The 54,199-nt window shown below is 40.5% G+C and overlaps 1 long non-coding RNA gene across 1 annotated transcript; it reads left to right on the forward strand.

The window, feature by feature from the left end:
• Window positions 1-27,759: 27,759 nt before the first annotated feature.
• Window positions 27,760-35,229, forward strand: LOC102502676 (uncharacterized). Its single transcript, XR_335154.2, has 3 exons — window positions 27,760-27,879; window positions 29,942-30,076; window positions 34,489-35,229. It is a non-coding gene; the product is annotated as an uncharacterized LOC102502676 (long non-coding RNA).
• The last annotated feature ends 18,970 nt before the right edge of the window (window positions 35,230-54,199 follow it).

Genomic DNA, 54,199 nt, shown 5'->3' on the forward strand with positions numbered 1-54,199 from the left:
ATTTTTTTTTTTTTTTTTAATTTTCGGAAGGCATGTGTTCTTGCCAAAAAGACAGAGACAGAGAGGAGAAAGCACTGTCCCCCTAGTCATGCTGCAGTCTCTTTTTCCCCATTTCTCTGTCCTAATGGATTTGGGGCATGCATGCATATGCACTTCGTGTGTTTCTCAAGCTGCCAAGGGCAGGGAGTTAAACCACAGTCACCAAGTGGGACCTGGCCCCTGTAAGCACTGTACTATGGGGCCAGCTCTGTGTATACCAACTGTAAGGGCGAGGCCATAAGTACTTAAAGAAGACACTGAAAAGTTAAGGGATGCATCCAAAGGTTACCCAGCGAGGGTCTGAGCAGAGCCTGAAACCTGGATCTTCAAACTCCCACATTCAACGTTTCCCTCTGTGCACCCATCGAATGCAAAGCAAGATTATTGGTAAGAATGAGAGACAGAGATTGTTATTTTATTTGTAAATATTCTAAGAACATGATAAAAGGCTTGGCGTGTGTGTACGTGTGTGTATTCTGGAGAAATATATTTCTTAGTAGACCAGCGTATGCAGTAAGAGTTCAGCTAGCCTTGGGGCTTAAGGGACAATAATGATTATCATAATAGCTCAGTCTTATGGATCACTTATGCTGTGTCTGGTGCTGTTCTAATGTTTTACATACCAACCAACCAATAAACATGGCCTTTAAAAGGACATTACAGGGACCAGCAGTTAGTGTAATGACTTCGTCGCTGGACTCCCATGTAGTCGACTGCGGTTTGCGTCCCGGACCTGGTGGCTTAAAACTCACACCGGGTGTGTGTGCGTGCGTGCCCAAGATCCCGAGAGGAGAATGGAGGAGAAGGGATTGCGGCGTGGCCATCCCCCCTGGGGGGTGATTTCTCGCTTCCTGTCTCTGTCTGGCGAGCGCACATGCCCTATAGCAAAAACCTCTCCAAAAAAAGAAAAAGAAAAAGAAAAAAAAAGGACATTACAAGCAGAGGAAAGGAAAAGCTCCTGAGAGAGGAATAAACTTGATGCATTTGATAAATAGAAAAAGATCAAGGTTCATCAAGCAGGATGGGATTGTCATCCCAGTTTAACAAACAAAGAAACTGAAATATGGAGAGATTAATAATTTGCCCAATATCATACGACAGTAAGTGGCAAAAGCTCTAGGACCCATATTTTCAACCCCATACTATGCCGCTGTTTATTGAATGGACAATAAGTAGAGGATTAGGGGCCAGGAAGTGGCGTGGTGGTTACAGGCACTGGACTCTCACATGACCAACTGTGGTTCGAGTCCTGGGCCTGGTGGCTTGCTTTCTCACTTTCTCTCTCTCTCTCTCTCTCTCTCTCTCTCTCTCCCTCTTTGGTCAAATTAAAATAAGTAAAGTTAAGTAAAGTAATATTAAAAAAAAAAAGAAAGATAATACGTAGAGAAATCATTTTAGGCCATTTTTGTGTTGCTAACAACTGAGTACAACCCAGAGTAATTGAGACAGGATGGAGGTTTATTCAGTTTATGGTTTTGGAGGGACAAGTCAAAAGGAGGCCTCTATTTGGGATCTTTCTGTTGGTGGTGACTCTGGAGGGTCCCAGCGTGGCATGGGTATCACGTGACAAGAGCTAGCATGTCTGTGTTCATGTCTCTGTCTCATTTTCTCTCCTTATAAAGCCTCCAGGATTTAATCATGCTTCGCCCTTGTGATATCGTCACAACCAAATTTCAACATATCCATTTTGGGGGGACACATTCAAATCATAGCAGGAGTTGTATATAAATTACTTATGACCTAGTCTTGAAATAAGGCCATTATTTACCTTCTTATATAGTAGCTAATAGGAGGTCCAAGAGTGTCAATAATTTCCTCAAGTTTCACTCAATGAGTTGGAAATCATATTCCGATAGGCCTGTCCAACGCCCAAATGTCTTTGCTTTACATTCTGCTGCTTCGTAGGATCTCTTAGAAGGAACCGTCTCTTAAATTGGGCCAAATAGCAGCTCTTTATCAACCTGAAGAGAAATAAACAAACCGGAGATCAACAGCATTGTAGGTGTTCTTATTAATCTACTGAGATTATCAGATTGAAAAAAAGTAGCTCTAGAATCTCACCTGAAGGAGCGTTATAGGACTTAAGGGGCAGGATCTTCCCGGAAGTCATGACCAAGGATGTGGCTTCAAAAGCACAAAGCTGCCACTTCTCCCCCAGGAAGAGGTTGATAGAGTGGCCGCTCCCTGAGAAGTAGGAAGGTATGAAACGACTTCAAGAGGAATCTGACCCTGTACCCATAGCATCAGGCCTGTTTGACAGCCAATTTTATCATTTTCTGTTTGTTTTTCCAAAATTCTCAGCTATTTAGTACTTACGATATTTTATGCCTGCCAAGAGGCAGGCATTTACTGAATTTGGTTTTTGATCAAGAGAACTCCATGGTCACCTAGGCACAGAAGTTCTTTAGCTCTTTCTTCTATGGATCGTTTTCGTATTTCTCATTAGTCTCAAACTTTTTTAATAATTGTTTTTTAACAGTCAAATCCTTCCAAATATATTATTAAATGTAATTGTATGTTGAAGGGAGTATTTGTAATGACTAGTGATGCTTGTTTTAGATTTTTTACTGCAGCATTTAGCAACCATGAGATTCACACAAGAACAACCTTTTCAAATCTCAGGTTCTATGCTGAAGTAATCAACATTCTAGACAATAAGGTAAAGATACAATAGACTGAATTCTTGGTTAAATTAGTATCTGTATTTAATCTCACTAAAAACTCACTTATTTTCTACTTTAGCTTGTTTTTCTTCTCTTGCTTTTAAAACATCTTTATTTTTTCTACTGGGGGGGGGAGAGAGACACCCCTCACAGGTCTTCATAATGTGATCCACCCTTGATTGACACTTTTGTGGTTATGATAGTTACGCTGTGTACCCAGCCAGCCAGGATCACAGGTGTGTGCACATGTGCCTGGCATGTACAGGGAGGCCTCAGGATGCAAACCCGGGACCTTCGCACGTGCCTTTCAGCATCACAGGGTGTTGTGTTACTGCTGTACCACCATGGCTAGCCTACTGCCTATTTTTCTATGGTTTCCTGGTCTTATGGAAATGAAGAGCATGACCTATTTCATTGACTCTGAGTAATCAACAAGTAGTGTTGCCTTGAATAAATCTTAAGGCAACAAACCCCCAAACCATGACTATTATCTCTGAGTCTGATTAAGAGAGTCTTTGGGGTTAAAGAAAGGACATATGGCCAGAGAGCTGAAGATTTACAAAGCTTCACTATTTCTGTAGATTTTAGTTCACTTAATACTTGAAGGTGCTCCTGCGGAGAGCACTGGAAATGAGGGAGTAAATGACCCCGGGCGGGCCTCGGTGGGGAGGATGGGAGCCAGGAAATGTAGGCTCTAGCCTCCCATCCCTCCAAGGGATAACTCTAGGAAGAGTTTTGTTCTCTTTTCAGGAAGTGCCAGGAGAATCAAGGTAGAAATAATCTCAATTAGGGACCAGTAGATGGCATAATGGTTATGTCATTGAATTCCCATGTAGTTGACCATGGTTCCAGTCCTGGACCCGGTGGCTTAAACCTCACACCGGTGCATGTGTGTTTGTGCTCAAGATCCCAAGAGGAGAATGGAGGAGAAGGGATTGCAACATAGCCATTCCCCCTGGAGGAAGAGAAGAAGATTTCTTTTTCTGTCTCTCTGTCTCTCTGGCAAGTGCACGTGCCCTATAGCAAAAATCTTTTTAAAAAAAGAAATAATCTTGTTTATGTACTCTTACATTGTCTCTTCTTTCTTTGCTGATTCTCCTTTCCTTCTTCCTCACTCCTATTTCCTGAGGGCACCTCTCAAACAGTATACAAGTCACATCTCAATTTCTGTTTTAGGAAGAGTCTAATCTAAAGTATTAAGGACCTGAGCTAGGCCTAGAAAGCAGACCCTAGAATAGGCTTCTGGAACTCTCTTATTTACGCATTGAGATGGCAGATGGTAAGTGAGGTGGTGTTAACCTTGCATGCTGCGGCTTCACAATTGCTAAGGCTCTCGAGGTGGTGGGTTGGGTTGATGTCTAAGTAAGAGGGGAGGCCTGAATTATTCAGAAGTTCAGCACTTAAGTGGAACGGGGCAATAGTAAAGGAGATGGAGGTGGCTGGATTTCTGCTTTGGTGTCTGTTTCTTTCTTTCTCTCTCTCTTCCTTCATTTCTTCCCCCCCCCCTCCTTTTTTGGAAGACAAGATCTGCCTATGTTGTGATCCTCCTGCCTCAGCCTTCCAGCTGGGCCCGTAGGCATGCATCTCCTATGCCTGACTCTTCTGCCCAGGCCTGCCTTGAGCTCACAATCCTCCTGTCTCAGCCTCTGAAGTGCGGGGATTTATTTATTTATTTATTTATTTATTCATTCATTCATTCATTCATTCATTCATTCTTTTTGAGAGGTTTTCGCTATAGGACATGTGCATTCGCCAGAAAAACAGAGACAGAAAGACAGAAAGCGAGAAATCACCCCCCAGGAGGGATGGCCATGCCACAATCCCTTCTCCTCCATTCTTCTCTTGGGATCTTGGGCACACACACACATTATGCATCCGGTGTGAGTTTAAGCCACCGGGTCTGGGACTTGAACCGCGGTTGACTACATGGGAGTCCAGCCACATAGCCATTAGGCCAACTGCTGATCCCTTACGTGCTGGGATTTATAGGCACATGCTATTTACCTTGGCCTTTGGGCTGAACTGACTTGAACCCAGGCCTCCCATGTGGTTCCAACCTGGGAGCACAACATCTTAGCAGCATGCCCCACTGGCTGGGTGGGCTTTGGCATCTTCCAAAGAAAACAGACGCAGGTCAGCCAACTGTTAATTTAGGGGAAGCTGCAAAAGCCAGAGGCTTCTTTGGAACCACATACTTCTTGGAAGCTGTAGGATATTCTCGGCTAAAATGCAGGCCTGAGATTTAATAAGGTGATAGGGCTGCAAAGGACACAGAATATGCAGCCTCTATGGGTCTCCTCTACTAAGTCAAAGCTCCAGGATAAGAAGTTTTTATAGATGTTTCTTAAAACCTTGACTTCCTCCCCTCAAAATGTTTCTGGCCGGCAGAAGTAACAGTTTTTCTTTCTAAAGGAGAGCAGCCTTGCCTGGAATCCGTGCAAAGACCTCAGCAGAGGGGGCTGTGTTAAAAGGTGACCTTTCTCAAGATCTGACGCCCCCTCACCCCCATTCCTCTGGCTCATTGTCTCCAGACCAACAACTAGGGCCAGGTCTCGGCATAACCCAAGAAAAAAATCTGACACTTTGAATTATCTCTATAGTAACATCAGTTAAAAAAACTGGGCCCAGACAGTGGCATAGCAATCACATGTGACACTGATGATACTCTACGAGGCTGGCCCACATGGTAAGGTTCTGGGATCAGATTCAGTGACCCCCCTGAACATGCTGGGCATGGTCATGCCCGTGATCTGGGGCTGGTTGAAGTTGGGGGATGGATCATGACATGAGAACCCTCCGACCCCCTCCCTGTCCATGTCTCTCTTACTCATGGAAGAAATAAATACATAGGAAAGCAAATCAACTAAAAGAAACCATTGGCCGTGCATTTCCTGTCCACTAGTCGCTGGTCTGGATGTTTTTCACTAGCTACCTTATATAGCTTTTAAAACAACTACACAGAGTAAATATTACAATCACAACAGTTGATCAGGGAAGTAAGGTAATTTATACGAGTTACGTGGCTAGGGTAGAAAGTAGCTGTGATCCTCAACGGTGTGTACAGAATTCCCACTTGTTTTTTGAACTTTAGAGCTACATAATCTACTGGCCAAGTGAATTCAGTATGCCCCAAGGATCATCTTAATTTCTTTCTCATCTTCAATTTTCCACTTTGTTTCCCTCTGTCAGGCTTCAAACCTCCTCCACAAATACTGTCAAAAGTTTTGATTCATTTACTTGCCCCAGAGACTTTTTGGTATAAGCTTTGTTACTGTTGCCTCTGCATAACTTCCTGAGGGACCCTGGGACCTAAAGAAACAGTAAACAGAGCGTCCTGGCCTGACCGGTTGAGGAAAGAGCCAGCCCAACCTTCCTGTTGGACCGCAGGGTGCAGTTACTACCACAGGCCACCAGATGGCAGAGATGCCCTTAGGCCAGGCTCGGGAAGGCCTCAGCCCCAGAGGCAAGGGAGGGGCCGTTCATGGAGTTGTCAGCAGGCTGGGCCAGTTGTTGAGGAAAATACAATTTAGACAGGTAGGAAATGAGATTCAGCCCTGAGTTTCTTTTCTTTTCTTTTTGGAGAGGTTTTTGCCATAGGGCGCGTGCGCTCGCCAGAGAGAGAGGGAGAAAGAGAGAGAGAGAGAAAGTGAGAAATCACCCCCCAGGGGGGATGGTCACGCCGCAATCCCTTCTCCTCCATTCTCCTCCTCCATTCTCCTCTCGGGATCTTGGGCACGCACGCACACGCACCCGGCGTGAGTTTTAAGCCACCGGGTCCGGGATGCTAACCGCGGTCGACTACGTGGGAGTCCAGCGACATAGCCATTACGCTAACTGCTGGTCCCGAGTTTCAAAAAGGCTCATTTTGGTTCTAACAGGATTGTGACAGGAAAGTGAAATTTAGGGGAAAGAAAGAACTGAAGATGGGAAGAGAAAGTTTCTGAGGATCAATATCAAAACACACGTGAACAAATAGGGACCAGCAGTTAGCATAATGGCTATGTCACTGGACTCCCACACAGTCCACTGTGGTTTGAGTCTCCGACCCGGTGGCTTAAACTCACGCCGGGCGTGTGTGCGTGCGTGTCCAAGATCCCGAGAGGAGAATGGGGAAGAAGGGATTGCTGCGTGGCCATCCCCCCCTGGGGGGTGATTTCTCTCCTCTCCAAAAAAAAAAAAAAAAAAAAAAAAAAAAAAAAAGGGAAAAAAGTGAATAAATAGAAATAGAAGCTACTGGGTGTGATCACCGTGGGGTCATCATGCAGGACCCAAAAGAGGTCATTAGCATTTGAAAGTGAGTGATAAACTGTAAGTGAAATTTAGGGTGTGATGCAGGTCTAGAAGGGGAAACTTCAAGTTTTTTTGTGTCTTGCGTCTTTTGACACCCATTTGACCTATGTATGCAAACTGAAGTAGGTTGTATTGTATTTTATAAAAATAGTTCTGGGCAAGTCCCTGGTGTGGTGGTTAAGGCAGCTGCATCCCACATGGCCCACTGCTTGGAATGAATCCTGGACCTAGTGCCTTGAGAAACACAAAATCCAGAGAGGAGGGGGAGATGGAGGAGAAGGCCATGGGGGTGCTTTATTGCCCCCAGAAGTGCCCCACCCACGTGTCTTTCTCTGGTAAGTACACGTGTCCCCGGCACATTTTTAAAAAGGGAGGTGGGGAGCAAGTGGTGTGATGATTAAGGCTCTAGACTCCCACACGACAGACCGTGGTTTGAATCTGGGACCCAGTGGCTTGAAAATCATGCTGGGCACATGTGCGTGTGTGCTCAAAACCCCTGGAGAGTGGAGGAAAACAGATTGCAGCATGGTAATCCCCCCAGAGTGTGATTTCTCACTTTCCCTCTCTCTGTCTCTGTCCATATCCCTCTGGAGAATGCCCTTGGCCTATGACAGAACCATAAAAAAAAAAAAAAAGAAGAAGAAGAAGAAAGAAAGAAAGGAAAGGAAAGGCTCTGATTATATTCAGGTCTTGTGTTTTTCTGGGAGCGTTGTAGAGGTAGAGTCTGTGAACTCTCTTCACATCTTCACAGACCTGGGCAGGCCTTCGTGAGTACCTCAACTAACGGAGTAGCAAGGAACATACCTGACTTCCAAGGCTAAGTCATAAAGATGGTATAGCTTCTGTCTGGCTTTCTCCCTTGGGACTGGTGCTGTGGAACTCTGAGCTGCCATGTTATGGGGACCCCATTAGAGACACCCTGTGAGAAGAGGCAGGGAGAGATGCTGGCTGAGGCCCACCTGTCCCAGCCCCCAATGGTTCAGGTGTTCTCACCCCAGGTGACAGACATGCAAATGAGTGAGCTTTTGGATGATTGCAGCCCCAGCTATTGTCTGACCGTAATTCCTTGAGAAACCCCAAGCAAGGAGCCCAGTCAGTCCCCGGAATAATACAGGAGTCTTCAACAAGTTAATAGAAAATTAGTATTATGAAGAAACTATGCATGAATTTCAACACTGGTTTGTACCAGAATAAACTTGTACTTTAATTCCTTTTTTCCACTAACTTTTTGCAGTCTCCTTGTAAAATTATGTGATTTAAACCACTAATTTTTGTGGTGACTTGTTACATAGCAATAGGTAATATAACCTGATCCCTTTTCAAAATAATTTTTCCAAATGTGTAAAATAGAGTTTATAGGAGAAAAAACAGGTATAAAAAGCTTAAAACCCAGGGCCAACAGATGGTGTGGAGGTTAAGGCACTGGATCTCATAGGAGCAGCTGCATGGTTTGAGTTCCGGACCCTTTGCCTTGAAAAACACACCGGCACCTGTATATGTATGCCCATAATCCTGAGAAAAGAATGGAGGAGAAAGGATTGTGGTTTGGAAATATCTGACTTTCCTTCTCTCTCTGGTGAGCATGCAATCCCTACAGAAAAAACTAAAATAAATAAATAAACAACGTGTGTTTTTGTTAATGTGTTGAATAAGATCTAATAGTGTTGGATATAATAATTTCTGGAATGTTCCAGAGTTGGTGAGTGTCAATGATATCTGGAGGGATCTACACAACTGGGATATGACAAATGGGATATGCTTCTTTTAGGTAACAAGTCACAGGTTCTAATACCGTTCTGACTTTCTGCTTTTATCCATTATGGAAGGAAATGCTAACTTTCAATTAGAGATGAATGAAAATAAAGGAATAAAGGTATAATTATTATTTTCCCATCCAAGTTCATGGACTGCTCCCCTCATACTTCCCAACCCTCACTGTTGAGAACCATGAGAAGTTGGCGTTTAGAAGGATCTCAGGGGTTAAACCAACCCTGTCTTTCCAGAGGGTAGAAGGAGAGGAGTGACATGCAGTCCTTGCCCAAGGTCATGTGTATTTTCCTAAGGCCTCCTCTGCTGCCTTTCTCTCCAGTCCTCCTTCACTCTCCCATCCGTCTGCTGGTTCTGTCTCTTTTCCATAGCCTTTCTTCTCCTCCTCACCCTTCGTCTTCTCCTTCCTCCTCTTCTTTTTAATTTTCTTTTTTTTCTTCAATGAGTGAGAGAGACAGAGCACAGCACTTCGAACAAGGTCCTAATGCTATGACGTACCACAGCTTCAGCCAGCCCTAGATCATGAGCACGTATGTGCCCAGAACACTCAGGCGGTCTCCTGATGTGGACTCAGAACCTTCCCACATGGTCAGCCTTGCAAAGCATTGCATTTACTGCTGCATACCATCCAGCCCTGAGCTGCATTTCATTAAACTGCCCTGGCTGGTCTAGAGGCCCCATAAGTTTGAGAACCACAGATCACAGACCCACCCTTCCTGAAGGGCCACACAAGTTCCCCCTACCCAGGGTCACCTCTTCTAGCTACTACAGCATGTCTTTCCTCTGGGCACCCTCAGTTTTAGTACTGCTAGTTATCTTATTCTGCCGATTGCTGATTAAAACTTCAAGGTAGGGGACCAGCAGTTAGTGTAATGGCTGTCGCTAGACTCCCACATAGTCAACTGCGGTTCGCTTCCTGGACCCGGTGGCTTAAAACTCATGCCAGGTGCATGTGTATGTGCCCAAGATCCCAAGAGGAGAATGGAGGAGAAGGGATTGCGGTGTGGCCATCCCCCCTGGGGAGTGATTTCTTGCTTTCTGTCTCTCTGTCTCTTTCTGTCTGTCTGGCGAGCGCACGCGCCCTATAGCAAAATCCTCTCCAAAAACAAACAAACAAACAAACAAACAAACAAAAAACTTCAAGGTAGAAGAGAAGAAAGAAGAGAATCAAGTTATGAAGACTTATTGTGTGCCAGGTACTCTTCAAGTCAGTGGAGTAGATGCTTTTGACTGTGTTACAAATAAGGAGATTTAAGTTCAGAAAATTGGGTAGCTGGCTCATAGCCACATAATCAGTAAATGGTGGAACTAAACTTACGAGGGGTCTTCAAAAAGCATGGAAAAATGCATATTGTGGAAAAGCTATGCATGGATTTCAAAATTTCATCACATCAACATAAACCCAAACCTTAATCCATTTTTTTCATAAACTTGCATGAGAGAGAGAGAGAGAAAGAGAGAAAAAGTAAGTACCTGGTCACACTGCAATCGTCTTTCCCCCAATTCTCTATCCCGTCAAAACGTGGGCACAAGTGCAAGCACCTGGTATAATGTCAGGGCCAGGACTCAAACCCTAGTTGGACATGTGGGATCTGGCTTCCTCTGCATGGCTTCCAACTCTGTGCCACAAGGGCAGCCCTCCATGAACTTCTTAAAGTTTACTCATACACTCTCAGTCTTTTTAGCTCAAAAGCCTCTATTCCATGACACAGACTTTATTCAACTTCACCTCAGGATTGAAGCACAGCCTCTTTGCGTATGCCCAGTCTCAATACATGTTCTCATTTTGGAATAACCTGGACTTTCCCTTGACCCTTCACCAATTTCTTCCTCATTTTCTACCCAATCCATTTTATATATCCTTCTAGAAGTTCTGCCTTAGTCTCTTCTCTCTGTTCACTCTGCATACTACCTTCGCTTTTTTTGCACCTGAAAGCTAGATGCCTGAATCTACCCCTGGTCAAGATTTCCCTCTTGAGTATCAAATCCATACACCAAAATACCTAGTGTAATTTTCACAGGTGCTAAAATTCAACCAATTGGATTCTGGTCCTTGATTTTATTTCCAGCTGTATTTCCTACAAATCACAGCAGTGTGGCAGATTCTGTGGACAGGTGCTTTTAACAGGTCTTACAGCCTCGATTTAGTGGACCCTTTGTAGAGAAAATGGAGTCAGGATGGTTTGATCTGGACCCGTCACTTCCTTTTTTACCATGTTTGAAAAGCACAGGGTAAACAACTTATAAGTTGTACTGCGCTTGTGTGCTTGTTATGGAATTGTGACTTTGCTGTTTTACACCACTAAATGTAATGCACCTGTGTGTGTTCAACAGTTTGGATTTGGCAATGAGCCACTATTGCCTGCAACCCCTTAAAGAGAAGAGAGAGCACTTGGCCTTGCTTAGGTTGCTATCTCTGCTCAGCTTAGCCTTGGTCTAGCTTGCTGAACCCTGATGGCCTTGGCTTGGCTTGGCCTGAGCTTGGGTCGGCTCAGATCCACACATTGTGAGCTCCAGTAGGAGGAAGCATTCTGTGGGCATTCTTCATATGAGCTATAAGCTCCAAGAGGGAAGAAGCACTTTGTGAGTGCTACTTGAGCTCTGTGAGCTCACCTTGAACTCAGCAACAAATGACACATCAGTACCTTGCACTTCTTCCATCTCCCTGTGTCTCTGTTTGACCCACTTTTCAGTTTTCGCAAAACACCTCCTCAATGCAGAAGTCAGAACATCATTCTAGTCTGCTTCTATATTTTACAGGGCCCCAGGCTCTCTTTCCTTTTACAGTCTTTTTTTAAGTGGTTCCATTCAGTTCAAAGGGATTTCATTACATAGATTTGCTGATAAGCCCTAAACTTCTCTCTCTCCAGCCAGATTTCTCAGCTGAACTTCAGATTTGCATATTCTAGCTCATATTCTCCTTCTTCATATGTACATCTGATTAGTGTTTCAAATTTGATATTTCCAAAGAGCACACCAACGTCCCTGCTGCCTGCATTGGGCCTTTTAACACATGATTGATGACTTATTCCACCATCTTTTCAGTGCTCTCTTAGAGATGCCTTGCTCTGTGAAAACAGGGCACCCACCACTACTTTAACCTGCTTAATTTTATTTCCCTGAGCATTTGCTTTCAGAAATGGCATTATTTATTATTTTTATCTCATTCTTCTATCATAACGTAAGCTCTTTAAGAAGAACAATAACTTGTTCACTGCTTTATCCTAACATATTTTCTGCACAGAGCCACTGAAAAAAATATTTTTTCTTTTATTTTTCTTTCTTTTTTAAAAAAATTTGGTGAGGGCATATGTACTTGCCAGAGAGAGAGAGAGAGAAAAGACTGAGTGAGGTGGGAAAGCATTCCCCAATGGGGGATGGTCACACTGCAATTCCTTCTCTAGCTCCATCCTGTTGGGATTTTGGGTATCCATGCACATGTGCCTGGTGTGTTTTTCAACCTGCTGGGGCTGGGATTGAAATGACCTGGTTAACCATGTGGGATCCAGCTTCCTTAATCATTAAGCCATGGGACTGGCCCCCCCAAATATTTCTTTTTTTAATTTAAATTTATTTATTTACATCATTTACTATACATCATTATAACATACAAAATGAGATTTTCCATCCAGAATACACTGTATATTGGTGCAATCAAGCACATCAACATACGTTATTGTCAACAAATAATTTTCCATTTCTTGTTTCCCATATATTTTGCTATGTTTTCCATCCTTGATTCCCTATCTCTCACCCTCTGCCATCTCCCACCCACCTCCCACACTGTCTCTGGTATCCATGGTCACTTTCTATGCCTTTTTTCACCCCACATTTTATCGATTCACTAAAGATTTTAATTAATCTAAATAGCAATATAGCCCCAGCTAGGTGCTACTTTATAGCATGTTCATTCTACTCACTGAGGTTTATGCCTGAAGTCAGACCTGTGCTCATGGATATGTATATACCTAATATTTCTTATTTTTAGATGACCTCTGTGATGTTCCTAATAGAGGCTGCTATTATCGCTCCTCCGGCTTGCTGCAAAAGTCACAGTGTTCTCTCTGCCTCCAGTTCCAATAATTTTTCTAAGCTGAATTCACTATGACCTTTCTAAATAGCAAAGCCATTTATCCACTGCCCTTTTTAGACCTTTCAGAGAGGGTCTGTGTTAATCTGGACCCTTGACCTCAAGTAATAGAAACTTGGCTTGATCAGGCAAATACGAACATTTTTCTTGTTCAGCTTAGGATGGTTTTCCATCTCCTAATCTGGACACCAAATGTATTAAACTTCTTTTGTTAGAACCAGCAGATGGCATAATGGTTATGTTGCTGGACTCCCATGTAGTTGACCTTGGTTCAAGTTCCAGACCTGGCAGCTTAAACTCACACCAGGCACATGTGCGTGCATGTTCGAAATCCTGAGCCAAAAATGGGGGGAGAAGGGATTATGGTGTGACCACCCCACCCCCCGGGGGTGGTGAGTTCTTGCTTTCTGTCACTCTGTCTTTCCAGTGAGCACATGTGCCCTATAGCAAAAATCTCTCTCTAAAAAAAAATAAAACTTCTCTTTTACTTCAAAGCCCTGGCACATGCTGACCTCTCTATTAGGATCTGCCATAGGCAGGATACTCCAGAGAAACCGGATCAGTAGTACATATTTATACAGAGAGGTTTATTTTAAGGAATTGGCTCACATGATTGTGGAGGCTGGCCAGACTCAGAGCTTTAGGGGAGGCCGGTAGGTTGGAAACTCAGAAACTTGTATGTGGAGTCTGAAGGTTGTCTGCTGGTGGAATTACTTCTTCCTTAAGGAGCTCAGTCAGTTTTCTATTAAGACCTTCAGCTGATTGGATGGGATTTACCACTTTATGTCAAGTGATCTGCTTTACTAAAAATATACCAATTTAGTCTTACCTAAAAAAATGCCTTCACAGGGCCAGCAGGTGGTGTGGTGGTTAAGGTGCTGGACTCCCACACAGCTGACCATGTTTCGAATCCAGGACCTGGTAGCTTTCTTTCTCACTTTCTGTTTTTGCCTCTGTTTCTCTTTTGTGAGTGCATGTGTCCTATTCAAATTGAAAATAATAATAATAATGAATGCCTTCACAGAAACACCTAGAGTAAAGAACAGTGTTCTAGTCTATTAGTCTACTGCTAATAACACAAAATAGCAAAGTCTAGTTAACTGAAGAGAATAGAAGCTCATACAGTTCCTGGTTTGGAGGTCAGGTCCAGAGGCCACATCTAGTGGGTCTCCTGGCTGTAGCACAACACAGAAGAGGGCAGGAGCTCGAACACAAGCTGTGTTCCTGGTCTCTTGTCTCCTTATAAACCCACCATGAGTCAATCAGAGGGGTCCTGCCTGATCACTCCCAAAGGATCCACCTTTCAACGCCACGAAGGTATTAAGTTTTCTTCTTAATACTCTCATGATTGGGCCAGCAGGTGGCATGGAGGTTAAGGTGCTGGAACCCACATGGCCAGCTGTGCAGTTGAAGCCCTGGACCCAGCAGTTGAAAATCACACCAGCGTGCATGTGCATGCATGCCTAAAATCTAGAGGAGACTAGAAAAAAGAGATTGTGGTGTGACCATTCACCACTTTGGGGGACGATTTCTCACTTTCCCTCTCTGTCTCTGTTTCTCTCTGATGAGTGCATACGCCCTATACCAAAGGCAAAAACAAACAACAAACAAAACCAAAACCAAAACCAAAACCCAAAACCAAAAACCTTGTAATTCAACCAAATTCTAAAAAGTTCTAAAACACCACTTTTGGGGGAACACCTAAACCATAGCAACCACATATCTGGATACTGTGGCCTAGTCGAGTTGACACAAAATTAACCATCATTGAATTTTTTTTTCCCTCCAGTCTCTCAACTCTGCTGGCCAATTAATTCCTGTCTTTCAGGTTTGGGGTTAGATATCGCTTCTTTTGGGAGTCTTTTGTGATTAAAAAAGAAAAAATAGTGACCTTCATTTTGAACCCCATGGACAGTGCTACCCTGTACTTTTGTAAGACAGATTTAGTCCATTACATTACAAAATGCCAATTTTTGTGATTTTTCCCTCACACCAGAAGCTAACTGCATGAACATCTATACTGTTCGCTGTCTGTCTACATTGCCTCCATAGTACCTGATGTATAAAAATTGCCCAATAGGGACCAGCAGATGGCATAATGGTTACGTCACTGGACTCCCACGTAGTTGACAGCAGTTTGAGTCTCAGACCCGGTGGCTTAGAACTCATGCCGGGCATGTGTGCATACATGCCCTAAATCCCAAGAGGAGAATGGAGGAGAAGGGATTGCAGTGTGGCCATTCCCCCTAGGGGGTGATTTCTTGCTTTCTGTCTCTCTGGAGAGCACACATGCCCAGAGCAAAAATCTCTCTAAAAAATACATATATTTATCTCTCCAATAAATATTTGTCAGATCAATGATTTCCTATGTGTTTCAAACATCTACAGTCACTGTCTCCTTTTCTCTCTCTCTTCCCTCTAATAATCAAAGCTATGACTAGACCCAGCCACTATGCTTTTGCTGCAAGGCTCTGAAATGTACAGTGCACCAGTTTTTTAAATGATTATTCAATTAATTCAATAGCACATGCATGTAGTATCACTAAATTTAACAACTAGTTAGCAAGAATAATTAGTTAAAATAGGAAACTACCAGATGGGAAGTATCATCACTACGTCACTGGACTCCCACGTAGTTGACAGCAGTTTGAGTCTCAGACCCGGTGGCTTAGAACTCATGCCGGGCATGTGTGCATACATGCCCTAAATCCCAAGAGGAGAATGGAGGAGAAGGGATTGCAGTGTGGCCATTCCCCCTAGGGGGTGATTTCTTGCTTTCTGTCTCTCTGGAGAGCACACATGCCCAGAGCAAAAATCTCTCTAAAAAATACATATATTTATCTCTCCAATAAATATTTGTCAGATCAATGATTTCCTATGTGTTTCAAACATCTACAGTCACTGTCTCCTTTTCTCTCTCTCTTCCCTCTAATAATCAAAGCTATGACTAGACCCAGCCACTATGCTTTTGCTGCAAGGCTCTGAAATGTACAGTGCACCAGTTTTTTAAATGATTATTCAATTAATTCAATAGCACATGCATGTAGTATCACTAAATTTAACAACTAGTTAGCAAGAATAATTAGTTAAAATAGGAAACTACCAGATGGGAAGTATCATCACTAGCACCCACCTGTGAGCTGAGACGCTGGGACATGAATTACAGTCTATTTGAGGGCATGCTTTATGCTTGCCCTAGCACCAAAATTGCTAGTTACAGCTCTGCCTGGACGTTTTATTGTACACAATACTTTGCGATAGCAGATTTATTCATTTTATTCAGTGTGTGTGGAGATAAGGAGGTAGAAAATGTACCCAACTTTGGAAGTTATGGTTAGGCTAGACTGTAGACCTTCTTTTCTATATTTATTCTGCTAATCAGAGGTTTAGAATTTGAGGATCAGCCAAAGGAGGATACAGCATTTCTTATGGTTGGTGACCTGCAAGTGTCAATAAAATCTGCAAGATAAGAAATACATTTCTGAGACCGGCAGGTGGTGTGGTGGTTAAGGGTGCTGGACTCCCACATGGCTGACTGTGGTTTGAGTACCAGTGCTTTCTCACTTTCTTTCTCTGTCTCTCTATCTGAAGTACATATTTGTATTGTAACTAAAAGTTGGCTTTTTCTTTCTTTTCTTTTTTAGAGAGATTTTTGCTACAGGGCACTGGTGCTCGCTGGAGAGACAGAGAGACAGGGAGACATAAAGCAAAAAACCACCCCGTAGGAGGGATGGCCATGCCACAATCCCTTCTCTTCCATTCTCCTCTTGGGATTTTTGGGCATGCACCCATATGCACCCAGTATGAGTTTTAAACTGCCAGATCTGGGACTCAAACTGTAGTCAACTACATGGGAATCCAGTGATGTAACCATTACGCCATCTGCTGGTTCCATGTTGGCTTCTTCTTTCTGTAGCTAGCGACATTCAGCTCTCTAGGCTGTGGCCCATTATTTAACTGAATATTTCTATCCAAAGTCCTGAAGAAGACTGAGAGTTGATTGGGAAACTGAAATCAATTATCCACCATCCCTTTTTATTCTATGTCTTTGCTCCAGTGCTTCTCTGACAGACCCTGAATCATCTGTCAGGGACTTGAACACACGCTCAAGGGTCAGAGCAGCAGTGTCCCTGAACCTCAGCATCTTGCCCACCTCTGTGGTTCTTTCAAGGGGTGACATTTATGGAGGAGGGGAAATCACTTGGCATATCACCAGAAGCTCCTGCTCTGTCACCTACCAGGCTCTCCTAAGCACAGTGAGGAAAACAGCAAGGACTACCTCAGTAACAAAAAATGTGCTCTTCAGAATGCCAGAAAACCTTCTAACCAAGTGCCAGCAGGCAGAATAGGATGTCCTTTGCTGGTAGAATCATTTCCGTCTCTACCCAGCCGCATCCTGCAGATACCCCCAATTTATCGACTGCAGAGGTTTTCTTTTAAATAAACGGAGAGCCATTAACCACCAAGGTTTCTATTTCAGTTACAGAAAAAAAATGTATCGACAAGGAAGCCAAGCTGGTGTTCAGAGGATCAAGGGAGGTCCTAGGCTCTGTTCAGCCCTTCGGTCTAATGTCTTATAAATAGATTACATTCAAGCTAATCTGGTATCACTTCGTTTTTAGGTGTGAAGGACTTGAAAAGAATAAACTTGTTAACTAAAGAAATCTTGAATGGATGGGGCTTGAGTGGGAGGTGTCAGCTGAAAAGATGAGACTGCGTGCCTGTAGGCCATCTGTGTGTTTCGAGGGAAATAAATTATGGCTGAGGAATTGTGAGAAGGGATAGAAGACAACGACAACGGAGGTGTCTCTCTTGAAATCAGACCCCATGTAAATCATGTGTTGGAAGTGTCAACCTCAGGGGAAGGAAATGCTGCACGGGTCTACTGCAGGCCAAGTGAGTGCTTTTCCCATGGTGCTATAAGTGTTTACCACATTAAAAGAGCATGCACTTATTGTCTTACAGTTCCGAAGATAGGAAGTCTGAAGTATGTTGACAGAGCTGCAGTCCTTTTGGACGCTATCAAAGAGAATCTGTTTCCTTGGCTTTTCTACCTTCCAGAGGCTGCTCCAATTCCTTGGCATGGGACCCCTCCTCCTCCATCTCCAAAGCCAGCAAAAAGCATCTTCAAATCTGTGACCTCTGCTTCTGTCATCACATCTCCCTTGACTTTGACCTCTGCTTCTCTCTTATAAAGATCTCTGGGGATTCTTTTTTTTTTTTTTTTTTGAGAGGTTTTTGCTATAGGGCGCGTGTGCTTGCCAGAAAGACAGAAAGAGACAGAGAGACAGAAAGGAAGAAATCACTCCCCGGGGGGATGGACATGCTGCAATCCCTTCTCCTCCATTCTCCTCTCAGGATCTTGGGCACATGTGCACACGCATCTGGCGTGAGTTTAAGTCACCGGGTCCAGGACTCGTACCACAGTCGGCTACATGGGAATTCAGCGACATAGCCATTACGCTAACTGCTGGTCCCTCTGGAGATTCTTTATCCTGACATTTAAATCTAGTTGTTCTTCACTTTTTGCATCAGCCACACTGGTAAGCAGTAGTTACCTCAGATCAGTGAGCGTACAGTGGTCATAAGCAGGACTCGTGTGGTAGGGTCCTGGGTTTGTGGTCCAAGGCCTCCCTCTACGTGGTGGGATGTGGGCACATGCCCATGATCCAGGCTGGCTGACACTGGGGCTAGCTTGCAGTGTAGGGACTGTGTTGCAGTGCCTTCTCCTCTCTCTCTCTCATGGAAGAAATAAACATAAAGGAAAAAAAAAAGATCATTACGATTACGTCATCAGCCTATTCAACTAATCTAGGATAGTCTTCAATTCCCAAAGTCCTTCATTTAAGCATATCTGCAGAGTCTGAGGAAGGTAACACTCAGGCGCGAATTCCAGGGAGTGACCATCTTTGAGGAGCCATACTTGCACCATGCAAGGTCGTGCAAGTTACTTTTGTTGTTTCCATGGTGACTTTGGATCAAACTGGCGTGCAGATGAACCGCTTCAATGACCGTCACTGCTCACATGGCTTGCACTCCTCTCATTGTCCTGAATTCAGAGCTGGGTGAGCATTGACTGTCTAGCCAGCCTATCTCATGGGCTGTGGTCAACACCAAGTCTTATTTTTAATCTAAAATAAATCAATAAAGAGGTATTGGTCACTGTTGGGTCATAAAAATGTTAAAACTTGAGGAGATCTAAGAACATGTGAACTAGTCCTCTTCATCTTATATATGAAGAGAATGAGGTGCAGAGAGACCAATGTCACTTGTGGTTTTCCTAAATCTCCTCTCACTATATCACTTGGATTGTGAGTTAGCTTGGGAAGCCCTGTAAAGCTAGTTGCTGATTATGTGATTTTCTCGTTCTTTCTCCCCATGATGTTGCATGAATAATGTTACAGTTTGAAAATGCTGGGGCCAAGTGGTGGTGTCATAATGCAGCTGGCCCCACATGGGAAAGGGCGTCCCAGAACCCTTTGAGCACTCTTAGTAAGGCTGTTGAGACTGGGGTGGATCATGGCATGAAGACTGTTGGCTGGAGACAAAGAAAGAGACAGAGAGAGAGAGAGAGAGAGAGAGAGAGAGAAAGTGAGAAATCACCCCTGAGGGAATGGCCATGCTGAAATCGCTTCTCCTCCATTCTTCTTTCAGGATTTTGGGCATGCACGCACATGTGCCTGGTGTGAGTTTCAAGCCCCAGGGTCGAGGACTCAAACTGCAGTCGGCCATGTAGGCGTCCAGTGCCACAACCACTACGCTACCTGGTGGCCCTGGGACAATTAGATTTAAATCTCAAGCTAAAGAATTTTTCTTTTTAATTCAGAAATACAGCAAAGGATATAGCTGAAATGAATATGGAGGAAAAAGTCTTATTTTCAGGGACTTATTTATTGCTTGTTTTTCTTCATAGTTTATAGAAAAGCATTTGTTAAGGAATCACTGTGTGAGTCCTCAGTCCTGATAAAAAGACAATCAAAGGAGGTTTTATAGATATTTATTATTTACCTTTTGGATTTTCCAGACTCCAGGAAATATAAAAACAACTTTTATTTTTAAAGAGAAGTTTTTGATACAGGACGCATATGTTCACTGGAGAGACAGAGAGACAGGATGCATGTGTTCACTGGAGAGACAGAGAGACAGAAAACAAGTAATCATCGCCAACGGGGGATGGCCATGCCACAATCCCTTCTCCTCTAGTCTCCTCTTGGGATCTTGGGCATACATGCACATGTGCCCAGTCTGTTTTAAGCCGCTAGGTCTGGGCTTCAAACCGTGATCGACTATGTGGGAGTACAGCGATGTAACCAGTATGCCATCTACTGGTCCTGAGAAAGACAACTTTAAAATTTTAAAACACAGTAATCATCAAGGTGCAAATGTAGGGCATTGATTGGGAATAACAGACTATGTGTTAAATCAAAAAAATGTGAAATGTACTTCAAAGTTTTACATTCCTTATGTATTCCATTCTCCTTTTAACTCTAATCGCTCAATCTGCCAAAACTAGACAAGCCAAAGCACTTAGGAATGGTTAAGTCCAGAATTTAGACAAATACTGATGCAGATGGGAGAAATAAATGCCAACCCTTCTACCTGTCTCAGTCTTTGCTATTTGGGATCATAGTTCCTCCAGTCCCAGTATATTGATTTTTCATTAATTTTTTCCAAATTGTTAAGTCTGTTTTTCTATTTTTCATTCACCCCAAAAGAACAAATTTGCTTTGGAAATTAAGTGAATATGCTCAGGACACGTGGCATCATGTGAAAATATGATTTATTTATAACTGTATTTAGGAGTATGGAAAGATTTAGGGAAATTAATTAGATATGATGTGCATAGTTTGACTTGGAGAATTGCTAACATTTTCACTTTTTTGTAGCCTTGAAATCACCTGTGTGGGAAGAAGAGTTAAGCAGAGAGAAGAGAAGAGAGAGTGTTGTAAGAGATGTTTCTGGGCTGGCCCTGTAGCCTAGTGGCTAAGAGCAGTGGATCTCACGTGGCTGGTCACAGTTGGAATACTGGCTTTGGTGGTTTGAAAGGCACGAACATGTGTGTGCATGCTCCAAATCCCAGGATGGAAAAATGGAAGAGAAACAATTGCAGCATGACCATGCCCCATTGAGTAGAACTTTCTCCATCTCCGGCTCTGTTTCTCTATCTCTCTGTAGCAATCACACATACCCTCTGGCAATTAAAAAAGAGAAAGAAAGAAGAAAAAGGAAGAAAGGAAAGAAGGAAGAAAGAAAGAAAAAAGAAAGAAAAAGAGGAAGAAAGAAAGGAAGAAGAAAGAAAGAAGAAAGGAAGAAAGGAAGAGATGTTTCTGCGAGGAATTGGAGGTAGTGGGGAAGAGCTGGGCGTCTTGAAAGCCAAAGTCAATTTCAGACCATAACTTCTACACTTGTAACTTTCGGAGGTTTTTGAAGAGGGGTAACTGATGGTAGCTGCCATCTTGTGATAGCTGGTCAGGCTTTGGGACTGCATGACCAGTCAAGCAATCTGTATATGGGCCACTGGCTCAGAAATTGCACAGAGGAAGCTGGCAGCAGTGAGCAGAGTAAGTTTCATGATATGTCACAGTTCTCTTGAAGCACTCTTCTTTGTCTTCTGTGCAGCCTTTAATTGAATACCATTCAAAGCCCCCTGAAAGAAAAAAAAAAGGTAAAGGTGGGAGGTGGGGATCTTTTGGAGGTACAACCTACCAGACCAGCAGATGGCAAGATGATTATGTCACTGGACTCCCACATAGTCAACTGCAGTTCGAATCCTGGACCCAGTGGCTTAAAACTCACACTGGGTGTGTGTGCATGTGTACCCAAAATCCAGAGAGGAGAATGGAGGAGAAGGGATTGCGGTGTGACCATCCTCCCTGGGGGTTGGGGTGGGGTGGTGGTGGTGGTGGTGGGTGGTGGAGGCTTTGTGTCTCCCTGTCTCTGTCTCCAGGGAGCACATGTGCCCTACAGCAAAAATCTCTATGAAGAAGAAGAAGAAGAAGAAGAAGAAGAAGAAGAAGAAGAAGAAGAAGAAGAAGAAGAAGAAGAAGAAGAAGAAGAAGAAGAAGGGAAAAGAAAAGAAAAGAAAGGAAAAAAAGAAGAGAAAAAAAAAAAAGAAAAGAAAAGAAAAGAAAAGAAGAGAAGAAAGATGAAACCAAACGCTAGGTTTATCAAGATACAGATCTAGATCTAGCCATTCTACCACTAAGAATGGCTCGCTTTATCAACTTGGCTTTAAGAACTCCCACTTAAGCTATTCTAGTTGGGTACATTGCAGTACACAAGCTTTGAAATTTTAAAGCAAAATAGGTTTCAGACTCAGACTATAAAAAGCATGCAATTGCCATTGGCTGAGTAGGCATTTCTAAAGTGTTGGCTTTTCTGGAAGCTTCCACATAACCACCCTCCCCCCGACTCCAGTTCTGCCCAGGTCATAAGTTATTCAAAGGCCCAAATCCACAGAAGGTTCATTTAGTGGTGTAAGCACCTCTCGGAAATGGAGGCTTATTCGTGATCTCACTTACTTTTTTCCCCCTGATTACAGAAGTAATGGGTGTTGACTGTAGAAAATGTGAAAAATGCACAGAAGTGCCAAGTCAGTGACAGTAACTTTCTGTAACTCTGCCACCCTTGGGAGAGGTCACAGGAGCAGTTACCCCCCAAAGCAGCAACACATGTGATGGTTGGAAACTTAACAGTGGTTTCTTAACTGGGGATGACTTTACTGCTCCATCTCTAGGACATTAGATAATTATCAGAAACATCTTTTTTTTTTTTTTTTTAAGTTTTTGCTATAGGGCACATGTGCTCATCAGACAAACAGACAGAGAGAGAGACAGAAAGTGAGAAATCACCCCCCGGGGGGGGATGGTCATGCTGCAATCCCTTCTCCTCCATTCTCCTTTTGTGATCTTGGCCATACAGGGCCCCGGCGGGAGTCCAAAGCCACTGGGTCCGGGACTCGAACCGTGATCAACTACGTGGGAGTCCAGCAACATAATCATTACGCTAACTGCTAGTCCCAGAAACATCTTTGTTACAATGGGTTGGAGTGACAGAGTGTGGCCTGAGGGTACTCTTGGTCTCTAGTAGGTGGAAGCCAGAGATGCTGCTGTATATCCTATGATAAAAAGACTGCCTAGGGCCAGCAAGTGTTGTGGGGGTTAAGGCATCTGGACTCCACCTGTCTGACTGAGCAGTTTGAGTCCTGGACCAGTGGCTTGTAAAACATTCCAGCTGCATATGTGTACATACCCAAATCCCAAGAGGAGATTAGAGGAGAAGAGATTGCAGCATGGCCATCCTCCCTGGGGAGAAGGGTGATTTCTCCTTTTCTCAATCACCTATCTCTTTGTCACTGGTGAGCACATGCACCCTATAGCAAAAACCAACCAACCAACAAAGGCTGATATAACAAATAATTAACCTGCCAAAAATATCAGTGGTGTCACAGTTGGGACACCCTGATGATAAAACTATGAAAACTATAAGTTCCAGTTCTATTTTTTTTTTTTTTTTACATCAGTGTGCAATGGCAAAATTTCCAAGCTAGGAAACTTCTCTTCCTTCAGCATCATAGGAATTCCAGGACTTTGTCTCACTAAGAACTGTTGTTAACACAGTAGTCCATTCCCTGTGGGGGTTGTTCGTTCTCTCTCTCTCTCTCTCTCTCTCTCTCTGGTGAGCACATGTACCCTCTGGCAAAAATTTAAAAATAAAGTGGGAGTAATGACAGGATATGTCCAGTTCATATCACTGTTTGGTTGTTGTAATATAGTCCTTGTAAATCACTTAGAATAGGATCTGGCATGTAGTAAATGGTCAATAAATGATTTTTATTATAAACTTTTTTCCCTGTGCTTGTTTTAAACTGTGTGTGTGTGTGTTTGTGTGTGTGACAACTTACCTTTGTTGAAGACGCGTTTTATACAAGACTGACCAGGTTTTGTTTTGCAGGTTCCAAAGTCTAAAACACACCCATGGAAGGGGATTGAGAGATTGCATAATCTACAAATCATGCCTCCGACATCTCCAAGCAGAGGGGCAAAACCATGAAAGGAATGGAATGATGGAGACGAGAGAGAGAAAAAAAAAAGAGAAAGAGAAGTAAAAAAAAAAATAATAATGCAGTGATTTTCATCTTTAAATAAAGTAATCAATATTTTAAAAGTTAACTAAAACTCAAATAAATTAAAATTAATTTCAGAGTTTTAATGAGGGAGATTGCAAAGCATATACCTACATTTATGAACCGGAAGCACTAGGAACTGACAATAATCAGAAATGAGCCAGGTGGTCTAAAAATTCAGTTGCTTAAAATTTATTCAGTTCTGAAAGACTAATAGAGTCAAACCAAGGTTATTTCACCAGAAAACTTTATTTCAGCCATGTATCCACTGATAGAACTTAACGTCAATTCCTCAGGTACATTATTGGCTTCTTTATGAACATTTGTTGCTCAGTTAATCTTTACATATTCATTATCTTCACTACTCAGATTTACTGGCTCAAAAATGTTATTCATTTTGGTTATGCAGAGATAGCACAGAGGTTTTTTTTTTTTTTATCTTTTTAAAATTTTGCCAGAGGGTGCATTTGCTCTCTCTCAAGTGAGAAAGCCGCCCCCATGAGTATGGTCACACCATGATTTCTTCTCCTCCATCTTTCCCTCCTTTCAGGATTTGGGCACACATGCCTGGCTTGTTTCTCTGCTGACTCCAACTCCATGGCCAGCCATCATGTGGGATCCAGCATGCTACAGACTGGCCCAACCTAGAGATTCTTGATCTGAGTCAACATAAAGTTGCAAGATATTATCTATAAGATTGGTTTCCAAATTTCACTGTGTAGCAGATTTATTTAAGCCATTAAAGTAAAATGAACACAGATTTCCAGAGTCCCTGAAGAAGACCTGAATTAGAATCTATAGGAGGTTGAGTCAGGGGATACATATTTTCAATATGCAGAGATGGTGGAAGGGATAGGATTTGGCTGTAGATGTCTGTGCTAGTTTGAGAATCATCAGGTCTACCAATGAAGAGTCTCCTTTATAATTACTCCTGCAGGGAGACTTGGCACAATTAAACTTGGCTCAGATTGTTAAGATTCTTCTATAAATGAGCCAAAATCTGTTTTAGTTCCCATCTTTCATTATAAGATCACCACTGTCATGTCACTCCTATTTATCGATCACCCCCAAAAATATACCAAGCAATTTGTCCAGAGTGTTTTATATCTCTTGGTCATATTAGGAGTTAGAAGAGGTAACTTTTAATAGAAAACAATCTGGCTGAAGAGGCTAATTAACCTCTGACGGGTAGTCTCCTATTGGTTTTTCCACTGAGCATGACAGACTTTCAATCCATAATCAATGATCAATCAACAAATATTTTTTTTTCAAAAGTAAGCTTAAGCTGAGGTCCCTGCTAAACAATTTACATGTGTTAGTCCAATTATTTCCTGAAATATACCTCCCGGTAGGTATTATGGTTGCCCCTTTTAAGGCCCACAAAGGCCTTAGTAACTTGCGTAAGTGGTAGAGACAGTGGGAAAAAAGGTCTGCTGGAATGTGGACCTTAGATTTTAGCAAGCATATTGTGTCCCTGGAGCTGCCTACTTTTTGGTTATCTTAAAACTTTTGATGACCCTTTTCTGCAGTTGAACTGGTGACTGTCATTTGGAACCAAACATCGCTGAGTTTCAGTATCAGAGTTCGTCTCTGAGTTGCCTCATTTGTTCTTCCTACTAGTGTGATGTAGACCAACAGCTTCAGCATCACTGTGAAACTCACTGGGCATGCAGATCTTGCTCCAGATCTACTGACTCAGGCAACCTTCTCTTCATTTTAACAAGATTCCCGGGTGACTCATGTACATTAAATTTGTAGAACTCTGCTACAGAAGCCATCTCCTTCTGCTCCTTCCCTTACAATCTTCAGAGTCTGCTCTGTTACTTCTGGTTTCTGCACAGCCACTGCATCCCTTACTATCTTAGGTGATCTGGGTTGCTATAACAGACCTCCTGAGACTGGATCATTTATAAAGAAAAGAAGTCTATTTGACTCACAATTCTGTCAGCTAGAAAAATCCAAAGCATGGGGCTGGCATTTGCTCGGTTCTGGGAAGGGCCCTGTGCTGCTTTACTCCAGGCAGAAAAGTGAAAAAGCCAGTGGGTTCGTGCAAAGAGACAGACACACCAGTAGCTGGTTTGTTTTATGAAAGCCCACTAGGCCCCACCTCCCAGCACTGCCACATTAGGTGTTAAATTTAAACAAATGTGTTAGGACACTCAAACCATAGCAATTGCTATTTTACCATTTCACGGAGAAGCAGAATTCCCATTATAGTGCTAGAACATATCTATTTAGAGACATTAACTTTAGGAACATTTATCTAGTTTGAGGGAACTTAAAAATGGTGTAAAAGCGGAGCCAGCAGATGGCCTAGAGGTTATGTTGCTGGACTTCCACATGGCAGACCATGGTTCGAGTCCCAGACTTGGTGGCTTAGAAATCATGCCAGGCATGTGTGCGTGCGTGCCCAAGATCCCAGGAGGAGAATGGAGAAGGGATTGCAGAATAGCCCTCTTCCCTGTGGGGGGCGGGGGGGGTTGACTCCTCACTCTCTCAATCTCTCCCCAGCAAGCGCACAAGCCCTATGGCAAAAGCAGCTTAAAAAAAAAAATAAAGACTTTTATAAAAGAAAGTGAAAACTCCTAAAGCCTTGAAGTGGACAGAAAAGAGCATTTAGAGCAGAAAAAGTGCTAGCAGTCCCCTGCCTGTGCTCCTTTTGTTCTAATTAATGCACAAACTTTGTCATATTTTTAAGGGCTCCCAGACTAATTTGGTTAGTTTCAGCTTAGTGATAATAATAGCAATATGTAGTCTGCTATCTACCTACTCACTCATTATTTCATCTATAAGGTGGGAAATAACAGTACCTAACTTTTAGCCAATGAAGACTAAATGAATTAATACAATGACATGTTTAGAACAGAATCTGGACTGTAATTAAGTACCCAATAAATATAAGTTCTTCTTCTTATTAATTGAATGTTTATTAATGCCTTGGTGGAAGTTCCCAAAGGTCAAACCAAGAGGTTAACAAAGCAGAGCTGCTTAGAGTCAGAAGACGGTTAACCCATGCTGTCCGTATTTATTTAGTTAATATAGTGCATAGGTTGAGAAGGAGCGAGCAAAGGGGGCTTCCTCAGCAGCATTTTTCAAATATCCTTATTTAAGGCCACTCTTCACATAGTCCTAGTATAATTTTTGCATTTCTTAAGTGATTTTCTCTCTTTTTGACTTAGACTTTGCTAATGACTTACCACCTAGTAGGCAAATTAAGATAAAAAGCCCAGCAATGGTCCTTCTCATTCTTAGATTTTCAGCCAGAAAAAAGATGGTAAGGAAGACACTTCTCACTGTGAAGCCTTTCCTGGGAAGTAATAACATTACACATTTATATGAGCTATATTAAAAGGAAAACGACAAGCTAAGTTTCATTGATTTCTGTAAGATGGCATAAATAAACTTATTTTGTGAAGAAGGAAGAATAAGGAAGCTATCTTCACTAAAAATTCACCATAAAACCTTTCCCAGTTCCAGAATATACTGAAGTCACTTACTGTTACCAAATACCACCCTTGCCCTTCATTTCCCCCTGAATTACGATTGTTTAACATCAAAATATGAAATAATGAATGACCCTTTTAGAACAAAATTCTGTCAGAAATCCTGACCAATTTCTTCATTAAATTTCAAAATATCATATTTATAAGGAATACCATTATCTGTAATAACAATAACTAATAATTATAAAAGTGAAGGGAAAGAAATAGTCAGATTAGCCAAAATATAGCATTTCAGTTATTCATGACCTACCTAGCTTCTTTAGAAAGGTACTCTAAGAATTTTCCTGGGTCTTTACCTCTTTAAGAGGGGACAGAAAGTAGAATTTCTGATGCAATGAAGTTCGTTATAACGGACACCAACAGGCGGGCCCTGAATCTCCTGGATTTCAAATGGTTTAAATGGTAAAAGTTGCTCAAGTAAACAGATAGGAAAACTTTTCACTTGAATAATCTGATTCAATATATGGGACATCTTCTCCATTCTCATGAAGTTAATAGAATAAGGCTAAATCATTCTGCAATTTATCCAACTAACTGTAAATGTAGATAAAGATTTCTATGTTCACTATGTTACAGATTAGATTTGCCTAGCCATCTGGGCTCACTATATTATATAAAATGCTTGGTCTTGCTTTTTTAAAAAAATCTAATCTTTAGAGCATAGCTTGATGCATTCAGAAAGCAATTTGATTTTTAGAAATTAATGTTTATTTCTAAGTATTCCCACTTAAACTCTTGCAAGCACCTCTGTATGAATTAGAAATTTACATTTTTTTCTTAAAACCTGAAAATATAAAATGGCTACAGTTTCTGTTTGACCATGTCCCCATCAAACGCAATGTCTTTTCCAAATGTAACTATATTATCAATATGTTGAATATCTTCTTTTTTATTATAATTTTTGGTTGGGATATAATAGATCTATATAAGAGTACCATTTTTCTAAAGTTATTCTTACAGTTTTTTTTCAAGGTTATTTTGTACAATTTCCTTAAAATAGGAATATGTATAATATTGCTTTTTGTTATATTGTTGCAAAAATAATATCATATTCACCATACTATTTTCTCTATGTACTTAACTCAAAAATATACTGAAAATCTTTCTATGTCAGTCTTTCAAGCTATTTTGTTCATTTTCATTGCTATGCAATATTTGCATATACCATAGTTTATTTAGCCATTCCCTGAGAGATATGCACAGAGATGTTTTTGGTTTTTAATGACAATGTTGCAGTGTATGTATATGTCTTTGGCCACATAGGCAAGTTGCAAATTTTTTCTCTAAGACAGATCCAGAAACATGGGATTGCTAGTGCAAAGTTTGTTCACATAACATTTTAATAGATACTATCAAATCGTCCCCTTAAAGTAGCTGGGTCAATTTTCCCTCTCACCATCAGAGAATGAGTACTTTTCCTGCCTACACTCTCATTAATATTGAATGAAAGATTTGCAAAATAATGTATACAAACAAAAATACTAAATTAAAGTTATATTTTTCCTATCGATTTGACAAATATGAAAATATCAAAGCGTTATTATTGACAAAGGATGTCCTGAAATTTGCACTTTTGGTTACAGTATGGGGACATGTAAATGAGTTATGTTTGTGTGTATGTATCAGTACACACAATTAGTACATTATATAGACTTCAAAAATTTCATAGACAAATAGAATTAACCTAAGAATTTATTTTATAATGGAAATGGAATCCATGCATAGTTTTATAGAATACTTATTTTCCATGAACTTTTTGAAGACCCTGTGTATGTAACACAATACATAATTTGTATCACCCTAGAGATATAGCTTTGTAGCCTGCTCTTTTTAAACCTATCTTATTTTTTGAGTGTTTATTTCGTCATTAAGTATTCCTTAAAATATGTTTTTAAAGTTTCTATAATATTCAATAATATGAACTTACTGTAATTTATTCAATAATTGTCTAGTGGTTGGGTATTTTTCAATACACTTTTATTTGTGTTTAAATATTTCTTGAGGATAAATTTGTAGAAACAGAGCTGCTGGGACAAAGACATAAACTTTTCATAAAGTTTTGATACACATTGACAAGTTGTTTTCTAGAAAGATGAAACAATTTAAAGCTATAGTATGACGTATGATGTATTTATTTCCAAAGGCCTAATACCTAGCACTGTGTGTAGACCATAATAAACCCTCAGTTAAGACTACTTTTTCTTCCATTCATTCTTGAGGTTTTTCTTTTGTTCAAATATTTTTATTTTAAGTTTGTCTTTGGTTCTATTGGGCCACTATTAGAAATTTATTTCCTTGAATTAAGGTGACGTTATTTGATTAATCAATCAACAAGCATATGTTCATGCAAATATAAACTCTTAGATATTAATCATAAGGATATATATTTTAGTGTATATTGCCTATACCTCCTTTCCTTTAATGAGACTTTGTTTTTCTGACACCTTCTAATTATTATCTCCAGGAAATAGGTTTTGATGAAAGCAGAAAATATGGAGTGTGGGGCCCTGAAAATGAGCACAGGATGTCTTGAGGTTTTGGAGTGGATAGTTCTCTCTGAAATGCTGTAGGAAAAGGGCTCCATGCAAAATAAAGATATGTAAGTTGATAGCAGTATCCACTGTGCGTGATTCCACTGGGGAAAGGAAGTTCAAGAATAGGACCCCGAATCAATAGTGACTAGAGACTGCATGGTGGTTGCCTCTGGGCAGGAAGACTGACTTGAGCAGGGGTATGGGAACACTTCCTAGGCTGATGAAATGTCCCATATCTGCCCTGGGTGATAGACACATTATATAAATGTAAAATAGTATTGAGTTGTATGTCTCAGATTCATGCATGTTATAGGATAATATCATAAGAGGTTTGTATATATTCATCTCCTTTTTCATTAGAAATAAATCTGTAGAAACTCTTGAAAGCACTTCTGTATGAATTAGAAATTTACTGAATGGTGTTAAGTATGGGAGTAATATTATTTATTCAACAAATATTTATTCAGTTTCTGCTATGTTGCTGATGTGCTAATTTCAATGAAAAGAATCATTCTGGTAGAAGAGTAAAAGTTACATTGACAAAAGTAAGCATGGATGCAGGGAGGCAGATAGGCAGGGGTCGCACTGACTCAGTCAAGAGATGATGAAAGCTAGCACCAAGGCAGAGGCAGAGGGATGGCAAAGAGCGAATAGGTGAGAGAAATACTAAAGACTAAGTGTGAGAGAAATACTAAAGACTAAGTGTGAGAGAAATAGTAAAGACTAAGTGTGCAATATCTTAACCTTGGTGGTCTGCATAGGAAGGAACAGCTTCATCCTAACTCTACCACTAGCACTTCACCAGCCCTCTTTAAAATACTAATTTTTCTTTTGAGAAGTTTTTGCTATAGAGTGCGTGCACTAGCCAGAAAGATAGAGACAGAGATACAGAAAGCAAGGGAGAATGGCCACGCTGCAATCCCTTCTCCTCCATTCTCTAGGGATCTTGGGCACGCATGCATGCACACGCTCCCGACGTGAGTTTAAACCACTGGGTCCGGGATTCGAACTGTGGTTGACTACATGGGAGTCCAGCGACATAGCCATTACACCATCTGCTGGTCCCGACAATAATTATGTTTACATCCTCTTCCCAGACTGTTAACTCCTTGGGTGAATAAATGCCATCTTGGTATTCCCCAAATCCAACAGGATGCTGGGCTAGGAGGGCACATCTAGTTGCTTGATAAATGTTTGCCAGTGAATGGAAGTCTTTAATGTAAGGAAGATTATGAAAAGAATCAGAGTAGTATGGGGGTAACCGTCTATGAGAAGGATAAGTGACATTGGGTGACAAGGATGAGATTGGGTGCCTGAGATAGGATGGACTCTCCTTGGACTGGGGCAGACTCTGGTCCCAGATGCTGTTAAAGGTCCAAAGTGGTGAACAGACACTGTATTTCTGAGTTTTCCTATCTGTTAAGACAGTTCTTTCTGGTAGCAGAAAGAAAGAATTAGCTGGTTTTTAAAATGCAACCTTCTCCATGAAATCCTAGAATACAAGCCAGCCAGGAATCCAGAGTCTTCAAAGTTGGATGGGCTGGAATGCCTTGGGAGAGCTCCCTCCAGGGAGATCAGGACACAGCTGTCTGGTCTTCCTGGGTACTCACCTCTGTAGCAGTACAAGGGCCCTACTGTTCATTAATAAGTCACTTCATGGTCCTGGGCTCCATGTCTCCCTCTCTGTAATGAGGGGACTGGATTTTATAGTATTCTGTGGCTCGGTCAACTCACAAACAAGGTAGTTAGGCTTTATTTCTTCAGTTGTTAGTGAGCAAAATAAGGAATTCTGTAAATCACAGCTTGATGAAGACCTCCTTAATAGCAAAGACATGGTATTTTGTGGTTTACAAACGTTGATTTGTCATTCATAGTAAGAATATATTTGCATACAATGGTGACTTAAGAAATTCATAAAAAGTGGAATTAAAGTACAGAGGTTATGTTGGTGCAAAAAATTATTTGAAATATATGCCTGTTTTTTTCATATGCATATTGTCGTGAACTTTTTGAAGTCCCCTCATACATGTGCTGGTGCCTGTTGCTGTAGACACACAGGTACTCACATTGCAGAGTATCACTAGAGAGTTATGTTTGGGATACCTTCCTCTGTTTTCTGGCAAGTATTGTGAGGATGAAAAACATGAAGGGACATAAAGGTTTTTTTTTTTTTTTTTTTTTTTTTAAGAGTTTTTTTTTACAGGGTGCGTGCACTTCTCAGAGAAACAGGAAGTAAGAAATCACCCCCGGGGGGGATGGCCACGTTGCAATCCCTTCTCTTTCATTCTCCTCTCAGGATCTTGGGCACACACTCAGCACACTCGCCTGGTGTGAGTTTAAAGCTGCCGGGTCCAGGACTCGAACTGCAGTCAAGTATGTGGGAGTCCAGTGACAACCATTATGCCATCTGCTGGTCTCCAAAGGACATAAATTTTAATTTTATGACTGAAAGGGTAAGAGTAGAGTTTAAAAGCATTGTAATATTTCCTGCAAGAAGAGTGATGTAATGCAGGAGCCGTTGTCATCTCATTCTCCGCTGATAGCTAGTGCAAATGCTACAGCGTTGAAACTAGAAAACATTGCTACAATCTGCTCGCATCTAGGCCTGGCAAATCCTTTTATCTTTCCAGTTTAGGTGTAAAAACGCACATATCTTACAGGTGATTTTGACTTGGCTAACTTAGATAGAAGTCTCCAATTCATCTTTTCTCAAACTCTCATGGTGTGAGATGCTGTGGATAAAAAAAGTTGCCTACGCAGGTAAATTTGGAAAAAGCTGTATATGATATTCTCTAATAGAAAATTTTAATGTACTTTGGAATAGGTTTTGAGAGTTACTGAGGTAAAGAAACTTTTTTTTCTTTTGGTCAGAGAACATGTGCGCTCACAAGGGGTGGGGGGAGCACTCCCCAATAGAGTATGGTCATGCCACAATCCTCCTTCCCCTATCTCTGCAACCCATCCGAGTTTTGCCGCACTTGCATTTACACCCACTGTGTTTCTTAAGCCATCTTGTGGGATCTGGTTCCCTACATGCAGCATCTAACCATTGTGCTCAGGATTGGCCCAAGAAATTTGCTTTAACTTGATCTTTTCTGAATTTATTTGACCAGCAGGCTATTTTTTTTTTTTTAGAAAGATTTTTTTTTTGCTATAAGGCACATATGCTCACCAGAGCGACAGAGAGAGAGACACACACAAAGTAAGAAATCACCTCCTTGAGGGGATGGCCACGCCACAGTCCCTTCTCCATTCTCCCCTTGGGATCTTAGGCATGGACACGTGTCTGGCATGAGTTTTAAGTCACCAGGACCAGGACTCCAACCACAGTTGACTATGTGGGAGTTCAACGCTGTAATCATTATGCCATCTGCTGGTCCCATAATTTGTGGAAGGAGTTTCCCTTCGTCTCAAAAGAGACTTTGGACTTTTGAGTTGGTGCTGGAACCATTTAAGTGTTTTTGGATTATTCAGATGATTTTGTATGTGAGAAGATCTTGAATCTTGGAGATAGGAATGAATGCATAGTGAATCTTTCTCCCCAGAATTCATGTATTGAGCCATTCTAATGGGATTAAGAAGGTAAAAACTTGATCCAGTTATTGTGTTGAATGGTGGTGTCCGGGAGGAGATTAGTGATTGGGTGGTTAGGGTGGGGCCCCCATGAGTGAGTTCTAGTAGCTTTATAAAGAGAGGAAATGAGAAAAAAACTGACATGGTCTCTGCATGTACTCTCCATTGTCTCTCCTGGTAACTGTTGTAACATAGGATGACCTGATGCCAACCCTATACCTTTGGTCTTTACAGCCACCAGAATTTTGAGTCAAACAAAGCTTTTTTTTTTTTTTTTTTTTTTTTTTTTTTAGAATTTTTTTTTTTTTTTTTTTTTTTTTTTGCTATAGGGCATGTGCACTCGCTCGCTATAGGGCGCGTGCACTCGCCAGACAGACAGAGAGAGACAGAAAGCGAGAAATCACCCCCCTGGGGAGATGGTCATGCCGCAATCCCTTCTCCTCCATTCTCCTCTCGGGATCTTGGTCAGGCACGCACACGCGCCGGCGTGAGTTTTAAGCCACTGGGTCCGGGATGTGAACTGCGGTGGACTATGTGGGAGTCCAGCGACATAGCCATTACGCTAACTGCCGGTTCCCTTTTAGAAAGATTTTTGACAGAGCTTTGCCATGTTGCAATCCCGCCCCAGCCTCCAAGTGAGCCATTACCACAAGCATGTGCCACTGCTCACAGCCTGTTTAGGTTGGGCTGGGAACTGAACCAAGGCCTGCATGTGACCTTTTAATGCTTCTTAACACCCTTCAGAACAAATTCCTATTCAAACAGTGCCCCACTAATCATGATGCTCATCGGAATGATGATACTTCTAATTGTCTCTCACTTTGCAAAACATGTTTAGCTTCATAGTTATCCTTAAAAAGCCTTCTGATATTAGTAATAGAAAATATTTTTACTTCCTTTGCAGGAAATCTGGGATCAGAGAGATTACAACATTTCTTCAAGGAGTCAACAGTAGATCTAGGATGAAAAACAACCCAGTGTCTTCATTCTTCACAACGCTGCCTTCTGAAATATACATAAAGTGGAGAGCATGAACTTCTAGTAGAGATGACAGAGATGTTATGAGAGTATATATTGTACGTTTTTAGAGCTCATTTCTTTCATGTGACAGATTGAGAGAGAGAGATAGCAAGACAGGCACCCCCAACAGGGTCTCATAGTGTATCAGCCAATGTGAATCACAGGCACGTGTGCCCAGAGTGCTCAGGGAGCTCCCAGGACATGAACCCAGGACCGTTTCCATGTGGGTCCAGTTGTGTTACTATGACACCACCACTTGACCCCAATGTCTAAGTATTTTGGTTTGAGCAATTGAATGGTTTTCATGATACTTATGGAGATAACAAAAGTTGGAGGAAGAACAAATTTGATAGGAAAACTATGAATTCTGATTGAAGTACATTGTTTTAAATATCCTGCAATCTTCCAAGTAAAGAGATAAAGCAGCAGTTGGCTATGATCGCAATCTCAAGAGGAAAGACGGGGCTGGAAAAATAAATTTTATGTGTTATTTGAAACATGTATATGAGATTGGACACAATTGCCTACTGCAAAATTATACATAGAGAAGAGATGTGATTTTCTGGCAGTAAGGAAAGCTAGAGCTTCTGAAATTCATGTCTCATGACATCTAAAAATACTCAACAACAACAAAATCTTTTTGAAATAATCAAATAAGCCTTTAAAGAAGCTAATGAAAGTCTTCTGAGATTAGGAATAAAGAGGAACAGGAAAAACTGGAGGTGAAAGTTATGGACTAAATGTCTGCCTCTTCCCAAAACTTTTTAAAAACTTCTTTTATTTTACTTGTATTTAATTGCCAGAGGATGTGTATGCTTGCTAGAAAGAGGAAGAGAGAGAGAGAGAGAGGAGGAAAAACACCTCCCAGTAATGTGTGGTCATGCCACAATCCCTTCTCCACCATCTCTCTATCCTGTTGGGGTCTGGGGCATGCACACACAGGTGCCAGTGTGCTGTTCAGGCTGCTGGTGCCAGGACTTAAACCTTGGCCAGCTATAGGGGATCCAGCTTCCCTTAACTACTTAGTTATGGGGCTAGCCCATCTCTCTTTTTTTTAATTGCCAGAGGACATGTACACTTTCTGGAGAGAGACAGAGAGATGGAGACAGAGAGGGACAGAAAAGGCACTCCCCAAATGGGACATGGTCATGCTACAATAATTTCTCCTCTATTTCTCTGTGCACTTGGGATTGTGTTTTCTAAGCTGCTTGGGCTTGGATCAAACCATAGTTGGCCAAATGGACCTTAACCATTACAGGGTTCGTCCATTCCAAAATTCTGATGTGGAAGCCTTAACTCCCAGTGTGGGTGTATTTAGAGATGGGGCTTTTGAAGAAGTAATTAAGGCTAAATGAATTTGTAAGGGTGGGGCCCTGATCTGATATGATTAGTTTCTTAGAGAAAGACACTGCGGAGCTCACTCTCTGTCTCCTACCCCCATGCATGCTCTGAGAAAAGTCACTGTGAGGACAGCAAGAAGCCAGCAAGAGAGCTCTCACCAGAAATGGAATCAGCAGGAGGCTTGACCTCAGACTTCCTGCCTCCAGAGTTGTGAGAAAATACATTTCTGCTGTGTAAACTGCTCTAGCCTGTGCTACCTGGTTATGACAGTCTAGCAGACTAATCCAGTAAACACAGCCTGCTTCCTGGGTATGTGTGGAAGCCATCAAATATGGTGGTCTAGATCTGGGACACAGGAATATATCAGAGGCACTGTGTGGGTCGGATAGGACATAGGTTAATTAGAGATCGCCTTCCATAAATACTAGACATTGGAAGGGCTGTGTTCTTAGGTGAAGGGAGAATTAGAAAAAGAAAACTCATTGCTCAGAAGCCAATAGCAATGTTGCCCACTGTCCTGGATGAGATCAAAGAAATCATATATTTTCTCCTAAAAATCTTTCATGAATTTGGCTGAATTTATATTATGTTCAAGGTCCTAAAAAAACACAGACTAAGGATTGTATTATAAAGGGGACTTCAGCACCTCAGGCACATAGCAAGACCAACACAAATCCTCTTTGGAGGATTTTTTCTTCATTTCAGGCCTCAAAGAATTCTCAGCAATAAAATGCAAGCACATTTAACACACACAGAGAAACTAGCTTCTTAGAACAGACACAACATAAAACCGGTCTAGAATTGTAAAAGATTCAAATTTGCAATTATTTGGTATAATGTACAAAATGAGATGTTATTGCTTAACAAGATGACAGAAGGAAACAAAATGTAAAGAAGAGGCCACCAAACTGAGCAAACTGGTGAAAATGAAGGCAGAATTTCTGGTCATACAAAGTATAATTTTTTATCAGTAAATATTCATTGAGCACCTGCTATGTGACACTTTCCTAGTGAATGGGTTCACTGCTGTGAACAAACAGAAATATTTAAGTTCATAGAGCATACCTTCAAGAGGAGGAAATATATAAAATTTAAAACATGGTAGGAGGCCTAAAAAGTAGATAATTCAAGCTCAAGTAAGAACTAGTGAAGTGGAAAATTCATCTATAGAAGCAACAGTATACATAAGATACAAAGAGATAATAGCTACTAGACAATATAAAGGTCTCGAAAGTGTGATAGATTAAGTGACAGGGAGCACAGAGTAAGAAAGTATAATAGATACCATTTGCAAAAGGAGATAATAGGGATAATGTGAGAAAAACAATTTTCAAATAGTTAATGGTTGATAATTTGATGAAAGTCATGACTTGTCAGGTTCATCTTATTTTAGTAAGATTTTAAAAGTAGCCAGAGATGAAAGACTTACTACAATCAAAGAAATGACACTGACACTGATGCTTGACTTCAAGAGCAGGATCTGGAAGATGTGGAATAGGACCTTCAAAGTGCTGAGATAAAACACCAGCCACCTAGAATGTATGCTCACAAAACAGTCTTTCAAGAATGAGGATTAATTATGAAGACATTTCAGTGAAAGAAAAATGGAATCTATTAAAAGAAAAAGACCCTTGCCCCAAAGAATCTCTTTTTTTAAAGGATTATTTTAACTTTTTTTCATTGTTACTATTTTTAATTTGACGAGAGAGAAACAGACAGAGAGAGGGAAAGCAAGAAAGCAAATAGTCAGGTTCTAGACTTGAACCATGATCAGTCATGTGGGAGTCCAGCGCCCTTAACCACCATGTCACCTGCTGGACCTACTTAAAAGTATTTCTGAAAGAAGTACTTCAAGAAGAAAAAAAAAGGTCCCAAAAGATGTTTAAAATGCAAGACCAGAGAAGAAGACTCCTTCATGGCTCCTGAGAACAAATGATTTCAGGGAAAAGAGAGAAATGAAGATTTTCCACTGATAATTCAGCCTCCAGATCCCAAACTCGAGTGGAGAGGCAAAGAGCAGGCCTTCAGAAGAAGACTCCTCCATAGCTCCTGAGAACTAGTGATTTCAGGGAGAAAAGAGAAATTAAGATTTTCTACTGAAAAGTCAGCCTCCAGCCCACAAATTCAAGTGGAGAGGCAAGGGGCAGGCCTTTATTTTTTGCCTTTTTTTTTTTTAAATTGCTTTTGGTCGTTTTTAGTTTTTTTCTTCTTTTTCTCTCTGCTTCTTTCTTTTCTCCCTCTCTCTCTGTTTTCTTTTTCTTTTTCTTTTATCTCATCACTCTGCTCCTCAATCTCCATTCACTGTGTTTCTAGATGTATCTAAGGGAACCATAGCCAAACCTCCAAATACTATTAGGGTTAACATATTCCTCAATATCCAGTGAATCTGCTGCACAAAGGGATAAAAATAGAACGACAAAGAGATTCTGATCATCTCCTTTTGCATGCTCCTGAACACTCAGATTGAACTTCAATAATTAAGAAGAAACACACCATCCATCAGATGACTATCACTGCAGGGCCTCAAGAAATATGGGAAAGGGGACCAGCAGTTAGTGTAATAGCTATGTCACTGGACTCCCATGTAGTCGACTGCAGTTCGCGTCCTGGGCTTGGTGACTTAAAACTCATGCCATGCGCGGGTGCATGTGTGCCCAAGATCCCAAGAGGAGAATGGAGGAGAAGGGATTGCAGCGTGGCCTTTCCCCCTGAGGGGTGATTTCTTGCTTTCTGTCTCTCTGTCTCTCTCTGTCTGTCTGGCAAGCGCATGAGCCCTATAGCAAAAACCTCTCCAAAAAAAAAAAAAAAAAGAAATATGGGAAAGCAGAACATATCTCTCCTCCAAGGGAAAAGAATAACTCCTCTTCAATGGAAATCATGGGAATGTCTGATAAAAAATTTAGAATATTCATAATGATGAAGCTAACAGAGATGGAAGGGAAGAGAGACAATGAACTGTGGAAGAGGCAGGAGAAAGGAGCTGATGAGTTCCAGGAGGTGAGCAAATTCTTGCAAGATCTAAAAGAGGAATTACACACTTTAAAAAGAATCAAATGGGCCTGTTAGAGATGAAGGCTATAATACAGGACATCAAAATCTCCCTTGAAAATATTAAAAGCAGACAAGATCATACAGAAAATCGAATCTCAGACATAGAAGAGAAAATTGCTAGCTTAGAAAAATACACCACAAAGACTGAGAAAATTGCCCCCCCAAATGAGAATAATATATGAGAAATACTAGATATCATCAAACGTCCAAACATCTGGATAATTGGCACCGCAGAAGGCGAAGAGACTCATAAGGGCATTGATAATCTATTCCATGAAATCCTGCAAGAAAACTTTCCAAACCTAGAGAGGCACTCAAAGATCCAGTTCAAAGTGAGGTAAAAATGGAAAAATATATTCAAAGTGTTAAGGTAGAAGCCATTTCAACCAAGAATGCTGTACCTGGCAAGATTATCTTTCATATGGGAAGAAAAGATAAGAACATTTTCAGATAAAAAAAAACTGAAAGAATTTACCAACACCAGACAATCTCCAATAAATTCTCAAGGGGGTGCTATCCCATAAAATTAAATATAGACACACAGAAATAAGAGTTCAAAAACTAAGAAAATGGCCAACTTAATCATAGGGACAAGTCTGGAGTTGAATATTATATCCCAGAATTTAATTGGGAAGATTGAACCACAACAGAAGATAGATTAAGTACTTGAGACTGAGCTGGTGAAATAGAAGTTTATGACTTTTGACTAAAACATTGCTGATTTTCTTCTAGACTTTGTTTTCTGGTTTTAAGGATTTTTGTTGTCTCGAGCTGCCGGTAGGTTCATGTACTTACTATTTGAATAGAATCCTAACCTGTTTCCTGGCTTTAAGTTTTAAGCAAAGTTCCTTAGCATTTCTTTGATTTGTTAAAGTTAAAACTGCTTTTCTTGAAATTACCAGTGAAACTTGAGATTGAAAGTAGTTAGATTACTTAAGAAATTGTGTGATCAATCAAATGTGAGGGAAAAAAGAATGGAAGACAACTGTAGACACCAGAGATAATGTAAGAAGGGGGTGGAAAAGGGCAGAGGGTCAGAAATATATATATATATATATATATACCCTATTTCTGTGTGTATATATATATACACACACACACATATATATGAAACTAGAAATGGAAAATTATTGATGATAGCATGTATGATTAAGCCACTATACAGTATATTCTGGATGGAAATCAAATTTTGTATGCTGTGACAATGCTTAGGGAATGAATGTAAATTAATTAATTTTAAAAAGTTTAAAAATAAAAGCTCACGGAAATACATGAAATGGGAAAACTATGTATGAATTTCAAAAAGTTTTGTACCAAAATAAATTCATACTTTAATTATAAAACAAGACAAGAAATAAAAAGAAATAGAAAATTATTTGTCGATAATAACATGTATGGTAATATCCTTGATTAAGCCAATATACAATGTATACTGGATGGAAAATCTCATTTTGTATGCTGTATTGATGATGTACAGTGAATGACAATAAATAAATAAAAGAAAATAATGTAAAAAAATTGCAAGACCAAATAGTGAGTAAAGATTATGATAAACTAAAGAAATATATAAACAAAGGTTGATGGAACAATAGACTTATAATGCATAAGGCCTGTTGTTAAAATTTTTTAAGACAGAGCTAAAATATAAGTCACCCGGCATTATGAGAAGCAGTTAGGTGATTGCAGCTAAAGTATTCCAAAACTTTTGTATTTGTATGTGAGATGTATAAAGATTAACTTTATATTTAATCTGAGTATCCATTTATAGTCTAGTGACTAAGAGAATAGAAGTAAGGTGTTTTTCTTCCAAGCCAGTAAAGGGCAAAAATGGAAAACATATCTGCAGTCAGTTTAAATATAAAAGAAGGAGGAAAAAAAGAATTTAAATGAGTTGAAAATTGGTTCTTAAAAATACTAATAAATTGTCAAACTCCTAATAAAATTATTGAAGGAAGAACATAATGCAAAACAAACAAAAAACTCAAAACAATGACTCAAATGCCTACTTTTTCTTTTTTTTCCAGAAGGCTTTAAAAGGTAGGAAGATATTGAAACAACATAATTAAAGTACTAAGAAAAAAATAATTGTCAACTCTGAATTCTACAACCAGCAAAAGAAAATAACCTTCATGAATGCAGACTAAATAATGGCTTTGTAGGACTAAGGAAAACTAACAGAATTTGTTATCATTGGATTACTCTAAAAGAAATGCTAAAGTTCTAAGTTCTTTGGATGAGGGGAAAGGACACCTGATGGAGTCTTGGCATTCCTAGAACAAAAGAAGAGAAGAAAAAAAGACAAATAATTGAGTAAATAGAATAGACTATTTTTCTTAAGTTCTCTAAAATGCCTCTGATAGCTGAAAGCAAAAAGTATAACAGGGTCTGGTAGATTTTCAACATGTACAAATGGCAACTAAAATAAAAAAAGGTCAAGAGAAGGGGACCAATATAGATGAAATGCTTCTACATTTTATCTGAAGTGGTCAACTATCAGCTCTAAGTAGACTGAGAAGGGTGTGTATATTGTAACGGCCGCAGCAGCAACCAAAATAACACTGGAAGATTTGCATCTTAGCAGTCAGTAGAACGAGTAGGCAGAAATCAGCAAGGCCGTAGAAGACATGAACTTTTTTTTTCCCTAAGTGCTCATAGGGACAGTCACCAAGACACTCTATATAATGATCCCTAAAACTGCTCTTGAAGATTTAAAAAATGAGGGACCAGCAGTTAGTGTAATGGCTATGTCGCTGGACACCCATGTAGTTGACCACAGTTCGAGTCCTGGACCCAGTGGCTTAAAACTCACGCCAGGTGCGTGTGCGTGCGTGCCCAAGATCCTGAGAGGAGAATGGAGGAGAAGGGATTGCAGCGTGGCCATCCCCCCTGGGGGGTGATTTCTTGCTTTCTGTCTCTCTGTCTGTCTCTGTCTGTCTGATGAGTGCACGCACCCTATAGCAAAAACCTCTCCAAAAAAAAAAAAAGATTAAAAAGAATGAAAACCATATAAACTAGGTTCTCTGACAATAATACAAGCAAATAAACTTCGATGTCTATTTTACGTAGTCAACTGATTTTTGGCGAACATCAAGAAAAAGTTTCTTTAACAAATATATCTGAAACAATGCAAGAAAAACACACCTAAGACTTTATAAATAATGATTTATTTATTTATTTAATTCAATTTGTTGTTACTATTATTATTATTACTACTATCTTTAATTTGACTAGAGAGAGACATACAGAGAGAGAGAAAGCATGCCACCAGGTCTTGGGCTCGAACCACTGTCGGCCAAATGGGAATCCAGTGCCTTTAACCACCACACCACCTGTTGGCCCAAACACACCTCAGACTTTATAAAAAATTAACTAAAAATGCACTTCATAAAAAATTAACTACGAATGCACTTGAGCTAAATATAAAACAGAAAACTATAAGTCTTCCAGAAGAAAAGAAAAATTGTTGTCATTGTGCATTAAGCAGGATTCCAAGACATCAAAATTGTGATCAATAAAAGAAGACACTGATTGAATTGAACTTACTAAAAATTAAAAACCTTTTATCTCCAAAAGACAGTTATAAGAATGAAATGACAAGCCATAGATGAGAACATATTTGTGAATCATATGTCTGACACAAAACTTGTATTCAGAAAATATTAAAAAAAAAACTCTCAAAACTGAATAGTATAAAAACAAATAGTCCAGGGGCCAACAGATGGCATGGTGGTTAAAGTGTTAGACTCCCACATGGCTGTGGTTCGAGTTCCGGACCTGGTGGCTTAAAACACACACTGGGCACGTGTGCATACCTGACCAAAATCCTAAGAGGAGAATGGAGGAATAAGGACTGTGGCATGAACATCCTCCCTGGGGGATGATTTCTCACTTTCCCTCTCATTGCCTCTCTCTCTCTCTTTCTGATAAGCTCATGCACCCTATGGTAAAAACCTTAAAAAAAAACCCTTCCAATTTAAAAAAAAATGGGGAAAGGATCTGAAAAGACATTCTTTCAAAGAGGATAACAGATGGCAAATAAGCATATGAAAAGATACTCAACACCATTAGTGTTTAAGGAAATGCAAACAGAAATTATAATTGATACCAATATACACCATTAAACTGACTAAAATAAAGAGAAACCTAACAATACCAAGCAATGGTGAAGATAAAAAGCATCCAGAATTCTCATTCACTGCTGCTGGAAGTGCAACAATGGCACAGCCTCTGTGGAAAACAGTTTGCAAATTTCTCAATAAAGATAAATATATACTTACTATTAATATGTAACCCAGCAATCTCACTCTAGCATATTTACCCAAGAGAAATGAAAAAAGGATGTTTGCTTAAAAGCCTGTACATGGGGACCAACAGATGGTGTAATGGTTACATGACTGGACTTCCATGTAGTCGATGCGGTTCAAATCCAGGATATGGAGACAAAAAAAACCCCAAAAAACTTGCTCTGGGCACGTGTGCTTGTGGTCCCAAGATCCCAAGAGGAGTATGGACGAGAAGGGATTGTGGCATGGCTATCTCCCCTCGCAGGTGTTTTCTTGCTTTCTGCCTCTCTGTCTCTCCAGTGAGCACATGCTCCCTATATAAACATCTCTCTTAAAAAATTAAAAATGAGGAAGAAACCGAAAAACCTGTACAGGAGTATTTATAGCAACTTTATTCATAAATGCCCCATACCGGAGGCATGTCACTTAATTGATGAATAAATAAACAAACTTTGGTACATCCATTCAATGGAACACTACTCAACAACAAAAGGTAATGACATGTTGATGCACAAAAGATGTAAATAGATTTCAGTTGTGCTATGCTCAATGACAGAAGCCATTCCCCCAAAGCTACCTATTCTTTGATACAAGTTCAAAACATTCTGGAAAAAAAAAAAGACAATAGTGATTACCAAGGCTGGAGGGTGAGAGGAGGAATTGGCCACAAAAAGGAAGAAATTTCTAGGAGTGATCTAATTGTTCTGTGTCTTGTTTGTAGGAGTAGTTTCAAGATGATACATTTCATAAATCTCATAGAATTTTATACTGAAAAGAGTGAATTTTAACCATAAATGAATGAATAAAATAAAAAATGAATAGGGGAAGAAAAATATGAGTGCTAGCATGAAGAGCTATTGGGAGCTGAAAGAAACTATAAAAGGGGGATTCTAATGTCTTTTAGGGGATCAGGGAAGGCTCAGGATATGACATGAAGCCGAGCTGTGAAGGATGAATAGGAAACGTTCATTATAGAAGTAGGGGAAAGGGAACTTTAGGCAGAGAAAATAGCTCAGAAAGTACTTGACAAGGCAAAGGGACATATTTGGTTCTCAAAAGCTGAGACAAAGCCATTGTGGTTGTAGCCCAGAGCACAAGGGCAAGAATGATGAGACTAAGCTTGGGGGGATCAAGTCTGCCAGGACTACTGGCCATTTAAGGATTCTGGCTTCTATCCAATAACAATGTGATTTTGCTAGTGATTAGCATGAACTGAATTCAATGGAGAAAAGTACTTTAAAAATCAGGATGCAGGGGCTAGTAGATGGCACAGAGGTTAAGGTGCTGGACTCCCACATCACCGACCATGGTTCAAGTCTTGGAACGGGAACCTTGAAAATCACACTGGGTGCGTATGTGTGCATGCCCAAAATTCCAAGAGGGGCATGGAGGAGAAGGAATTGCCATGTGGCCATCCCCTCCTGGGGGGTGATTTCTGACATGGTCTCTTGGTCTCTCTGTCTCTCTCTGGTACTTGCCTTATGGCAAAAACCTTAAAAAAAAAATCAGGGCCCAGATTGGAGAGTGAATTGGAAATAAGCAGTGTAGATGTTGGAAGGTCTACTTAGTGAAATCATCTCAGTATGAAAGAAAAAATGGTCTGGTACATAATCCTTTTAGAGGTTATAATCCACATCCTCTTTCTGGGAAGGATTAGCATTTCCAATACATCTTTAGGTCAGTTAGTAATAAATTTTGATGGAATAAATTTTTTTTTCTAGGTAACTAACTAATGGCCCACACAATTGCCAAATATCTGACCACCAGTCAAGGATCTAGTGACCTTTAATAAGACCGTCTTTCTTCCTATATCTAGTCTAACAGTGGATATTTATCTTTTTTCTTTTGCTAGAAAATTAAGTATTTTAATTGATTTGTAAGGAAATTTTTTTTTCTTGCATGCTACTAAGATTTTAATAAAATATTGACACCTACTTATTATAAAAAAAAAAGATTTTAGCAAAGTTTCTGGATGCTGACATAACTCTAGACAAACACGAATTCTAACAGATGCCATTTATCAGTGGTTAAGGCATTTGACTACCACATGGCTGATTGTGGTTTGGGTACCAGACCTGGAGGCTTGGAAACTCATGAAAGGCACATGTGCACGTGGGTCCAAAATCCTGAGAGGAGAATATAGGAGAAGGAATGGCAGCGTGGCCATCCCCCTGGCAGGGGATTTCTTACTTTCTGTCTCTCTGTCTCTCCAGTGAGCCCACGCTTCCTATAACAAAAATCTTTAAAACAAAAAGATACAATTTATGATAGTAGTAAAAAAAAAAATAAAAAATAAAAGAGGAGTCAGAGCTGGCATGGTGATTAAGGTGCTGGACTCCCACCTGGCTGACCGCACTTCAAGTCCTGGACCTGGCGACTTGAAAATCATGCCAGGCACATGTGCACAGTGTGCCTAATATCCCAGCAGGAGAATGGAAGAGAAGAGATTGTGGTGTGGCCATTCCCCCTGGGGCGTGAGTTTTTATTTTCCCTAGCACTGTCTCTCTCTAGTTAGTACCCATACCCCATGGCAACAACATTAAAAAAAAAAAAACTATAATTAAACAGTCAGAAATAAATAAAAGATATGTAAGATCACTACGAAGAAATTATAAAACTTTATCGAAGGTGTATCAGTTTCCTAGGACTACCATAACAAATAACCATAAATGTTGTTGCTTGAAACAACAAAAAAATGTATCCTGTCACAGTTATGGAGACCAGAAGTCCAAAATCAAGGTGCTGGAAAGGCTGTGCACCCTCTGAAGGTTCTGCTGGACACTACTTCCTTTCTTGCAGCTCTGATGGCTCCAGGTGTTCCTTGGCTCATGACGGCATAACTACAATCTTTGTCTCCATCTTCCCATAGCCCCCTCCTCTGTGTCTTTTTCTTCCTCTGTTTCTTATGATGCTTGTATTGGATTTGAGGCTACTTCGTTAATTCAGGATTATATCATCTTGAGATGATTAATTATAACTGCAAATTCCCTTTCTAAGTGAGGCTACATTCACAGGTTAGAACATGGACATGCCTTTTGGGGGCACCCTTCAATCTAGTACCCACAGTAAGGGATCTAATAAATGGAGGGATGTACCCTGTTCACAGAAACAGAAATGTTGAAAAGATGTCAATCCTTCCATTCTGATCTGGCCAAGGCGATTCACTGCATTCAAAAGCCATCTCCAAAGAGTCAGTTGAAACTTGATTTGCTTTTAAGAGGAACAAATTGCCAGAATACCCTTTAAAAGAACCAGTTGTGGAGATGTAACCAATTAGATATCAAGGTTCATGGAAAATTATGCTACATCAGACCACGTGACATTGGCAAAAAGATAAATCAGCACATACATTGCAAGCCAGGATATAGAAGATGTGTCATTGCAGATCAGTGATCAAAGAAGGACTTTGTAGTAAATTCCCCTACAGCAATAGGTTATCCACACTGAAAAAAATTGAAATTGTGCCCTTCCCCTACACGGTATCCAGACATCAATCTGATGTATTAAAGGGTTATGTATGGGGACCAGCAGATGGCATAATGATTACATTGCTGAACTTCCATGTAGTCGACTGTAGTTTGAGTCCTGGACCTGCTTTAAACCTTACACTGGGCATGTGCATATGCTTGCCCAACATCCCTGGAGGAGAATGAATGAGAAGGGATTTTGGTGTGGCCATTTTCCCTGGGAAGGGGGTAATCTCTTGCTTTCTGTCTCTCTCTGTCTCTCTGGCATGTGCCCTATAGCAAAAATTTCTCTACAAAGAAAAAAAGGGCTTATATATGAAATCCACAACATCAGTACTACTTGAAGAAATCATAGGAAATTATCTTTATGACAACAGAGAGGCAATGACTTTTTTTTCTTTCTCGTTCTGTTTTTCTTGTTTTTGTTTGTTTTGCTGGAAGGTATGTGTGCTCACCAAATAGAAACAGAAAGACAGAGAGAGAGGGAGAGGAGAAAGCACCCTCCTATGGGAAGGGTCATGCTACAATCCCTTCTCCATCCCTTCCTGCTTTCAGGGTTTTGGGCTTGCACACACACACACCTTAAGGCCACTGGGTCTGGGACTTGAATGCATGGTCGATCATGTGGGATGTGGCTGGCTTAACCACCAGACCATGGAGCTGTCCTAAGAAGGCAATTAATTATTAAGCAAGAAGCAAAAGTGCTATCAATGAGAGATAAACATGATAAATTTGGCTACAGTATAATTAAGAACTTTTTTTTTTTTTGGAGAGATTTTTGCTATAGGGCGCGTGCGCTCGCCAGACAGACAGAGAGAGACATAGAGACAGAAAGCGAGAAATCACCCCCCAGGGGGGATGGTCACGCCGCAATCCCTTCTCCTCCATTCTCCTCTCGGGATCTTGGGCATGCACGCACACGCGCCCGGCGTGAGTTTTAAGCCACCGGGTCCAGGACGCGAAACACGATCGACTACATGGAAGTCCAGCGACATAGCCATTACGCTAACTGCTGGTTCCCTATAATTAAGAACTTTTGTAAATAAAAAGATATCATGAAGAGGGTGAAAGATACCATGAGCTAAAGACATGGAGAAGTTATTTAGAATTCATACAACTAAATATTGATATCCAGATTATAGAAGAAAATGAAAATATTTAAGAAAAAGTAACAAAATATAGATATATCCTGTCTCTGTATTATATGTTAGGATGTATTCTAGTGTAAAATTGAACAAATACATGAGCATGCATTATGGAAGAGGAAATATAAGTACTTAAGCGTATGAAACATGTTTTTATTAATCAAGAATATTCAAATTAAAACATAAATGAGATACTACTTTAGACCTACTGGGTTGACAGAAATTTTAAAGTTGTGTTTTTTTGAGCCCAAGGAACAATGGAAACTCTTGCCAGTGGTAGCTTCTATTGTATGTTTAGGATGCCATGATGGCATCATCTAATAGATATCAACTTGCACATGTCCCATGACCCAGAAATTCTCGGAGAGATTTTTGCTATAGGGCGCGTGCGCTCGCCAGACAGACAGAGAGAGACATAGAGACAGAAAGCGAGAAATCACCCCCCAGGGGGGATGGTCACGCCGCAATCCCTTCTCCTCCATTCTCCTCTCGGGATCTTGGGCATGCACGCACACGCGCCCGGCGTGAGTTTTAAGCCACCGGGTCCAGGACGCGAAACACGATCGACTACATGGAAGTCCAGCGACATAGCCATTACGCTAACTGCTGGTTCCCTATAATTAAGAACTTTTGTAAATAAAAAGATATCATGAAGAGGGTGAAAGATACCATGAGCTAAAGACATGGAGAAGTTATTTAGAATTCATACAACTAAATATTGATATCCAGATTATAGAAGAAAATGAAAATATTTAAGAAAAAGTAACAAAATATAGATATATCCTGTCTCTGTATTATATGTTAGGATGTATTCTAGTGTAAAATTGAACAAATACATGAGCATGCATTATGGAAGAGGAAATATAAGTACTTAAGCGTATGAAACATGTTTTTATTAATCAAGAATATTCAAATTAAAACATAAATGAGATACTACTTTAGACCTACTGGGTTGACAGAAATTTTAAAGTTGTGTTTTTTTGAGCCCAAGGAACAATGGAAACTCTTGCCAGTGGTAGCTTCTATTGTATGTTTAGGATGCCATGATGGCATCATCTAATAGATATCAACTTGCACATGTCCCATGACCCAGAAATTCTCTTTCCAAAGCAGACTTGGGGGTCTAGAGAACTTTTTGGACTGTGGATAGTGGACATGCACAAGACTATTCACAGAGTTTATAATGACAGGTAACTGGAAATAATTCATACATCTATCAGTAGAAAATGGTCACAAGGGACCAGAAGATGGCATAAGGGTTACCTTGCTGAACTCCCACACGGTCAACCACTGTTTGAGTCCTGGACTGGATGGCTTCAAACTCACTCTGGGCACGTGTGCGTGCATGCCCCAAATCCCGAGAGGGCAATGGAGGAGAAGAGATTGTGGTGTGGCCATCCCCCAGGGGGTGATTTTTTGCTGTCTCTGTCTTTGGCAAGCTCACGTACCCTATAGCATATATCGCTCTTTAAAAAAAAAGAAAGAAAGAAAGAAAGAAAAACGGACAAATATATGATGATGCAGCCAGACAGTGGAACATTGTGGGATCATGAAGATGAGCCAACTGCAGCTGCTTACAGAAGCATGGAGAATTCACTCAGGCACATTAGGTGAAGAAAAAAACCAGTTCTAGGGAAAATACACTGAAGTTGCAAAACATCTGCCATGTTTTTTTTCTTGATATAGTTTACAAATGAGCAAAACCAAATGGGCAGGGCTGGGAGTAGGTAGGGGAGGGCGAGTTGAACACTTAGGTGTGAAATTTAAGAGGATGGTGGAAAATGCCAGGATCAAGGTAAATCATAGTTTAATACTATAATAAAAAAAATCAAGTAGGCAAACCATAGTCCTCGGGACAGCCATCTGTTTCTGTAAATAAAATATGGGAACCAGGGCTGGGGTTAGGCAGTGAGTCAATGATGCAAAAGTACAGGGTCAGGTCCTGTTTTTAGTCAAAATTGTCATATTTTGTTCTACATGGATTTTTTGTATTACTTTTGGATTTTGTGTTAATATATGATCTACCTTAATTATGAGTTTTTTGGCATCCTCTTAAATTTTGCTCCCAAAACAAGTACCTGACCTGCCTCACACTGGTCCTGCCCTTGGTAGAGAAATCTTACTATTAAGCTCCATAGTTTGCAAAAGTCTTTCATGTGATCGTGAGTTTGTTCATGAGTTTATCTAGCATTTTAAAATTTCAAAATTAAACACAAAAAATATAAAAGGGGACCAGCAGGTAGTGTAGTGGGTTAAGGCGCTGGACTCCCTTATGGCTGACTATGGTTTGAGTCCTGGACGCGGCAGCTTGAAAATCACATTGAGGAAACCAAGGAAAGCAACCAACTGGCATGGTGGTTGAGGCACTGGACTCCCACATGGCTGACCGCGGTTTGAGTCTCAGACCTGGCAGCTTTCTTTCTTTCTCTCTTTGGTGAACGTACAAACCCTACAGCAAATTAAAATAATAATAGTAACAATAAATAAAATAAATAATTCCTTAAAAAAAAAAAGAAAAATACACTGGGTGCATGTGCATGCCCAAAATCCTGAAAAGAGCCTGGAGGAGGAGGGATTGCAACATGGCCATGCCCTCTGGAGGTTGATTTCTCACTTTCCCTTTCACTCTCTCACTCAGGCAAGTGTACATGCCCTATGACAAAAACCTAAAAAAAAAAAAATAGGGACCAGCAGGTGGCATGATGGTTAAGGACAATGGAGTTCCACATGGCCAACTGCAGTTTGAGTCTGAGACCTGGTGGCATTCCCTCTCTCTCTCTTACTCTCTTCTTCTCTGGTCAAAAAATTAAAATAAATAAATAAAGTTAAATAAAAATAATTCTTTAAAAAAAAAAAGGAAAAAAATGTATAAAGAAAAAAAGAGGGCTAAGGGAAGAATTTTGGAGGTGATTCACAATTGTAGTAATTAGGAAGAGGAGATGTATCAAGTAAAAGGGACCAAGAAGAAAAAGCTAGTTAGGTTGGGGGAGGACAGTCTAGCATTTTCCAGGAGTGCTAATATTTGCAGGTCTGTTGGGCTGAAGCCTTTGCTGCTATAAATAGCTAATCACCTGTTAAGTATGCCCCTTTTCAATCACCTAGACTCTGCCTACAGAAACCTTACCTAATAGCCCAGCTGTAAAAAGAAAATGCATTGTGCATTCATGTGCATGAAACATAAATTATAATGTGAATTTGTGAAAAGCTGTATTTTTGAGTAATCAGAGATTTGGGTTTTGTTTTTAGCATTTGAATTGTCAATGCAGCAGTGCTGGATTGTTTGAGAGACGCTTCCTCCTCCTACGGTCCCAGTTGCTGACTGGCATGTTCTTTTTATCTTGCAGGCCTCAGGTCAGGTGCAGCTTTCATTCAGCTGCCCTCCCTGTGGTCTGTTCTTCTGTGTGTCACTTGTCATAACTGGCTGCAGAACAGGGTGGGCAAAAGGGTTCAGAATGCTACTTTGGACTAGAGAAAGGGTCAAACTGTAAGGGAAGGGAACAGATATAGGCTCTCAGATGATCTAAGATAAGGGGACAAGCTGAAATTCCCTGGAGGAAGAAGTTGTGGTTATGCCTGATCTGATTAAAGCAGAAATGGTTGAGAAATTGAGTAAAATTTTGGAATTTTAAAGAATGAATAGTGGCCTAATAGTTAAGGGAGCCAAATCCCACATGGATGACCAAATAGTTCTAATCCCAGTCGGGTGGCTTGAAAAACACTTGGTGTGCATGTGCGTGTGTATGCACCCCCAAACCTGAAAGGACAGACAAATGGAGAAGGGAGTGAGCAATGACCGCACCTCGTCATGGGGTGTTTCCTCCCTCTCTCTTTCTGTCTCTTTCTGGTGAGCATGTGTGCCCTTTGGTAAATTAAAAAATTATTTTAAAGAAAGAATGAAAAGGGAGCCCCAGATGTAGTGGTTACATTGTTGGACTCCCACAAGGCTGACCGCGGTTTCAGTCCTGGATCCAGTTGCTTGAAAAATCACACCAGGTGTGTGTGTGTGTGTTTGTGTATGTGTGTGTGTGTGCGTGTTCAAGATCCCAGAAGGAGAATGGAGGAGAAGGGATTGTGGCATGACCATCCCGCCTGGGGAGTGATTTCTAACTTTCTCCCTCACTGTCTCTGTCTGTCTCTCCCTCTCTGGTGAGTGCACACGTCCTAAGGCAAAAATTTTATGAAAAAAAAGAAAACAGGTTATGAATATTTGAGGACTACAGTCAGACTCTAGACAAGTCCAAGCTCCTTTTTCTTTCCTTCTTCCCTCCTTCCCTCTCTCTCTCACCTTTCCTTTTCCTTCAACATTTATTGATTACTTATTTGCCAAGAGCCTATTTAAGGATAGAAACTACTAAGAATAATAAGACATGACATGATAGCTCAGGAGTGCTGTCCCATTTTATCAATTCCAATTTGTACATTAATTTTTTCACATTATACCTCCTCTGACTTTGGACTATGTCTTACAAGCACATCATAGTTTAATTGACAGAAGTTTTCTTTATTAGTCTTTCAGTTCTTTTCAGAAAATAAAGTCTTTCAGTTCAAGGTGACTTAGATTTGCTAAAAATATGGTAGATGCTCTGTTTTATTTATTTTTTTTGCTACAGTGTGCACGTGCTCGCCAGAAAGACAGAGAGAAACTCAGAGACAGAAAGCGAGAAATCACTCCCCGGGGGCATGGCCACTCCACAATCCCTTCTCCTCCATTCTCCTCTCAGGATCTTGGGCATACATGCACATGTGCCCGGTGTGAGTTTAAGCCACCAGGTCTGGGACTCAAACCACGGTGGACTACGTGGTAATCCAGGGACATAGCCACTCTGCTAACTGCTGGTCCCCGGTAGATGCTCAGTTTATCAGTTGGAGTCAGTCCATTCTTTTAACTTTATCTGACAGTCATATGTTGATATGGAGCCTCCTATGTGACTTCCTTTAAGAATCCCAAATAGGGACCAGCAGTTGTATATATATATATATATATGTATCTATCTATACACGCACACACACACACACACACTCACAGACTTTTTACTTAGAGGAAGTATAAGTCTCTCTATTTTTTTTTTAAGTGATAAAGCACTTTCCAGGGGGATTGGCTACACCACAATCTATTTTCCTCCAGTTTCCTCTCAGGATTTAGGACACACACCCACACACACACACACACACGCACACCTGACATAGTTTTCAAGCCACTGGATCTGGGACTTGAACTCCACAGAGTAGCCACAGGGGATCCAGCTGCCTTAATCACCACACCACATAGCTGGCTCTGCATTATTCTTTAACTTAAGATTCATTGTTAAGTTATCATGATGAACTTTAGTATCTTTTCTGCTCCATGGAAGGGACTCTGTTCTTTTTATTTTGAGAAATATTATTTTTTTCTATAGAGCACATGTGCTTGCCAGAGAGACACAGAGAAAATGAGAAACCACCTGCCAGGGGGTGATAGCCACATCGCAATCCCTTTTCCTCTGTTCCCCTCCTGGATTTTGGGCATGTACGCACATGTGCCCCACATGAGTTTCAGGCTGCCAGATCCAGGACTTGATACACCATCAGCCATTTGGAAGTCCAGCGGCTCAACCATTATGCCACTTGCTGACCCCAGGACTCTATGCTCTTAATCATAGAATTAGTGATAATTTTGATATGTTAAATGGTAACTGCAAGTTTTGAGCAACTGTTTAAAACTTATTTAGTAATCTGTTCTGAATTTATAAGTTTTACAAAGATGATAATCTGTAAAGAAACATGATTTAAGGTGAGAGAGATGAAAATTTATCAATTTAACAGTTGCAAAAATACGATCCCTTTTGTCCTCATGCCTTTTATTTCTTTTTGCTTTAGTAAGAATATTGAGAACAATGTTAAATAAACAAACTTCAGTGGAAATATACCTAGATTTCACTTAACTATGGTCCTGATTAAAGTTTTGGGAAAAAAAAATTAAAAAGAAAGATAAAAAGAAGAAGAAAAATAACAGCTGTATTCAGGAAATGTCATTGTTTAAACTTTTCATTAAAATATGTTTATGGATATTGAATATATTTGATAGATATAACAGATTTATTAAAAGCATCATGAATTTTTCTCCTTTGGCATATTGAAACATAGATTTTTCTAAGATAAGATAATCTTTGCTGAAATAAACATTTTATAGTGTATTATTATATTTACTTTAATATACATTTGATTTTCTGTTTTTTTCCCCCTACATTTTCCATCTATATTCAGTGAAATTTATTTGCATGAGTCATCTATGTGTGTGTGTGTGTGTGTGTGTGTGTGTGTGTGTGTGT

The sequence above is a fragment of the Tupaia chinensis genome, unplaced genomic scaffold, assembly GCF_000334495.1.
Source record: "Tupaia chinensis unplaced genomic scaffold, TupChi_1.0 Scaffold000354_1, whole genome shotgun sequence".
Taxonomy (NCBI): domain Eukaryota; kingdom Metazoa; phylum Chordata; class Mammalia; order Scandentia; family Tupaiidae; genus Tupaia; species Tupaia belangeri.